At 49.0% G+C, this 56202-nt stretch overlaps 3 protein-coding genes across 7 annotated transcripts in view; 1 reads left to right on the plus strand and 2 right to left on the minus strand.

Annotated features, from left to right (window-relative positions):
• Nucleotides 1-6327, plus strand: part of ACSBG2 (acyl-CoA synthetase bubblegum family member 2) — a 17061-nt gene extending 10734 nt beyond the window's left edge. For both annotated transcript variants that reach the window (XM_057385807.1, XM_057385806.1), the window contains exons 9-15: nucleotides 301-477; nucleotides 1038-1219; nucleotides 1487-1720; nucleotides 2314-2531; nucleotides 3729-3868; nucleotides 4725-4971; nucleotides 5603-6327. In XM_057385807.1, the coding sequence (XP_057241790.1) occupies nucleotides 301-477; nucleotides 1038-1219; nucleotides 1487-1720; nucleotides 2314-2531; nucleotides 3729-3868; nucleotides 4725-4971; nucleotides 5603-5715 (1311 nt within the window). In that variant the 3' untranslated portion in view covers nucleotides 5716-6327. The remainder of the gene's footprint in view (nucleotides 1-300; nucleotides 478-1037; nucleotides 1220-1486; nucleotides 1721-2313; nucleotides 2532-3728; nucleotides 3869-4724; nucleotides 4972-5602) is intronic.
• A 4578-nt stretch (nucleotides 6328-10905) lies between these two features.
• Nucleotides 10906-39577, minus strand: MLLT1 (MLLT1 super elongation complex subunit). Of its 2 annotated transcripts, none has more exons than XM_057385803.1 (12): nucleotides 39394-39577; nucleotides 35599-35779; nucleotides 32658-32740; nucleotides 23738-23881; nucleotides 22085-22210; nucleotides 20303-20849; nucleotides 15459-15554; nucleotides 14646-14757; nucleotides 13420-13519; nucleotides 13168-13239; nucleotides 12334-12405; nucleotides 10906-11499 (listed from the first exon to the last, which is right to left on the minus strand). In XM_057385803.1, the coding sequence occupies exons 1-12, from the start codon at nucleotides 39403-39405 to the stop codon at nucleotides 11371-11373; spliced, it is 1674 nt and encodes a 557-aa protein (XP_057241786.1). In that variant the 5' UTR covers nucleotides 39406-39577; the 3' UTR covers nucleotides 10906-11370. The 2 variants fall into 2 exon arrangements, with proteins under 2 accessions (XP_057241786.1, XP_057241787.1); XM_057385804.1 differs by having other exon boundaries at nucleotides 15459-15546; nucleotides 20304-20849; nucleotides 39394-39575.
• Nucleotides 39578-52525: 12948 nt separating this feature from the next.
• The window catches only part of ACER1 (alkaline ceramidase 1), a 13321-nt gene continuing 9644 nt past the window's right edge, over nucleotides 52526-56202 (minus strand). For all 3 annotated transcript variants that reach the window (XM_057385800.1, XM_057385802.1, XM_057385801.1), the window contains exons 5-7: nucleotides 54559-54696; nucleotides 53787-53924; nucleotides 52526-53127 (exon numbers count right to left, since the gene is read on the minus strand). In XM_057385800.1, the coding sequence (XP_057241783.1) occupies nucleotides 52959-53127; nucleotides 53787-53924; nucleotides 54559-54696 (445 nt within the window). In that variant the 3' untranslated portion in view covers nucleotides 52526-52958. The remainder of the gene's footprint in view (nucleotides 53128-53786; nucleotides 53925-54558; nucleotides 54697-56202) is intronic.

Raw genomic sequence — 56202 nt, forward strand, 5'->3', positions numbered from 1 at the left:
TTCCCTGGGGAGCCTGGGCAGTGCCAGCACCCTCTGGGGACAGAAGAACCTTTCCCTGAGATCCATCCCAAGCCCTGACACAGCTCCAGCCGTTCCCTGGGCTCCTGGCCCTGTCCCAGAGCAGAGCTCAGCCCCTGCCGCCTCCCCTCGGGAGGAGCTGCAGCCCCCGAGGAGTCTCCCCTCTCTCTCTGCTGCAGCACAAGCCAAATCCCTGCTGTTGAGATCCCAGGCTGCTGTAGTTGYGTTGTKCCMTGTGCYCTGTGCTGTCCCAGCTCTGAACMCTGTGGGTTCCTGTTGCAGCTGACRTGGACGGCGTTGGCGGCCGGACGCTACGTCATGCTGAGCGATGCGCTGACCAGTCAGGAGCAGGTGGTCAGTTATCTGCCCCTCAGCCACATCGCTGCCCAGATGTCTGACATTTGGTCAGCCATGACCTTCGGAGTGCAAATTTACTTTGCCCAACCAGATGCATTGAAGGTAAAAAAATATGATAATAAACTTACACCCATCCACCTGCTTGAGCTGGGGTGGGTGCTTGAAACGAAGCTGTGTTATCTTGTGGTTCTGTCAGCTATCTGGTTTCCTTTGCCCACTGACCAACTGCCCCTGTTGGTTTGAGTGGAGCCACTCTGACCTGCACCTTTTGACTTTATTCCAAACTGRGAGAAGCTGACCCAGCACTTCACATCTGGGAGCTGCTGAGTTCTCACCTGACGCCTGGTCCCACACTGAGAGCTGGTTGAGCAAACAGCGTTTGCTCTGCCCACATTGCACAATGAGCTAAATCCGAGTCCTGAGTAAAGGATTCTTGTGTCAGCATTAGCACTGAGAGCATCGACCCTTGCTCCCTTCCCAATTCCCACTGGAATGGCCCAGGGGTTCCTCTCTCTTGGTGGCACTGCAAAAAACAAGCAATTCCTCAAAACTGATGGCAGAATCCCAAAATCCACTAGCACTTTTTTGCTAGTGACCGATGTTGACCTGCAGTCTGCAGTGATTCACTTCTCAAAAACTGCATTAAATCCTGCTTCTCTCAGGGCAGCTTGGTGGAGACCCTGCGGGAAGTGAGGCCAACTGCCTTTTTGGGAGTTCCTCGTGTCTGGGAAAAAATGGAGGAGAAAATGAAATCTGTGGGCATGAAATCCTCAGCGTTCCGAAGGAGAGTGGCATCGTGGGCCAAGGGAGTGGGGCTGCAGACCAACCTCAAAAGGATGAATGGGTAATTATGAGCTACATTTCAGGGGCACTRATGAGTGTTAGGAGAACTTTGCTGTCAGATCAGGGTTTTTATTCCATCCAGGGATTATATTCCATCCAGGATTTTATCCCATGTGAGAGGCCAGTGGTACTCGGACCTGAGGGTGAGCAGCAAGGGCTGGAGCGGGGAAATAATCAATGATTTTATTGAATAAACTAAACTAGGATGAAGATAAAATGAGGAAGGGGCAGGAGTTCCATGTGTGCCCCTTTTCCTCCATGTGTGCAGGTACTCCGAGGTGCCCGTGAATTTCCGCCTGGCCAAGCAGTTGGTGTACAAGAGGGTGCGCAAGGCCATCGGGCTGGACCGCTGCACCAAGTGCTACACGGGGGCTGCTCCCATCACCAGAGACACCCTGGAATACTTTCTGAGCCTGAACATTCCCGTGCTGGAGCTGTATGGGATGAGTGAGAGCTCTGGGCCTCACACCGTATCCCTACCTCATGCCTTCAAGCTCGGCAGGTGAGCCCCTTGCTGTGGGAGCAGAGGGAATGGTGGGGTCTGTGTCTGGCACATCCATCCCTCCTGGTGCAGCTCATCCTCAGAGCTGCCAAAATGTCACTGGGGAGCCACATTATGGGTGAAGAGATGTGTCAAGGGCAGCAGCAGCAGCAGGGATATRTGAATTTACCTTGGCTGCATTCTGTAGGAGCTGAGGAAGAAGTGAGGTGCTGGTGGGAAGAAGGAAGGGTTGGTAACTCCAGCTTGGCTGGTAACTCCGTTTAATGGCAAATGATCCAAGGGTGCAGGGTGTCTTTAAATGGCTCCCTCAGTCTGCACAGTGAAAGTTTGTTGCCAAGGACGTAAATGTGCTGGCTGAAAGCTCAGGTGTTGAGAACAATGAGTGCAAAGCAGCAGGTGTGTGAGCACTGATGTCTGCAATAACAGCTCCTTCTGTAGCTGCCCATACATGAGCAGGTGCCTTTGAAGCTGAAGCTGTTGTGCTAAAAAGCTGCTGGGCTTTGTTCAAACCCTTCACCTTGAGAGGTGCTGCTGTAACCCCTGCTTGAATTCAGTTTAAAATAAATTAATCCTTGGTCTGTGCTGTCTTTCAGCTGTGGGAAGGAGCTGACGGGCTGCCACACCCTGATCCACAAACCAGACAGGGATGGCATCGGGGAGATCTGCTTCTCAGGRAGGCACGTCTTCATGGGCTACCTGAACATGGAAGAAAAAACCAAAGAGGCCATCGATGAGGATGGCTGGCTGCACTCAGGGGACCTGGGCAAGCACGACAAGGATGGGTTCCTCTTCATCACAGGCAGAATTAAAGGTAACACATCCCCTGATTTGGTTATCTTGATGTCATGCAGCACTATGGAATCAGAGAGTTGTTAATGTTGGGAAAGGCCTTATGGAGCCCAACTGTTCCCTCAGCACTGCCAAGGCCACCACTAACCCATGTCCCCAATTGCCACATCCCTTAAATCCCTCCAGGCCTGGTGACACCCCAGTGCCCTGGGCAACCTGTTCCAATGCTGAATATCCCATTTAAACCTCCCCCAGTGCAGGGGAGGCTCTGCTGGTGGCGTGGCTGTGACTTGCACAGAACATTTGAATCCTCCACCCGCAGTTTCCATGTGAATGTGGCTGCAGGGTGTCCTGCCCTGGGACACAGGCAGTGGTGGGAGGAGAGGGGCAGCCTCTGAAGCCCAGGGTGTGTTTGCAGAGCAAGGGAGAAGCCCTCTGATTTCAGCACCGGCCGAGTTAATGCTTTGTGGGCTGGTTTTGTCAGCAGCTGCTTCAGCTTCAGGAGCTTTGCTGGGYGACCTCCAAGGAAAACAGCAGCTTAACGCTGTTGTGCAAGTGCCTTGTGGCAATGTGGCTCTTGGGACAGCGATTTGAGCAACCCCAAACAAAGCCAATGTCACTGCAAGACTTGGGCCCTCAAAAAGGGAGAGGTGCTAATGTGAGGGGCTGCTCCAAGGAACAGGAGATAAATGAAAGGAGGRGACTCCCCTCTGCTCTGCAGCACATAGGAACCTCCAGCACAGCCCCAGCAAATCTTTCACTTCAATTTCAGAAAATTTGGGTGCCACCTCAGGTGCCTTAGAGCCCAGGAGTCCGTGCCAGGGTGCCACGGGGCTCACCCTGCATTCCCAGACTGCAAACGCCTCCAGGGCATTGAGGCAGCTTTGGCAGGGCTGTGTGTGAGCAGCTCCTGCTTCTCTGGCCAGGCCTGGGGGCAGTCATGGCATCAGCACTGAGGCTGGAAAAGCCCTGTAAAATCACAGAGTGCAGCCATTAACACAGCACTGCCAGGGCCACCACAAACCATGTCCCCAAGTGCCACAGCCACACATTTTTGAACACTTCCAGGGATGGTGACTCTGATTTTCCCAGTCCTGCCTTCTCCAGCTGTGCTGTTACAGACTGCTTGATCCAGAGACATGAAGGAGCTGTGGAGTTGTTTCAGCTTGTGGGAAGGGGAGAAGCTCCAAGCATTAATCAGGATTTGATTGTTTTCCAGAGCTCATCATCACTGCAGGAGGTGAGAACATTCCTCCTGTTCCAATCGAGGATGCTGTCAAAAATGCTGTTCCCATCATCAGCAACGCCATGCTGGTTGGAGACAAAGCCAAATTCCTTGCCATGCTTCTGACACTAAAGGTAGTGGAAAATAGGATGGGAATCCACCACCTGTGCTGCTGAGTCTGATTTATTCCAGGGAGGAAGAGAGTTGTTAAACATTTTTAGTGTCTTGTGCAGGAGCCTGGGGCACAATTTGCTGTGGCTGAGCTGCAAAGAGCAGCTGAAACCACAGAGAGTTGTCACTTGCTCAGACCATCAGCTCCTACTGTTGTTCAGGGCAGCTTTTTCTGAGCCACAGAGGGTAGGGAGAAATAGAAGGAAAAGACCTAAAATTGAGGCTGGAAAAGGAAACCCTTCTGCTCTCCTCACCTGTTTTAATTTCTCCCACAGTAGGCTGGAAAGTAAAAAGCTGTCAGGGATTTCTTTGTCAGGGTTTAAACTCCAGCAGGACACATCTGTGGTGGCTTTTGCTGACTGTCAGAGTGGGAATTGTTCTTTAGTGAGACTGGGGCCAACAGCCTCACCCTGGGGCAGGAGATGTGAGCCAGGTCCCAGAGGTGGCCCTGGAGGTGGCCCTGCTGTTCTTGTCACAGCTGAGTGCTGTGTGTGACTTCCAACACTGCTGCTGCACAGTGTAGGGGAGTGAACTGTGATCCAGAAAGGTCTGGAAAACGTGATTAACTTTGGATAGCGCAGGAGGAATTTGGCAGGTGAGCTCTGTACCCTCCCTGCTCCTTGGCATGGAGGCAGCCCCCAAGCAGGCACAGATCTCAGGGGTTTATCTGGGTTTTGTCCCAGGTTTCTGTTGGGGTTGGATGAGAGCTGAGGGGTTGATGGGTTTGGAGGAGCCCAGAACCATGCTGGGGCAGCAGCCAGGGCACAGGGGCTCAGGTGCTCAGCAATGCTCAGTTCTCTGTTCTGGCCTGTCCTGCAGTGTGTGGTGGATGTGGAAACGGGCGAGCCCGGGGATGAGCTCACTCCAGAGGCTCTGGAATACTGTCGGAAGCTGGGCAGCCAGGCCAGCACGGTCTCYGAAATCATCAGCAGCAAAGACCAGGCTGTCTATGCCGCCATCCAGAAAGGGATCTCGGCCGTCAATGAGGGAGCCGTGTCCAACGCYCAGAAAATCCAGAAATGGGTCCTGCTGGAGAAGGACTTCTCCCTGTTTGGGGGAGAGCTTGGTGAGTGGTGGGGGAGGTGTCTGGGCTTTGCCCAGTGCCCCTTGCCCAGCTATTGAACAGGGACACAACCAGGACCCCCAACACACAGAGCTGCCCTGGCCTTGCCTCGCTGTGGCTTTTCCGTGTCACAGTTTGGGGGTGGGGATGAATTGGGGTGAACTCCYCCTCCTGCCCAGCAGCACCGAGGGGAGCAGCGCTTACCCTTGTGCTGTGATGCCTCCTGCAGCCATGGAATGTTGGAAGGGACCCTCAGGGATCACCAATCCCACCCCTGGCCCTGCACAGACCCCCCAACAGCCCCACCCTGTTCATCCCTGGCAGCGCTGTCCAAACGCTCCTGCAGCTCTGGCAGCCTCGGGGCCGGGACCATTCCCTGGGGAGCCTGGGCAGTGCCAGCACCCTCTGGGGACAGRAGAACCTTTCCCTGAGATCCATCCCAAGCCCTGACACAGCTCCAGCCGTTCCCTGCACCCTCTGGTGCTGCTTCTGCTCCCAGGRAAGGGAGGGAGATTCTGTTAAACCTAAACAGAAGTTCAGGACTGGTCACTGTCCCCATGTTCTGCTTCACCYCAGGGCTGATTTGGGGTCCCTGTGGTTCCCTCCCCATTAACYCCATCCTGGTTCCCCACAGGCCCCACCATGAAGCTGAAGAGGCCGGAGGTGGTTCAGAAGTACCGGGACCAAATCGCTCGGTTTTACACGAACATCGAGACCCCCACGGGGGAGCCCTCGGCTCAGCCGTAGAGCCCCGGACTGAAAGCGTTCCCGAGGCCACTCCCAGCTGCCCAGGAAGGATTGCCTGGATCCTGTTGAAATAAAGAGGCTCAGCCACCAGGCAGCCCCTCGGCATCGCTTCGCTGTCCATGTCCTGGCCCTGCAGTGTGGTGAGCGTGGTCCTGCCCATGTTCTCCCATGTTTTGTGTCCCGTGCTGAGATCTGGCAAATATCGCAACTTTGTATTTTTTATTTCCATTTTTATAAGGGCAATACAATGTTTACCTGAAATCCACGTGACATGTTACGTTCTAACCAAAGTTTTCTTTTCCTGAGATGAATGTAAAACAGGAGCTGCAAATCAGGAGCTGCACTTTTCCTGCTGAGGGAGAAAGGCAGATTTCATTTTCCAGCAGCGTCCTCGCTCCCTGCTGCACGTTTCCCTGCATGCTGATGGAATCCATATCATTTTAAATCTCCTTCCCCAAAAACCATCCCTGTCTGAGATGACAAATGCTGTGTGACTACGCACAGCAGTGGAGGTGGAACCTCACATGAACTGGGTTTGTCTGTGCAATATTTTGAGTTTGTTTTACCTTTTTGAGTTATAATGAAGCCATAAATTGTATTGTTGAAGTTGTATCCATGGCTGGTGTTCTGGGAAGTGATTTACTCCAGGGATTATTTATAAGGCTGTGTACAATGTGTGAAATTTGTGTTTTACAATCCAGAAATGTTGTGGTGTCTGAAATGGGGAGCTCCAGAGCGGAGGGTGGGTGGGTTGGGGTGTGCTGTACCTGTGTTTGGGGTGAGCAGACGGTGCTGGAAGCCCAGGCTGGTTCTCCTGAAGGTCTGTGAGCAACCAGCCCAGGGCTGTGCAGGAATTTCCTGGCGAATTCATTGAGTGGGGATGCAGAATTCCCGTCCTGTAACGCTGCTGGGAGCACCCAGGAGCTCCTCGTGCTCTGCTCAGTGGTTCTATAGGGAGCACAGGAAGGTTTGCCTGCACAATTTCAAACCCAAAATCCTTACCTGAACACAGGCACAGCAGCCCCGCTCTCACTCCAAGCACCATTTCCCATGAACAGGAGGAGCACGGGGAGGAGGCTGCTGCAGCTCCGTGTTGGGCTCAGGGCAGGTTAAACCTCCAACTGTCCCTGCTGTGGCTCAGTGAAATTCCACTCACCCGTTGGAAGGGTGGGAATGCACTACTGCAACTGCTGCTCCTCCTGTGCGCTCGGAGCTGTCGGGGTTTGTGTCTCCAATGTTTGGAATGTTAATAAACTCCTCCGTTTGTGTCTTTAGCTCTTGGTCGTTCCTGGGAAGCAGCAGGGCCTGGGGCTGGGGTGGGTTTGTCTCAGGCAGGGAGAGCTGGAGCTGTGCCCAGGGCATTCCCACAGGACATTCCCGAGGGACACAGGACACTGCCAGGGTGGGAAGGGGATGGAAGGTCCCACCCTTAGCCTGTGCCAGTGCCAGGGCTCGTGCCAGGGTCTGGCACCTTCTGGGAGCAGTGGAGACCCCCTCAAATCCCACGGGAGCAAAGAGAGCACCCCACACCTGCCCCAAACACTGCCCTGCTCCTGCTTCCCTCCAAGGGCAGAGGGACTCTCACCGGAGCAGACTTAAAGCTCTGCTGGACAAAGGGACATTGGAGCCATCCTATGGTTAAAAAAATTCCCTTTTCCTTTGGCTTTTTTTCCTTGCCCTGGTGCTGCCTGCCATTCCCAGCTCCACTGTTCCTCTCCATGAGGAAAAGCCACAGTGCCATCCCTCGAGAAACAACACAACAACAAAGAAACACTTCCCAGTTTTACTTTTCCATCTTACTTTATTTCACTTTTTCTAGAAAATTCCTCCATAGTTCCACAAATTTAACAAAAAGTTTAAAATTCAGGACAAACAATCCTGTAACGTATTACAAACATGAGTTTTTTGTTTTGTGTTTTTTTATTTTTTTTTTATTTTTTAAATCTTGCAGTTAGTCTTGGCTCAGCTGCATTTCTTCCAGCTGAGTGAAGAACTCATCTCCCAACACAACTTTTAAAATCCTCAAGTGACGAGGTATTTAATACCCCGGCTCTAGGCAGAAATACAATTAAAAATTCTCTAGAAGTTGAAGTACTTACATTTTTCTTTAGGAGTGCAAACTCATCTTGTCAGTTTTTGATGGCTATTCCACGCCCCAGGAAAGCAACACCCCTTTGGGTCCTTTGAGCACGAATTAACAGCTGTTCCAGATGTGCCAGGGTGGGCACCTGGATGAGCAGGGAGGAGCCTCAGCCGAGCAGAGCCAGCTCTGGCACATCCCCAATGGAAAACTGGAACCGGAGCCGCTCCGGGCTCTGCTCGGGCAGGGGCACCTCGGGAAGGGACGTTGGAACCTCTCACCATCAAACACGGCCCAAGATCTGACAAAGAACTGCTTCTGGATTGTTGCATCAATTGCTCGGCTCGTTCTGATGMTCCCACCGCACCCCACGATCCCACGGGTGGCAGAGTCATTGCACTTCCATGGATTCAGCCTGACCTCAGCCAGCCTCGCTCCCTCCGTGGCCAAAACGCCTCCGCTGGCCTTTGCAGCCAGCCAGCCTCCCTTTCCTCTTTTTTTTTTCAACTTTTTTAATATTACATGTCAGTAATCAAAGCCTCAAGGCTTAACAATCGCAGACCAGGAGCCCGGGAAATGCTCCTGAGCCCTCCCTGCCCCTCGGATCTGACAGCCAAGGACGGAGGAGGAGCCGGGTCCTGATCCCACCTCCAACACGATTCAAACTCAGCAACGCGGGAAGCCCTGGGGCTGCCCAGCACCGTCTGTGCCAGCAGCAACACCACGAAGGGCACGGAAAAGTAACAGAGTCCTATCCATTTTCCTTGGAAAAACCATTATGGCTACAAGTCAATTTTGGATTCCTTTTTTTTTTTTTCTTCCTTTTTTTTTAACAACGCAAGCTACTACACATCCTCGAGGACCTGAAGCAATGCCCACGGCAGCACTGCCCCCTCCTTCCTAGAGTACAATAATCCATCCATGCTCTCAAGAGTGACACAAGAACAAACACTTTATCCACAAAAACCTGTACACGGCATGTTCAGAACAGCGTTCAGCCAGCCTAGAGGGAATCTACACAGGGAACTCCAAGGGGACACAAGACGAGGCCCAAATGTGACCRATTCTTTGTTTGCAAAGTCATTCCTCCTGTGCTCCCCGACGCTACCACATACCCCAAAAAACATCAACTCTGTAGAACAACTAAGTACTTGCAAAAAACCTTTTAGTAACAAATCAGCATGTGCACACAATGGAGAGGAACTATTGCTGGGGAACAATCCTACCTCGGGGTTTCAGGGGGATTATAAACAGTCTAAAAAAATCCATGTGTAAAATACTTCTTATAAAAACCAAACAAAATCCCTATCAATGCTCAGCAGACTTCACCCACAAAGTCACTTCCAGGACAGGACGATGCCACGGTGCTCAGGGACAGCCTCCCATGTGTGTCCTCGGGAGCTGTGAGCACAGGGGTGACAGGAGAAGGGGCAGCAGGGGAGTGGCACTGCCAGTCCCTCGAAAAGGGCAGCTCTGSAGGCTGTGACAGCCCAGAAGTGCTGAGATGGGGCTGGGGGAGGAGTGACCTGGGTGGAGAGGGCAGCAAAGACCGCGGGAGAGCTGGGGCTCAGCCYGGCCACCCCCACTGCTCTGGGGACATGACAATGTCACCAACCTCACCCAGCACGGGGGTGCCAGGGTGCCCAGAGTGGGCACAGCCCCATGAGGAGCTGGCAGTACCCACCCCGGGCTGTCACTGCTGTCCTCCACCGGGGACATCCCGCTGCCACCTCCTCCTGTGCCCACTGTCCTGCACCTTCTCTGGGCTCCCATCCAGCCCTGGCATCGTCCAGCAGGAAAGGAAAGAGCTGAGATCTCTGGCGTGACAGGGTTTGCACCTGGCATGAGCTTGAACTTCCATATATATATATATATATATATATATGTATATATATATACACACACACACATATATATATATATATACACACACACACGACACATGAAAGGTGGTACAAGGACAAAATTAATGGGAATCGGGTCAACATGACCCAACTCAAACAAGCTTATCATCATATTGCCACTTCAGTTGATTAGTTGCAACATTTCCATGATAAAGAAAGGGGGAACCCAAAACAAGGGACAGCAAAGCCGGAGCGGTGCGACCCTCCCTGAGCAGAGGGGCTCCCCAGCACCGCTGCTCCCACACYGCCTGTGCCCCACATTTGGCAAAAGCTTTCCACACCCCTGGGAAAAACGAGCAATTCCTGGGAAAATACTGAATTTAGGGAGCAGGAGTGGAAGAGAGCTTTGAGGAAGGCGCAGGGATTTGCCCACGCCCACCTGACAACACTTGGAGGTCAACACTAGTTTAACTAGAAATCASAAATGGAGGGAAGGGTCTGCATTAGTGTTTCTGTTTCCTGCCTTTTCCTGCACAGGCAGTGGGGCGGGAGGGGAGGAGGGAACAAACCCCTGGCTCCACTTTGTGTTTTACATCGGCGTCTCCCACGCGTGGCCAAAGGTTTAAGCTCTCCCTTGTTTTGGTTTTCCCAAAGTACAGCCACTACTATAGGGGCCACTGTAAGGAGATTCCTCTTTGAGAACACAGAACAAAACCAATCACGTGTTTTGGCAAAGTTATCAAACACTGACAAATGGAAAAGACGACGGGTGAGCCCCTTCTGGAGCACGGGATGCCTGGAGGTTGCTGTCCAGCTTCCTTACACTACAAATTGTCCACAAGAGGCATTGAACAAACGAGTCAAATCTTATTTAAGCGCCTTCCCCTGCCAGAGCCATTAAAAAACAACGGAAAAACACACCCTTAAGATCATAAGACCCAACTAGGCCCTTCTTATACATACAGTACATACATATATWTAATATATATATATAAAATATACAGCTTACAGTTTTGGAGTCCTATTACAGTTAAAGCAGACTGAAAGGAGTGGGACTTTGTTTAGGAGCTCAGATCAACAAAACGAGACATCTCCMAAGCCCAGCAGGAGACAGCAGGTTCCAGAGGCCTCCTCACCGAGCACAGGGAGCTGAGGGTCCTGTCCCCACCGGGARTCACATCACCGATCCCGTGGGAGATTCCACCCAGCTGGAATCCATCCCCTCTCCTCTGCAGCAGGACCAGCAGGACCCCGGGGAGCCTCCTGTGTCCCCAGTAGTTTTGTCAAAGCCCCTGTGCCCCACACAGCGCAGAGCAGCAGGGCCCCGCATCCCGGAGCTCTCGGCGGGCTGGTCCCGAGTTTCAGGGGAAGGGAACAGCGTCCACGCTGCTGCAGATCTCAGAGACGCCTGCAAAATGTGCTCTGGAAACACAGTCGCTCGAAGGGAAACCGAAAGGTGGCGCTGGGCAGCCTAAGTGCAGCACGCCTGCTCTGCTCGGGGCCTGGCCCACGGAGCCGGGCTGGGGACAGGCTCAGCAAGGCGGGCGCTGGTTCGAAGCCTACAAGAAAAGTGCAGCTGGCTGAGCATTCCTAGAGCATGGCTGTTCTCTAAGGCAGTGCTTCTTCGGGTGAGGCAGGAGGGTAAGAAGGCCTAGTTCCATGGGGTGGTTTCCTGGTACCAATGAAGGGGATCTCTGGTTGAAGAGCAGAGCCAGCTTGCCAGGCCCAGCGTCATGTGGCCACGGCCTCCAGGTAGCTCTGCAGCTTGCGGACGGTCGTCTCATCCAGGGAGAAGAGGTCAAAGTCAAAGGTTGTGTTGGTGACGTTGAAATGCCCRGTTTCCTCAATGAGATTGACGATCTGGACACAAGGGGGATGCRTGTGAGGACAGCACAGAGGGCAGCAGGGACAGAGAGCCTGTCCAGGCCTTTCCCACCCCTTTAGAACAGCCTTGGACTGGAGGATGTTTCACAGCAGGAAGGGAATCCTCTCCCAAAAAAGCAAACYAGCTCCTCCTGCATGCCTGACTGGCTCAGACTGAACAGTGATGGGGGCACACTTCTGTCTTTTTAATCATAAAATCCCAGGATATCCTGAACTGAAAGTGACCCTCAGGGATCATCAATCCCACCCTGTTCCTGCCCAGACCCCCCAACAACCCCACCCTGTTCATCCCTGACAGCGCTGTCCAAACGCTCCTGCAGCTCTGGCAGCCTCGGGGCCGGGACCATTCCCTGGGGAGCCTGGGCAGTGCCAGCACCCTCTGGRGACAGAAGAACCTTTCCCTGAGATCCATCCCAAGCCCTGACACAGCTCCAGCCATTCCCTGGCAGTGCCCAGCACCCTCTGGGGACAGAAGAACCTTTCCCTGAGATCCATCCCAAGCCCTGACACAGCTCCAGCCGTTCCCTGGGCTCCTGGCCCTGTCCCAGAGCAGAGCTCAGCCCCTGCCCCTCCGCCTCCCCTTGGGAGGAAGCTGTCAATCAACCCAAGCTGTCAATCAACCCAAGCTATCAATCAACCCAGGAGATTCCATCTTTGGGCCCACACCACACTCCTTTCTAATTTCCAACGATAACACCCCATCCACAGCTGATTTTTTCTTTTCCACATCTCTGCTTTCCAAGGCAGGCAGAAGCTCTSTGGAAGGTTCTGGCTGAGCCCCCCAGAGGACAGCAGGGACAGGGTCAGTACCTGCTGGAGAACGTTGCGCTCCCGTAGTGCCATGAGTCGCCTGTGGAGCTCCACCAGCTCRTCCGTGTAGGCCTGTGCAGGAGCAGGAACACAAACAGGGACACGTGGAGGGTTTGAAGGATGCCAAAGGGACTTCCCCTTTCAGACATTCCCAATCTTTCCCTACTTCTTCACCACCTCCTCCTCTTTCTCAAGTACTGCGAGACCAAAGACTTAAATATAAGAGGTTTGAAGGCCATTTTTTTTTWAAATTTCGTGACACTCACACCTGTAACCAGCTCCAAGAACTGGGCAGAACCTTTAAGGACCTCAGTGAGGTGAAGTTCACCTTGGTGATCCTCAATGTGAGCTCCTCATCAATGAGTTCTACTAATTAACTCCAAATTACCTGAAAACACCTGTATCAGTGACCAGCACCCCAGCAACCTGCTGTGCAATGATTTGTGTTTAGGTAAGGAAAAGTTCTTGGGTGTGCATTGTATTCCCAGGTAGTTTTACAGGAAATGAAGKATTGTTCACAGGTTCAGCATGCTCATTGTTCTTAGGTAAGATGGGTTTGGGTTTGTTTTTTGATTTGAGTTTTACTTAGACAGCCAGCACCAGGTCTGTATCAGCAGAACTGAACTCACTAAATTAATGGGATCAGTGAATCCCAGAATGGATACTGCTCTGCTCTTCTTGGAAGCAAGGAAGGAGGGAAWTTCATTGAACAAAGAAAGGTTCCAGGGCCTCCCCACCCTGACAGCCCACAATCCCTTCCCAATATCCCATCCATCCCTGCCTCTGGCACTGGGAAGCCATTCCCTGTGTCCTGTCCCTCTCCACAGGACACACCTTGTCATACGTTCCCTTCTTCAGGATCTTCTCTGGCTTGTTACAAGACTCYGGGCTTTTCCTTCCAGATGCCTGAGAGAAAAAGAAGCCAACAACAGGACTGAAATTAGCTCAGAAAACACAGAGGTGTCAAAAGGGAGGAATCACCTGTGTGCTGAGGACAGGAACAGGGGAATGTGGTTCAAGGAAGAATTTCCAGTGCAGGAAGAGGAGAGGTGGGAAGCAGAGCTGTGRGAARGGGGGATTTCATACCTTGTTGTTTGCTGGGGGCAGTTTCTGCCCAGGAGGYGGCTCCCGGCTGGGCGGGCAGGAGTCGGCGCTGTTGTCACTGTCACTGTCACTGAGGCTCAGTCTGAAAAACCACCAGCACAGAATGAGCATCAGCAGGGACAGCAAATTCATCAGCTGCCAGCTGAAACACACAAAGCTCAGTGAAATTGGCTTCTTTATCACACACTGCTACACTGGCTGGCAGGATGGGTGGCTGGAATCCCGTTTTTCCCAGCTGAGATCACCTGGCATTGCCTGGCAGGCAGGGCAGGGAGGTTTAATTGGCACATTGCAGGCAGCAGCTCAACTCTCACACACAATTCCCTTACAACAACTAAGCACCACTTGATTTTCACAGCAATTCCTCCCAGAGTCACCAAGTACCTGCATGTGAGGCTCAGCAACACCTCCACAGGCAAAAAATGCATTTAGTGCTGCTGCTAGGACATCTGAAATTTCCCAGTCATTCTCATTTTCCTACAGATACAGCAGGGATCCTTCCTGTGATGACCCTGAAAACTGGTTATCCCCTAAAGGTCTACAGAAACACCCTTCAAAGTCTCCCCAGCCGTGTTGATAATGACAAGTGCAATAATGGATTTTTGTTTGTTGTGGCAAACACCAGCAGCATTTCCAATTTGCAGCTGCTCTCTGGGCCGAGCATTTGGGTCCAGGTATTCACTGAGACTGMAGGTTTGGGCTGTAACAGCATTTGCTGAGGGGAGAAGCATGAAATTCAGTATTTCCAGAGACAGAGGCAGGAAACAGCTGTAACTGAGTCCCAGAAGAGGGGAGCAGCTGACACAGGATGGGCAGAGGGTGACTCTTGAGCCCTGCCAGTCCCAGGGCAGCACACACTGCCTGTCCCCTCCACATCCCTGATCTGTGCAGATCAAAGGTGTCACACTGCAGCAGCTCAGCACAGATCTGAGGGTCACAGTTAGGTGACTGCACTCACTGACACCTGCCAGCTCAGCCCAGCATTTCCCAGTGCCTCCCTCTGTTTGTGCTCCCTCTGTTTGTGCTCCCTCTGTCAGTGCCTCTCTCTGGGCTCCTCAGCCAGCTCTGTTGTCACCAGCTCTGTGTGTGAGTGACCCCACAGCTCTGCCCTTCCTCCCCTCTCACACAGAGCCCCAGCCCTTTGATTGCTCCCTCCAAACACCAAATGCAGAGGCCAAGGAGCATCTCTGTTCCGGATTTGTTACCACCTGGAATCCCGGCTGACRGGGTTGGCTTTGACTGCTGCCTCCTCTCCAGAGGAGCTGTCATCATCATCCGACTCCTCCGACTGCAGATCCTCCACCATGGAGCGCAGGGGGCCTGGGGGCACAGGGAGAAGGGAATTCAGCACCAGGGCACAGTCAGCAGAACTCCACCCCAAGGCCTGAATCTAAACTGAGACACATCCTGATTCCCAGTACGAGGTCACTGGGAAAGGACACCCTGTCCCATGCTCRCAGCAGAGCTGACAAACTTTACAACTCCCTCCCCTCCTTTCCCTTCCCAAATGAGAACAAAAGGACATATCTTTCATGGTGTGGGGCTGATTTAAATGTCACTTGAGACAGTAGCAGCACAGCATTTGCTGCAGTTGGAACATTTACTATTGCCAGAGTTTCTGGGTTATCAGTGGAGGCAYCTGAGAAAGGAGCTGTTACACACTGGCAAAGTGATGAATGGCACATTTATAATTCTTAATAAAACATAGATGAGATTGGAGGAGAACTGTTCTGGTGATTCTACAGATCAGGCACCAGCAAGACATTTATAAACCAAAGCCAAAAGGGAAAGAAYCAAATCCAGAGGGATTCCCTACTCATAAATTAGCTGCCAAGAGAAGAAAAATACTTGTTCATGATCTTACGACATTATTGCCTTTTCTTGCTGAAGCATCACAGCTCCAACACATGGCTGCATGCAAGAAACTGTATTATTATAGTGCTGGAAAARCAGATTTAATTCTCTTGAGTCTTTAAAGGTTATACAAGGAAGGTTTCAACAAATTATTTCTGGCAACACACCTTGACTGTGGTTCTGAGATGGCTCGAAATCAGAGTCAGAGCTGGAGTCGGAGCTGGAGCTGGAGTTGGAAGGGCTGGACTGGACAGACTTAACCCCCCATAAAAGGGAAAAAAAGAAAAAGAATCTTAATCTTTCTAATCCAGAAAATCAGAGCACAAAGCACTGTGAGACAGGAGCATTTGAGCACTCTATAACATCACCCATCACTGAACGTAGTTCTTGGGATTACAGAAACAAACTAAATGTGAGGTGAATAAAAACATTTATGGATGTTTGGCAGGATGTAGCTGAGAACTGCTGGGAGCAACATCAAGGACTCCCACCAAACCCCTTCACATCATGAGGTTCAGATCCCCCAAAGGATGATRTGGAGCATCTGAAAAACACTGAAATGAGTACCCCTTACTGTGAAGTGTGACAGATGTGCACCACAAAACCCAGAATTACCCAAGATCTCTTTAAGTGTCTATTTACTGTACTCACTGAGGTTCCCTCTGAACATCTCACAGTGATCCCTCAATGGAATCACAGAGTCATGAATTGGTTTGAGTTGGAAAGRACCTTAAAGATAATTTRAACYAATCCACTGTCCCAGGTGGGATAACCCATCCAGCCTGGCCTGGGACACTGCCAGGGATCCAGGGGCAGCCACAGCTGCTCTGGGCACCCTGTGCCAGGGCCTSCCCACCCTCCCAGCCASGAATTCCTTCCCARTATCCAATCTAACCCTACTCTSTCAGTTTGAAGCCACTGTCCCTTGTCCTGTCWCTCCAGACCCTTATAAATAGTTTATCTTTCCTGTAGCTCCCTCCAGGCACYGAAAGGCCACAAYTGGGTCACCCCAAAGCTTCTCATCTCCAGTAAACAATTCAAATTCTCCCAACCTCTCCTAACAAACATGGAGAGATGTCTATTCCAATGAGCCCACGTGACTCCAAAACTAATTCTAAATTATTATTATTGTATCCTAAAACCAGTCATTTCTCCACCAGTTTCCACTTAATCATGAAAATAACACAGAGCAGCTCAAGCTTTGTGTGGCCAACTTGTGTCAGCACTCAGCAGAAACACCAGGAGTATCCTGTGAAATGAGAGTGAGTGAAAAGTAAATTAAATGTGGGTAACAGCAGCATCCAGAAGGGAAATTTGRGTGAAACTGGGAAGTTTTAATCTTAAATTCGACGCTGAACAGCAATAGCCTGCAATAGCCCCGGGGACCGCAAGAGGGTAGCAGAGGCCACAGCAACTCCCTCCGACCCCAAACGGTTCCTAAAATCCCCTGAAAATGTTGGGGACTCAGCAGGTTCTAGTTTAAAGATTCTCAAAGTACAGTAGTATCTTGCCTTTTGAAAAGTAATTCCCTGGAAATCAGTATTTCAGTTGCACTGTTTCATTCCTAGGAATCCACTTACTACTACTGCTGCCAAATCCTGATGCTGGAAGAATCCCACATTCCCATAAACTCCATTACAGGAAGGGTTAATGCTATAAAAACCTTGTGACGGGCACAAGAGGCACACTGGCAGTTTTGGCAATTGATAAGTGGAAGTGGCAGCAGAAAGTTTCATTCCAATACCACCCTTCTTTATAATTTATCACAGAATCCCAGAGCCCTTTACGTTGGGAAAGCCCTCCAAGATCAAGTCCAAGCTGTCCCCATCCCACCTTGTCACCAGCCCAGGGCTCTGATTTCCACATCCAGCCCTTCCTTGGGCACCTCCAGGGATGAACACTCCAAACCTCCCTGGGCAGCCCCTGCCAAGGCCTGACCACCCTTCCCATGAAGGAATTCCTCCTGATGTCCATCCTATTCCTCCCCTGTTCCAGCCTGAGGCCGTTCCCTCTCCTCCTGTCCCTGTTCCCTGGAGCAGAGCCCGATCCCCCCGGCTGCCCCCTCCTGTCAGGGAGTTGTGCAGAGCCACAAGGTCCCCCCTGATCCCCCCTTTCCAGGCTGAGCCCCTTTCCCAGCTCCCTCAGTCTCTCCTGGTGCTCCAGACCCTTCCCCAGCTCCATTCCCAACCCTGGATACACTCCAGCCCCTCCATGTCTTTCTTGTCATGAGGGGCCCAGATCAGACACAGCACTTGAGGTGTGGCCTTGCAGAGCCCAGCACAGAGGGACAATCCCTGCCCTGGGCCTGCTGCCACACCATCACCCAGGTATTGGCAAGRGTTTCATTTACTCCACTGTAATAAAGGGGGAAATGTGTCAAAGAGGGTGTTAGAGCCTTTGGGAAGGGTTCAGRAGCAAGGGAGAATAATTTAACAATACCAATATCAAATCTGTTGCCACACTGCAGCCTGGTTGTTGGAAATTCCAATATGGAAGTGGAGAGCAGAGACCAGGCTGTCCAGAGAAGCTGTGGCTGCCCCTGGATWTCTGGGAGTGTCCAAGGCCAGGATGGATGTGGCTTGGAGCAMCCTGGGATAGTGGAAAGTGACCCTACCCATAGCAGGGGATAGAGTGGGATGTTCTTTAAGGTCCCTTCCAAACCATTCTGGCATTTATGAACATTTTCAAGCAAAGGGAGCACAGCTCTTGTGTCTGACCCACATCTCCAATCCTATATCCCTACATCCCTCATTCCTGGTAATCTGCAGATCTTCCCTTAAAATGACCCAACAGGACCTAAGCAGCAGAAGTTGGAGACAACCCCCATCTCCTTTTGCCAGAGCTCTTTCAGGCAGAGGAGGATGCAGCTGGACATGCTCCGTGTGCTCCGTGACTGTCACCGGGATGTGACCAAAGCACACGCCGACAATGGCAAAAAACAGCGCTGCCTCCCATCCCTGCCTCCCCCTATTGTCAGCATCGAGGCAGCCAAGCATGAGGCCAGTTCAGGGAACTGGACTTGATGGGGGAAAGAAAAGAAAAAAAAAAATGTTAAAAAGCCCCAGAAAAGAGAAGGAGCTGAAATAGCAGAAGAAACTCTTTCATCCTACTGCAGAGTCCTCCTCTGAGCTCCCAGAGCAGGAGCTCAAGTGGGAGCAGGGCTGCTCCTCTGCACRGCAGCCAAAGATGTCAGCTGGGAGCCACCGTGGAGCTGCAGCCCCGGAGCTGTTGCACAACCCCTTGGCTGCAGCAGCAAAGCTGATTTAAGAGTTTCCAGGCCCTGCTCCACCTCCAGCTGCTCCCTCACTTTAGTGCTGTGGCTCCCACCCGGCTCCACAGYGGCTGTGCCAGGAGAAATCCTGGAGCTGTGGTGCTGGGAGCAGGGAGATCSCCCCAGGGTGCAGAAGGAGCTSCAGTGTGCTGTGCCAGTGCTTTATRCAGCTGTGCCCCTGGGGTCAGCTCCACAGAAAGCTCAGCTGGTGTGAATGGCAGCTGCCACCATTCCCTGTCTGTCACCCCGGGTATCCCTGCCCTCCCCAAATTGTGCTGTCCAGCACCCAACACACACAGGGGCTGGAGCAGGGGAGGACACTCTGGGATCAGGACAGGCTGCAGCAGATGCTGAGGCCCCACTGGCACAGGCTGTGGTTTCAGGGCCAGCCTGAGCAGCACGATCAGCTTACACTGCCCKGGATGGAGAGGGGATGGTGACACTGCAGGGATAAGGAAAGACACTTTGGGATCAGCACAGGACACGGGTTTGTAGGGAGGGCTGTGGGTCTGGAACTGAGGGAACAGAGATCTGGAATTGCTGTGCTCTGCTGCACTGTGGGTAAAAGGTTGAAAGTGGGGAGGAACTGCCTATTCTTAATGCCCAAAGTACAGATTTAATCCAYCTAGGAAATAAATCATGGAATCCTGGAATGGTTTGGGTGGGAAGGGATCTTAAAGCTCATCCAGTGCCACCCTCTGCCATGGGCAGGGACACCTTCCACCATCCCAGGGTGCTCCAAGCCCTGTCCMGCCTGGCCTTGGACACTTCCAGGGATGCTACTTCYGTGCAGAGTGGAATTAACACCTCCCCAATAAACTCTTCTACTGGGAATCCTGCAGAAAAAAACCCTTCCTGACAAACAAATCAATATTTGCTGTATCACAGTGCTGATTAAATCATAATACAAACTGTCCCTAGAAAATGCATCTTAATAAAATAAATCTTTCTAAGAGTGGTCAGGAGGAAGCAGTTCCAGAATTCCCTTGACATTATCCTGTGAGCCGTATTACAAGATATATGGCTTCTTTATAACAAATACACAAGTGAAAAGTATCAAGAGTTTGKATTTGTCTGTCTCCTCCTACATTTTTTTTGCCTTCTTTTGGAAAACACTTTTTAGAAAACAGAGGATGAGGAATGTTCTCAGTTGTAAAAAGGAAAAAAATATTTAGACAGCTTTTAAAAATAGTAGTACAAGAACATAATTTGTTTTAYGTTTCTCAACACAACTTATTTAGATTAAGTGGCATGTGGTTGTATTTTGAGCTTCAGCCAATGGCACATTTCTTACAGGCCATGGCAGGAAGAGGGGTTTTATTTACATTTTAATACTGTTTTTTTGTTACCAAAACTAAAATMATTTCCTCCTTTTCTGAAATAAGAYCACATTCAAAAACACTGTTGCCATAAGCAGGCAGAAAGTGTCTCTGTATCTCCTAGAGCTCYGTGGATGTCACTGCAAGGGATGAGTGAGGGCCCATAACCTTAAACTCTGACTTTTAGGTAACCTTGCCTGCAGATAAATCTCAACAGAAGTTTGTATCTGAAACAGGAGCTAAACCACACAGGAGGAATAATTAATACTGACTGGATTTTCAAAGAATTCTATTTCAGATACAACCCAACCTAAGCATTTCCCAATCTGCTTCTCTATCTTCTCTGAGAGASTATTTTTAACATCTTTTTCAGGCAGGGATTTAACATTCCAAATTCTGGTAAAGGATAAATCCCTACTCACCTCTGACTTGAAAGAAGTTTCATCCTCTGAGTTCGACTCCTCCATTTCCACAGGCTTTTTGATCTCCTTGGCCTCGCTCTCAGATTTTACCTTCTCCACTTTGGCATTCATCTTCTCCTTGGTTTGTTTCTTCTCTGGATATGAGGAAGACGAGGTTCTGGGAGATGTCCCCAGGATATTCTTYACCCCTTTGGAGCTACTCTTTTTTTGTTTTTTGGCACTAGGCTTTGGTGACTCCACGTTGGAGGGCCTCTTGCTGGAAGACTTTAACTCCGGCTGTGGCCCCCCCTTTGGAGAAGTGTTCTCCAGTTTGGTCTCCTTCACGGCCAGTTTTGGTTCCTTGAAAGCAGCTTTTGGAGGTGCCTTCTCCTCCTTAGGCAGTTTGTTCTCAGTTGGTTTTCTGGAGGAGTCCTTCAAAGGCTTGTTCTGTTCTCTCTCAAGCTCTTTGGAGGAGTTTTTGCTCTCAGAGTCTTTCCTGGGCCTCTCCCTGTGCTCCTTGGTTACTTTATGTGGCTTGGATGCTTTGCTACTTTCCTTGTTTGCATCCTAAAATTCAGCAACAGAAACATGCAAGCTGGGTATGAAATGGAAGCTCTGCACAGAATGATAAAACACATCCTCATAAATCACATGGAAATGTTTGTTTCATGCAGAAATCCACCCCCACATGCCCAGGTGAACATCAACATTTYCCTCAAGCTGATGGACAGACATAGTGGCCACTTCAACATTTAGGAAAGGATGGAGCATGTTCCTGTTCCTTTCCAGGGTCTGTGAAAGGTCTAGAAACATCTAGAGATGTTTAATTCAGATTTAATCGAATGCCAACACAGATGCACCTCAGAGGGCACCCTGGAGGAAGGGAAGCAGGAGAATGTTGTCTCTTTAGCAACTGGCAATTTTCACCAATTCATCTCAGAGCCCTTTATTCCTCTGCTCTCCTGTGTTTTCCAGGGCTTAATTCCTGACCAAAATTAAATCAGCCACTAACAGGTAAGTCATCTTCACTCTGTTTCATAACAGCAGAAGGCATAACTGAAGTGCCAGAGTGTTTAGAGCCCCGAAGAACACAGCTATCAGAATTGAATTACACTGGAAAATGAATTGTTGTTAATACCTGTGACTGTTCAGCCTGATAAAGTGCATGTAATCTGCTCCAAAACACATTGCTTGGGGATTGCTTCTCCCATGTAGGATTATACAAAAATAGCTTCAGTACATAAGGGAAAAAAAGAAAAAACTTGAGGTTCTTTAGAAGTCTCMGGAACTGGCTAGTGCTGGATGCAAACATCAAATCTGGAAAGCACCAGTTTGACCAAGTGAAGCATATTTGATGTTCTTTCCAGCACTGCCCTGAGGACAAGAGGAAGGGCTGACTTTCCACTCAGCCTTCCTGCCAAGAGATGCAAGGACTCAGAGTACAGCTGGGCATGACAGACAGTGAGAGAGCCACAGAATCCATGCTCAGCATCCAGGATACACGCAGAACAATCAGGGAGGATTTAATCCACCTTTAAGGAAGATACGATTCACCAAAAATTCCCAGTCTTGTGCATTTAATTTTCTTTTCAAAACTTCCCTGGAGAGAAGTCAATCAGATCATAAAAAAAAAAAAAGCCTCCTAAAGACTGGGAAGTTCCAGACCATTAACTACTGAACTGCAGAGTACAAGGAGGTTCAGAATTAGCAGCAGCCAGGAACAGCTGCTGAACAAGCTCTCAGCAGCYTGGCCTGAAAGACTCCTTCACCTCAGGCTGACCCAAAAGTGTGCTTGCACTGACCTTTGACCCATGGGAGGGTTTGGTCTTCTTGGGATCAGAGAAGGCTGAGAGAGGTATCGTGGGCAGCATGGGATAATCGGGACTCGGCCTTGAAACAGTCTCTGCTCCCTCTGGCATCACCATTACCTGGGAATAAAGAGGAGGAAAATTATGTCTGYGCAAAGTCTCACGGACTATTAACTATTAACACATGATTATGTTAAGCCACTTGCTCAATTAACACACTATTATTCATCTTTTCAATTTTTTTTTCCTCCCCTGCTTAAAGGCCATAAAAAGATATTGTCTATGKAACGCTCAGTTTTGAGGCAACTCCTCAAATACAGAATATTAAACCCACAAAAACRGAAAGGCAGCGATGCAATATCGAGTGTCTTTCCCAAAGGGAATGCCAATATTCTGAGCACAAGCAGGCAATAAAGCTCTGGACAAGAACTGTGTGTTCTGCTGCAAATGCTCTTCCCCTGAAAAAGGGTAGGGAGATAAATCTGGAAGGAATGAGCAAGACTTGCTCTGTTTAGGAGAAGCTGAATTCAGTCATTCAGGGGGAAAAAGGGAAAAAAACAGATCTTGGGTGTCTCCCTTGACAGAATCTCAACACCAAGCACTGAGCAATTCCCTTCTTACCTCCCCTATTTTGTCAGAATAGTTCTGTGGAAAATTTCCACCACAGAAAAGGCATCAAAAGTGAAACACCTCAATACACCAGGACTACAACAATGTACTGGGAAAATTCTAGAGAGCAGATGTTGCAGCCATCCTAGGGGTGAAATGAGCACCTTCCTCTCTGTGACCAACACAGAAAAGCACCTGCACACTGAGGAACAGGAATCATGGAATGATTTGGATTGGAAGGGACCTTAAAGCTCATCTTATTCCACCCCTTGCCATGGGTAGGGCACCTTCCACTATCCCAGGTTGCTCTAACCATGTCCAACCTGGCCCTGACATCCTCTTATTAAAAACCTCTTGCATTTGTGGCTTGGACAGATTTCCCCAGATCCTGCAGTTATTTCAGAATCATGCTTTAACCTACCACTGCTTACTACCCTCCCAGATGGAAGAGTTCAGCTACTGCAGCAACCCATACTTCACTGGGCCTACAAGAGAATATCTATTTTCATCCCACTCACACCTATTTTCACTCTATGTTGTCAAATTTTTCATTAATTTTTTATTATCTAAGCCACAAATAGCTGATACCAGGTTTAGAGGTCATTTATTGACCAGGAAGCACTAACTACTAAGCTAAATAAATAAATAAATAAATAAAAGAGTAAGGAATAGTTTGGAAGCCTCTCTCTTTCCTTGAGTTTTTCTGTACTGACCCAGCTCCTGGCCCCAGGAAGGTCACAGGTAACTGGAGCTGCCTGATTGACAGCCTACAACATCCACAGCAGGTCTCACTTCCCAGAAGAGTTCAGTGCCTTGATATTAATGCTCACATTTCAACTGAAAAGTGAAGTGGCACCAATCACACACCCGTAATGGGTTTGTTCTGCTTCGAGAGCTGCAGTCCTATAACCACGAGTCAAAAACTGGCTGGGTCATCTTACAAATGAATGTAGAAAACTTCTTGAACCTTGCTGGGCTAAAAGAAACYTCAAAACAAAACAAGCTCAGTCATTTTAGGATCCCGAATTGARCACTTACCCCTCCAGCCCTGATGAGTTTGCGCCTGAATTCCTTGGTGGGGTTGTTGAAAGTCAGCTTCTCACAACGAAGGTGGTTCACAGGGGGATTCCCCTCCAGATTTAGGAACAGGTCGTATGTGAAACAAACCTTTTTGGGCTCCTCCTAAAAACAAGAAAGGCTTTGGGAAACCGGAAGAAGCTTGGCAAGCACAGTAAGTCTGGGGATGCAAACAGTCACYCCTGAAAATCCCAAATAAACCACTAAGTGTTGCATTCATGGAGTTTTTCACCATGAGATCAGAGAGCTGGAAATGAAACCATTTGTGCTTGTGTTCATCAGGAACTCGGGCATGAGGCATCTCACTGCAAAAGCAATGTATTGACACAGACTTTGACTAAAAATTATGTTTAAAGCTGTTCAAGTCTCCCCAGAAAAGCAGATTCAYATGCTTTATGCACTACTGTGTTTTCACCAAAATTCAGATCCTATCTCCTTTGGGAAGCACCTCCAAGTATCAATATTAAGAAAASCATAATCCTTTCTTAGAGAAGGAACAACTTGTGAACTCCCAGGATCTCTGTGGGCACTGAGAAAAGATTAAACACCAACGGGAAAAGGATGGCTTGGTTTGCAAAATCCTTTTCAATATGCATATTGCAGAGGCTGAATGGGAAGATATCCCAGGCTTTTGAACTTTCCAAGGGCACTTTCACCCAAGCAATCCAGAGTTTGTATGCATGGTGGGGGGATCATCTGCGCCTCACTGCTTCTKTTCCACCTGCTGCGTTTGCAGCACAGAATGGAAGAAATCCCCCTCCTTTTTTCCCCCCTCCAAAATTGCAAATATCCTTCTTGTGTATTACAAATATCGTCAGGGCACTGCCTGGTGCTCTCTTGCATTTTGCATTTCCAAGCTGGAAATTCAATGTGGCAAGAGAGGCTGTGCTGGGAGGCCCATGCGTATTTCCATGAATGCATCCCACATGCCTCATTCCCTGCGCAGCACCGAGCAGCTGCACAGCAGTCTTTTCCAGAATTCCCATCCAGCAGCTCCATTTCCTGGTGCAGTGGCATTGTTGGATGGGAACAGGCACTGCAGGCTCCCAGCCCCAGCCACAAGATTTGATGAAAATAGGTTGAAACGGCTTCAGGCCACCCTGGRGCCTGCTGTTTGCTCCAGAGGCCATTCCTTGGAACAGCTACACCTCTAAAAATACAAAGGGTGGGAGCTACACTTGGTCTACATCAAAATCAGTACCCTGAGCTCATCTGGGAGTCGAGGTTTTGGGTCCTCACCCCCAAACAGGAGCAGGCAGACATCAACAGAGTCTCAGATTAACACGYTGCCAACACCAGGACTTCAGACCCTCTTTTGGGAAAGCCCTGAAGAATCCACACCCTCCTGAAAGGAGTCTACTAAAACAGATAAATGAGAAGAAAAAGAAAAATCCTTGCAAAATACACTGCCCTGTGATTTGCCTGTTTTCCATGCCCGTTCTCATTAACGGAATCATTAGCGAGCTCTGCGTGTGCGCTCGCTGCAGTTCAAACAGCAGCTGCACAGGGTCCCTCAAAGTCTAATAAACTGAAATGAAGGATGAATAGAAACCCAAATGTGGCCTAATAATGGCTTCTAAAATGCTTTCCCTGGTTTACAACAGAGTAAATAATCTTGGCTGTAATCAGCAAGMGCAGGCTTTGGGCAGGAGCTGTTTTGCCATCCCATTACCAGCTCTGCTTTGTCATTTGCCTGTTTGCTTTCCAAGCAGGAGAGGTAGCAGATCCYTTCTCCTCTCTCACCTTAGCTATCCCATTTTTAATACAGCCTCGCAAGCAGCAGAATATGTCTCTGTTGAATTTTTGTAGAATTAAGACAGTTTTTCAATGGATTCCTTCAACTCAGAGATCACAACTGCCCTGGGAATGAGCCCCAGCAGAGCGCTCTGATCATTAAAATCTCCTTTGTATCCCCCGGGCCATAAGGAGCCCCTGGCCCCCCCAGTGAATAGTTGAGATTACAGCACTCCTAAAAGAACCACCACAAAAGTCTCAAAGCAAAAAGCTGCAAATAAACATTCTTTCCTTTACTGCCCTCACTGCCCAGCTAATGATTACAGCTCAAGCCACTCCAAAGCTTAATCCATCCGGTCCTCCCTAAAAGGTTCTTCCCTCCAAACAACCATCAAGGGGGAAAAGGGGGGGAGAAACCCAAGGAAAATCTCTCTCAATTGACCCAGACCTACCCATCCTCTAACTTTAAACGGAAAGCCAGGCTGAATCCACAGTGCCACACTTCAAAGCCTTTCTCGATAATATGTCGGGATCCACACATCCTGCTGCTGGCAGCTGCAASCCAGGGTAGGTTCTTTCTCACCCTACAGACTCTGGTCCAGACAATCCTACAACATCCCTTTACATAGTCCTGCTTCTACACACACAAGGCAAGKTTTAGGGTTAGATAATTCCACCTTCTGGTATTCCTTGATGTCAACCATTAAAACTGAACGGGGAAAACCCTTTTTATGGATATTTTGCTGCTCCCAAGACCATATGCTTTTCTAAATGGCCTCACTTCCAAGAAAAGCTTTCAAAAGGATGGATTGCATCCATTTCTAATTCTTCAGATTCAAATTCTATGGTGCATTTGGCCATGAAATAGTTAAGCTGGTGCAGGGATGTCTCAGCAAGGCACCTCAGAACTGCAGTTTGCATCTGCCCCTTAAATCCCAGGATGCCAGAGAAGTAAACTCCAAGTGAGCACCACAAAGCCAGGGCTTTTATTTGCAGCTGCTGTAAACTTCCCTTCATCCAGAGAATCCCCCTATTCCACCTCCAATCTCCTGAGCTGGGTACATTAGGTTTTATTTTTACTGCTTCCTGTCTGCGCCGCCTGCCACTGTGCTGTTATGAGCTCTGAAGCTGCTTTATTTTTCCTTTGAGTTCTCAAGTAATGGGTTAAAGTTCTTTTGGCACTTTTTGTAAGAGGAGGAATTTTTCAAAGTCTTTTGTTAAAATTTCCTTGTCTTGTTTTTAAGGCAGGGTGTGCCCTTTGCCACTTAACACAAATCAAAAGAATTTCACTGCTACCGTGCGCATAAAGCTCATAAATCACTTTTAGAAAGCCATAAAACAAAATTATCTACAAAAATCTAGCACACCAAGGAAGCAGGCTCATGGTTATTCAATAACTATAACATCTAACACCACTTCCCTTTTGCCATAGATCCAGCCTGACAGAGGCATTTATCCGGAACGTCTGGAGAAATGAAACCCCTTCCCAGGCTGGTACAACCTGTCTGACTGGTCCTGGAGCTGCTTCCAGACTGGGCATTGGTAAGGGAATAGCCCAATATTCAGATTTTGAAATAAACAGCTTTATGTTCCACTCAGGAATCCATGAGCCACCCTTATCTTTTGGAAGATTCTTCAGCGTTAAGCATTTAGGACTTTCCTCCATCAGATTATTTCTTTGTTTGAAAATTAGGTTTTCCTAATAGATTTTTATATTTTTTAATATATATCTACCCATAATAAATATAATAAATATATGAGGATAAATCTATATCTACTCACTACTGCAAGACAAGCACTTCATAACCTACTAACTCCTACAAATACATGATATGAAGCTGACATGGCTGGCAAAGCTTCTATCTTTGTAAATACCTCCTTGCCATGCACTGCAAATATAAATATATATTAAAATTTATATAAATATATGTATTTTCAGCATCTGGAGGTGCCTATGSATGTGCCATACTGAATGACTACTCCAACGCACACAGCCCAGAGSTTTTGGCCCTGCTCAGATAAAGGAATGGGTAAATTGATAATCTATCCTAATTYCTGACAGAAAAAGGTAAAAATAAAGACTCACTGGTCAGCAGCAGCAGGACAAAGGGAAGTGCTGCAGGTTTGGAAAGGAAGATGATGCAGGACAGACCTAAAATGCTTCCCTTAAAGGCCAGACAAAAGGACAAGTTTTACTCCTCCTGCCACAACTTTCAGCAACAMTGAGTAAGTTTAAAGCCAACAGGTTAAAGCTACTCCTCCTCTCCTCAAACCTGTGCACATTCAGCCCCAAGAACACAGCAGTTTAAATCAAATCAAGTGTCTCATGCAAACACAGGCTCTTCAACCTTCCCCAGGTTATTTCCCTGGCCAATAGGTTATTTCCATGGCCAATACTTGCCCCAACCTTCCCCAAGGGTATTTCCCTGGCCAGTGTTTGCCCCAACCATCCCCAGGAGTATTTCTCCTGGCCAAATATTTGCCTCAGCCTTCCCAAGGGAGTTATTTCCCAAGCCAATCCCTTCCTGATGGCCCAGTCCTGACACCAGTTGTAGCTGATTCTGTTTCACCTCCCCCACCATATGTGCAGCCCACCWACAATGCCTCCACCGAGTTCCTACTTTGATTCATAAATAATTATTCCCTTTTCCAATATTTCTCTATTTGTTTTCTCTATCACACCTACAGAGGTTGCAGAAGGGGTAAATATGCATATTTTTCTTTTGAACCTCACTGGAAAAATCAAACGGATTTTTCTGCTTTCTTTGCTTATCTCCTTCTCRCTAATAGGAAAAGCCCAAGTTCCATGTATCCATTATGTAAATCCTGGAAGGCTTTTATCTCTAGCACTAAAATTAGGAGGTAGCATCTTTAAAGAGACTTTAATACAACATCTTATCCATGTTGCATTAATATCATCTGCCTTATATCAGAATAACATGAAAATCTACTAGACCTTTAGCTTTGTGGGGAGGATTGATCTAATTTGATTAGGATGCAAAAAATGTCACAGGGAATGAATACCAAAGCCAGACCTGTATTACAGCCTCCAGATTACAACATGTACCACTAGAAGAGATTTATTTGGAGACAACAATGAAAAAAAAAAGCCTCCAGACTGTTGAAATTGAGGGGGAGAGGGAAGGGGAAGAGCAGGAGAAAAACAGCAACGCATTTGTTGTACCCRGTTTGTATCGATTCGAGCAGCAGAAGCCACTCACAGCAGCCCTCGTTACAGGAACACAAAGGATTTCAAAACAAAAATAGCACACTAACATTTCCAGTCCAAATGATCTGCTGTCATTAGCCAACTCCACTTTCAAAAGCTTTATCAATCAACCTGCTGAGCCCCTGCCATTTGTTTTTCAGGATCAGTTACAGCAGCAAAGGCTCTGCCAGTGTTAAAGGAGACTGCGAGTCCTGTGGCTGCTCAGAGCCACAAACTGCCCAGGCTCACTGCAATATTCACAATTTATATTCAGCAATTCAAATGCCAACACTGAGAAAGCACCTACTCATGGAGGAGCTGAATTGCAGCACAGGAAGGACAAACAYAGGCCAGCAATGTTCACAGAGGATAAGAACAGGCTCTTAAACCTTTTTCACACTCTGCTGACACTTCCCTGTCTGATAAAAAGACACAAAGAGCACTGAGTCTGCTACTCCAAAGACACAACAATTGTAGCAAAAAGGGAATCCTCCAACACAAAGAGTTAATGGGCAATTTTATGCCAAGTTGCCTAAAAAATCCCTSATGAAGTTCATGAAAACCATGCTTACTAAAGCTGTTCCTTCACAGAGCACAGGTCAGGATTTCTTTAGCCGAAGCAAAGCGAACACGGGCTCTGACAGCCAGGATTTGTTATCCCAGTAACAAATCAGAACAGGGAAAGGAAATGGCTAAGAAAGGAGGCTTAAACTGTGGGAAAAAAAAACCCCATTTCAACCAACCATGGCAAAGATCAATCTCCACAGATTGGCTCACTCCCTCTTTAAATCCTTTCTCTTCTCACCTTCACAAAGCTAAACAGGCATCGATAAACAAATCCCAAAGCCTCTGCAAGTCTGGTTTCAGCAGAGGACACAAAACAACAAAAATGTGTCAGAATGTAAGGAACATATGGCCACAAAACCCACCCAACTCCCCCTGCCCAGTCACCTCCAAAGAGCCTTTTCACCCCAATCCCAGAACAAATCCATAACATCTACTTGAAGAGAATTACTCAAGGATGAGTCCCAAATGCTGTAATCAATTCACAATATCTGCTGCACACACACCAGCTGATCCCCACCAGTGTCAACAGGTTTACACAGATCAGAGGGCTCTTGAAATAATAAAGACTTTGATTTGTTTGGTGTTTTAACATCACSGTCTTTAATTCAGGAGAACACAGGCTGTATCCTAAGCCTTTGCCACTCCTCCTCTACTTTCTCTCTCTTTTAAATTTTCACTTTGCATTTCTATCTTTCCTTTAGAAGTATTTACCTCTTACACTTCCTTCAACTCCACCTACTGAAAATAATCAGAGCTCTTAAAATTCCAAGATGGCATTATCACTGGGCAGTGGTGGATAGAGGAGCCCAACTCTTCATATTAAATCATGGAATATTTGAAAATATTGAAAAGGATTGTTGAAAAGGATCCACAGGGATCATGAATCCAACTCCTGCTCTGCCCAGACCCCCCAACAACCCCACCCTGTTCATCCCTGGCAGCGCTGTCCAAACGCTCCTGCAGCTCTGGCAGCCTCGGGGCCGGGACCATTCCCTGGGGAGCCTGGGCAGTGCCAGCACCCTCTGGGGACAGAAGAACCTTTCCCTGAGATCCATCCCAACCCTGACACAGCTCCAGCCATTCCCTGGGTCCTGTCCCTGCTCACCACCTCAGCAGCAGCTTCTGAGTTCCCAGCAATCCTAAGTTAGCTTCTGGTTGAATCTGAGATGTCTTTGTTTCAATGATGTGCTGGAAGATGAAACCTATCACCTTTTCCCTCAACCACCCCTTGCCCCAATTAAATAATGAGAGGTGCTGCCTGAAACTCCTTAATTAGCAATTTGTTAATCAGCTTAAAAATGGAAAAGAACCTCTCCAGAAAACATGCACTTAAAAAACAGGGCAGAAAGGAGCGTTTTGAAGATCTGCAGCTTTGAAAATAAGCCTGCAACTCAACCTGTTCTCCTATTTATTTGTCATGTTTCTGAAGACCAAAATGTCAGAAACAAAGAGCCTTCTCCTAAATTAACAGCTCCTTCCATTGTTTCCAGGGAGAACAGAGCCCACCTATTTCCCTTATTTATAAAAGCCACCTCTCTGCTCAGTGCTGGGGAACAACTCTGCAGTCACGTGCGTGGAGAAACAATGAGGAGTGATGACCCCAGTGGGTGTGAAAGCGAGTTCCAGTYAGAAAAGCTGCCAGCTCCATATTCTGTGAGGAACATGGGAATGTGAGGGACACAGAAAAAGAAAATACAGGAACGCAGATGGCAGTCAAAGCAAACATGAGCACCTACAAAAAGAAACGCAGGAATGAGAGAGAGATGAGGATTTGTGAAAGATAAACCATCAGAGAGCTGCAGGGAAAAGGGAAGTGTGGGAAAAGGCTGGGTGAAGAAAGGGAGGGAAAATATAGGGTAAGAGTAGAACTAAAACACAGTTCATCCCTCACAGGTATCAGAGGTTCCACTTTTAAGGAATCAYGGTGGAGAAGTTCACATTTTTCGGTCAGGAGTGTAAATGATTTTGAACCTGACTGTAGCCACCACTGAGTRGAGATGGAGAATTTTCTGATTCCCATCTAAAACCTCAGAGAAGCCACCAGAAGTGAAACTGCTTTCAAGATTTTGAGGTGTTTTTGTTGCACTAAGAAGAATTTTTCAGTGTTTGCCAGAAAACCTGCTTTTATCAACAACATTCACCCCTCTGCCATTCATCWTCCCAGCCTTTTGGCTTACCCTATCCACCCAAAAACCAACTTTGTGGGCAAAACATTCCCAGGTTTAGGAGGGGAATGTCTTCTGTGGCTCAGTCCCATTATCTGGCTTATTCCTCTGACCCATAAAARTGGGGTCAGAGCAATGTGGTAGGCCAAAAACCCAACCCAAAATGTAAATTATTCACAGAAWGACACTGCCAGGAGAGCATCCTGAGCTGGAGTGGGGATAGAAGGAAACAGCAGACAGATGTTTGTGGGAGGGCCGTGGAAAGGATGGGAAGCTAAATAGAATTAGGCTGCTGTATGTGGTCTGCTGTCAACACACCTGGGGTAAGGGCTTGTYTTTAGAGAGCTGAGGGGGTGGGAGAACACAGATTGCAGGGATGAGGCTCAACATTTTTCCTTTAGTTTACCTTGGTTCCCTCTTAGGGATCATAAGCAAAACATTATTTTTTATTTTATTATTTAAGCAGTAATCAAACCCAGAAACATCCATTATTCATKTTTAACAAAACAATTTAACCGAAACTGAGGTAATATGAACACAAGTGCCCAAATCCCTGTTTTCATAACCTACAGCATGTGACCTCTGTGGTAGACTTAAAGCAAGCAATAAATCCCAAATTTTAACGTTCATATACTTGTTGGCAATGCATCTTAAGACTTAAAAAATTTAGTGTTTTCTTTCTGGAAGAGCACTGAGTTAGAAAAGGGATATCTTTTAACACAGCTCTAAAATACTTGTGCTACACATGCAAATGTTTGTCTTGGGCCTCTACAAATTTCATCCCTATACAGTTAAATTTAATAAGCTTTCAAATTCAGAAGTAGATTTTTTAAAATATTGACAATCACAGTGTTTACAAATATATCTATAATCAGTTTTTTATATTTATTTACTACCATATGTACATAAAATATCTGTAACTGTTCTAATACCCTCCATGCTAAAGAAGCTACAAGTGCTACGATCTCTGCTCAGAATCTCTAGGACCATCCACTGTCCTGCTATCACCTTTCTATTCAATTCCATTTCTGCCAAAAGCTTTCTTTTGAAGTCTGGCAGGAGCTTCTAACTCCCAGTTAAATTCTATTTATTAGACTAATAAAAAACACACACATAAAACAGTCAYATAATTTAGAGTCTTTCTGTCAGGCAGTTTCAGGCTCTGGCACAGCTCAAAACAATTAGAAGACCAGAAATCAGATTCTACCTTATTTTTGAAGTGCACTTCAATGGGCATAATGAAGCCAGCGTAGCCAGACTCCTCCACCTTGTAGGGGGGCTCCTTGCACACTGAAAGAGAACAAATAAATGTGAACTTGGAATTCAGCACGACTTTATCTGAGCCAAAAAGGAGCTGCAAGAGGAAAACTGGGCCTCTGAGAACTCAGGGCACAGTTAAAACACTGACCTTTGTGGAAAAAAMCACACAGAATAAGATGGTGGCCACAGGCTTAGTTAAGAACATGAAATCTGTTCTTAGCTCCTCCCATGGAACGGAAACATAAAACACTCCAGGCCCGAGTCTCAGTGAGATTCTTCCCCTCCTGTGCAGTGAGATACAATTACATTTCTGGGCAGTCCCACAACAATGCAAACTGCCAGTTCCAAGTGCGTGGCAAGGAAAGGCCGAGACCCAGAAGGTGGAACAGCACAGAAAGGTACAATTTACTTTGATGCCTACATTTATTAATCAAAACACTTCTACACAAGAATAGATGATTATTTTTTCCTTGAAATASTCCCCTGCAATCCTCGTAATTGGATAACGGCCATGCTAAGGCTGCTGCTTCCTCCAAAGGTGAACAAACCTGAAGGGCAGGTGARCACTGCTATTTATTCCACACACAAGGAAACACGAGGAGGAAGGTGAACCAGTTTGCTGCTAAGGTCAGAGCTGCTTACTGCAGAAACAGCAATTAGGAAAGTTAATTGCTTCTTAGAAATTAATCTGCATGTCCCTGCCTCGGTTCCCCCTGTCCCGCTACCTGGTGYAGCTTCATGCTCCTGAATCCTTCCTATTATCCATTCCAGGATATCCAAATTGAAGGATTCCAGGATCATTTCTTTGGCCATGACATAGCAACACACAGCAGCTGCCAGGAGAAACATGAGACCCACACAGATATTCTCCCTCTCWGGAACCGGATGCACTTGCATATAATTTATGCACTACAATATATGTAAATAAAGTCAATTAGGTAATTAGAGGAATTCAGTGCAAATCTTTTGAGTTTCTCTTAAGAATTTCAAGTAATTAATATGATTAGGAAACAGTACATCAAATCTAAAAGCACACAAATTATTTTCCTTTAATGTAGATGTATTATCCCCACCCAGCTCTAAGCACTTCTACCATCATTAAGGTGCTGGAAAGCAGCACTCCAAATTCAACTGTGAAAAAAGGGCATAACTAAAAATAACAAAAACCTCTAGACTTGCTTTAACTTGAATTTTATATACGAACCMTGTCATTTAGAAGGAAAAATCCCAAACCAAAGAGCAGTGCCAATATGGCAGCAGGAATCTTAWGCCTATCTGCCAGGCAGCCTTTGTTCCTCTGCTACTCTATTATGACAAATTCCAAGGACTCCAAGAGCAATCTGCCAGCAGCACAAGCCCACCTTCAGCACCAGGATCTGCTCCAAGGAAGAGGGAACCATCTGAAATGTTTCAAACCAACCTAAGAATAGTTTTTTGCCACAGTATTTATGTACAGACACGCCTTGGTCAAAGGCATGCTGGTATTAGGAGCAAGCTTAAGGATGCATGGAAAACCCAGGGACTGGGAAAAAATACCTCTGTAAAGGCAGATGATACAGCAACTGACTGAGCAGAGGGGATGGTTTTACACTGCCAGAGAGCAGGGTGAGATAGAATACTGGGAAGGAATTCTTCCCTGTGAGGGTGGTGGTTGCCCAGAGAAGCTGTGRCTGCCCCTGGATCCCTGGAAGTGTCCAAGGCCAGGCTGGACAGGGCTTGGAGCACCCTGGGATAGTGGGAGGTGTCCCTACCCATGGGATGATTTTTTAATGTCCCTTCCAACCCAAACCACTCCAAGATTCTACCCCAACACAGTTATTTGTAATAAATTAATTACACCGGATGACAAGAACTGTAACCCACAGATTGCATTTTTATTCTATAAATCAGCTTTCAGCTCAATACTGCACTTGCTTACCATACATCAGTTTTTCCAGATCAGTTTGAAGGCGACATTATAAACACACAGACCAGTCACATCCCTGTAATCTGAGCACCTTTGAGTTCCGTTCCACTGTGAACTCCCACAAATAACCAATGTCAGAGGCTGTCCTGAGACATCCTGAGTGTCCTGCTTCCAAAGCAGTATTTCCAAGAATGCACATTACAACAATTCTCACGGGCAGCTTGTATTTCTTAGAACACTAAYGATGCAGCTTCAGTTATGCAATCCTACAGATATAACTGCACTGACCCCTGAAAAGGGCAATTCCTGCTCCCCCACCTCAACCTTATGAGTTCCTGCTACCCTGTGCCAAGAATAAGGCTCATTTTGCCATGTAAAAATTTAATTTTTTGTCAGAAAATGAAGTCAGAAAATAACACTATATAACRTGTACTCTCCCCAACCACACTGACTGCCCAGGGCTTGCAGAGGGAAGSTACAGCCAGGGGCAAAAAGATCATCACCCCTTGGCAGCATTGATTTCTGCTGGGTTAAAGCTACCTGAACTAGCACCTAAGATTAGAAATTGCAAGAATCCATGACCAGTGCAAAGCTCTCCATAGCCAGTACATATCTTAGCCCAATATTAGAGCWTCTCTCGTGTGCTTCCAGCTTTTGCGGGTGAATTCCAACAAATCAAACCCATCTTTCCCATTCTATAACATGAATTATTTTCTGCTGTCACTTGTGTCTTGAGAACCTGCACATATTAATGCTTAAATAAGAGGAGAAAGCAGTTCACCTCCTGCCCTTTCAGCAGAAGAAAGGTCCCATTCTCCCTGACCTTCCTCAAGCACAGTGGGGAAAGGTTAAAGCCAGAGTGCACGCAATGGRCATTTCACTCCTCTTTAAGGAGCTATTTCACAGCAAAGTGACAGTTCAAGACAAGCTTGACTTGCAGAATGCTCTTTCACAGAAATCAAACATCTCCAACCCTGCTCACCTCGCTTGGGTTTTGGGAAGCTCTCGTGCAGCCGGAAGACGACGCGCTCCACGAAGTGCTGGATGTCRCACTGCTCCGGGCCCCGCACAAACACCATCCAGTCATGGGTGAACCCTTCCGTGGTCGGCTTCTTCCKCAGCTGGGCTCGGTGCCCCAGCTCCAGCTTCACCTGCACCGTGCACTGTGTGGGGACAGAGGCAGGARCATAAGCAAAGAGAACACAAAACCTCGCTGGAAGGCACTGGATCCACCAGGGAACAAAACAGCCCCATGGAGGGAACAGGCTCATACCAAAAAGTGGTGTTATCAACAGCAAAGGTGTCACAAAAATAGCTCCCAGCACCATTTCACGCCTATTTTCTTCCTAATATTAACATTGCAGAGAAAGCATGCTGTAGAAGAGGAATCGGTTTTTCTGCCTCACTTATCAGTTAAATTGTCAGCAAAGTCCTAATTGAGGAATCTTTATTTCTAGAAAGTGTCAGAGACAGAACTTGATGTTCACAGCTTACAGAATTCACAGCACTGACAGAAAACTCATCTTGAAACAGGAAAAATCAGACCATGAATTGGTGGTTTATGATATTCTCTAGAATATATCACTCACCAGAAGAAAATTATGTTTCCTGTATTGTTCTAAATATATTTTATTATCACACTTTMAAAAACCAAGTTAACATATCTGCCTGTACAATGTCCAGCACTAACCTGACCTAATTCTGATTTGCACTCCTGAATTCTGCTCTGATCACTGAGTAACAGAGAAGGTGTATTCCATGTCTGACTCAAAGCACAAAAATCCCATTAAATGTCCTAAAAACCAAATTAAATTAATGGTGAAAATCCACACAGTATTGTAGACTTCACAGCCAGGAGAAAGGAAATGAATTAAACAGATGTAAAAGAGGAAAGGCAAATGAGATTCAGACACAAGATAAATCAAGGAAATCTTAGGGCCACATCTGTAGACAGGGAACAACACTCAAGGTACCTGACTTTTGTGCACATTTGTTACACAAACCAGAGCAGCAGCAGCGATTCCAAACTAAACCTAACAAAATCCAGCTTCAGCACCAGCAGGCTCATACAAAAAAAGGGGCTGGTTTTAGTCCCTACCTCATTCTTCACTTCAGGCTTGAAAATAAGTGTCTTGTTCTTCCTAGCAAGTCCCAATTACCATTGGGAGAGGCAGCATTATTTGTCATTACCTACATTACATGTTGACCTGGAGCCAAACCAAGGGCATGTTAGACAATGAGCAGGGAAAGAGAAAGCTTCCTGAGCTCCAGACAAATGTTTAGAGAAAGTATCATCCTTATTTTCCCACTGACAAACTGCAGCAAGGAGTATAACCACAATTAATGCTCAAAAAATATTTTGCATCTCCAACGTGACATTTTTTTGCAGACCTTTGTGAATACTCGCTGAAAAAGCACAAGTAACTCCATCTCAGCCTTCTTGTCTTTGTAAGGAGCTCTCACTGGAGGTCTGCAGAGCACCAGGCATCAAAGCCTGACCTCCCAAATTGCAGTCCAGTTCCAATTTCAACCATAAGCCTTAACACACTCTTTCAGGCAGTTTAAAYCTTCCCAGCAAAATACCTTCAGCCACCCAATGCATCAATCCTAAGGCTGGGGGACAAACTRATCTAATTAATTCCTTCAGCATTAGTATTACAGCATTTCTTTGGGATACCCTCCTCTGCAAGTTCTCTTGGCAGGCCATTTTTTTCCTGTTCTTAAAGCTTATCTACAGCAGCTCCACCTCGCTCCTGCTCTAAGAAGCAAGGCCCAGGGCCGGCTGTTCTTTCATGTCGCATTAAGGGCTGAGAAGAAAGGCAAGGTGTGCTCCACTCCGAGCACAGCAATCCCTCCAACGCTGCAAAAGCATTATGTGGAGCCAGCCTGCCGAAATCCTAAGCTCACATTGGAGTGTGCCTGCAGGCCTGCTTTATCTGGGATGCTTCCCACAGTGTTCACATCCCCTGAGCCAGGCAGTGCCGCAGCCTCACGTTATCGATTCCATAATTACCCTTTAAATCCTGCTACTGTTGCCAGTTACTACCCCTCTCCTGAGAAGTGCAAATGACTGTCAGGCTACAAAATCTGCCTTTCCCGAGTTGAAACGGCTGAGAAATTGGAGCTGAGAACCAGATGGGGCTGTGTGGAAGAGACCGAAATTAAACATAAAAGAGAACTGTTTAACTGAGAGTGAAAGTTGTACTTGCTGCACTCCTCACACCCCGCTCCAATTAACAATCGCTGTGAATTAAGCTAGAAGTTGAAACACATTTGAAAATAAGATCTCCACACGTAACCAGCATCCAAAGTTGCTCCGCTGAAAATGGAGGGTTTTTTTCCTTTTTTTCCAAGCGTGTCTCTCAACAAAGGGAAATCAGGATCCTATTCAAACAATTTGTAATAATACAAAGGAGCCTGCTTTCAACTTCTCAATAAACATTCTGAAGGCTGCTCTGCTTTTTGTTTGATGTGCTAATTGCCTGAAAGCCATCAGCAGCTCCCATTCCCGCTCCTCCGGGTGATTATCCGGGATAGCGGGGCTCATTCCCGATCCTCTGCCCGGGAGGTACCTGTTACCCGCTCCCCGTACACAAAAGGTTCCCCATTCACATCACCTCAGGTAAACTTCCCACGTCCATCCTGGAACCCCCCGGGCCGGCGATGACTCTCCCGGTGGCATTAACCCTTCCTGGTGGCATTAACCCTTCCCTGCGCGGTTCTGGGGGGGTCGCCCCGCCGGCACCTCCCACCCCGGCAATAATCCCAGACAGGAATTTGCGGGAAATGCTGCTCACACCCCCCGCCGCGGGCAGGGCTGCAGCGGCCGCCCATGGAGGGAAGAGGGCTGAGACCCCCCCCAAAAGGGTGTGGGGAGGTGTCCCCGCTAAATGGGATTAGGAAGGAGGTGTGTTCCCAAAGGGAGGTGGGAAGGAGGTGTGCCCATCAAAGGAGGGGTGTGATGTGTCCCCCCAAATGGGATTGGGGAGATGTGGCCCCCAAAAGGGTGTGGGGCAGAGCTGTGTGCCCCAAATAGGGGGTGTGGAGGAGGTGTGCCCCCCCAATGGGATTGGGGAGATGTGCACACCCAAAAGGTGCGGGAAGAAGGAGGTGTGCCCCCCAAATAGGACTGAGGGGATGCGTCCCCCAAAAAGGGAGCGGGGAGAAGGTGTGCACCCACCCAAAAGCGGGGTGGGGAGGTGGTGTGACTCCCCCAAATTAGACTGAGGGGATGCGCCACTCCTAAAAGGGTATGAGGAGGAGATATTCCCCCTGCATGGGGGTGTGGGGAGGGGGTGTGCCCCCACAAACAGGTGTGAGGAGGACGTGTACCGCCCAAACGGGATTGGAGAGGAGATGTATCCCTGCAACAGGGTGTGGGAAGGAGGAGGTGTGCCCCCCAAGTGGGACTGAGCAGGAGATGTGCCCCCCAAAAAGGACTGGGGAGGAGATGTGTCCCCCAAAAGGGATTGGGAAGGAGGTGTGCCCCCCACAAAGGGATTGGGGAGGAGAGGTCCCCCTTAAAGGGCGTGGGGACGACATGTGCCCCCTAAATGGGAGGATATGGAGGAGGTGTGCCCCCCTAAAGAGGATGCAAAGAGGAGATATGCCCCCCCAAAGAGGGCGATGCCCCCCAACTCCCCCATTCCCGAGGACGCGGGCGCCCCCCCATTCAGAGCCCCCTCCCCGGGGGCCCCTCCCCGACGTGCCCCCCTCTCCAAGGGGGGGGCGGCACCGCCCCACCCCTCCGGCAGCGCGGAGCGGCCGCTCCCCTCACCTGATTGTCCATGGCTGGGCACAGCAGCGCCGCGGGCCCCGCTCACTCGCTCCCGCCGCCGCGGCGGTTTCGCTGCCCGGTCGGCGGGGCGGGGCGGGGAGAGAGAATCTCTTCCCCCGCTCTGTCCACGAGCGAAGCCGCTCTGTCCGTCCCCCCCACCCCCCTCCCCACCGCCTCGGCCGCTGCCTGCTCGGTCGCGGCCCCTCACGGCCCCGCCGCCCGCCTCATTGTGTGTCACTCACAGGCAGCGCCAGCCCCGCGCCCGCCCCGCGGAACCGGAAACCGCCTCAGCGCCACAGCGGCCCCCGCGCGCCGCCAATGCCCGCGCGCCGCACGCCGCGGGACGGAGCCCCGCCCATCTGCCTATGATGGACAGTGGTCTCCACCAATGAGCGGCGGGCGGGCCGCGGGGTGGGCGGGTCTGTGGGCGGGGCCAGCGCTGTGGGTCAGGCGGGGGGCGGGAGCGGGGTCCGGCCGCCCCCCCTCAGCCCCGTGTGGGGCGATGCGGCGGCTCCTCCGCGCCCGCTGCTGTTCCCCGGTTCTGTGCCCCGGTATGTTCCTATTAGTGCACAACCAACACCGGGAGCAGGCGTGTGGGCCTCGTCGTGCGCTSGCGGCCGCGCCATCCCGCCCCTTTCTCCCTCCAATCCCGCCCTCGGTCCACGCTTCTCGCCCGTGTGGTAATTCCCGACACAAATGAGCCGGGAACAAGGGGGAAAGAGGGAAGCCGCAGCTCCCGGGATGACCGGGCAGGGCTCGCCTTGTTCCCCGCAGCCTCGCTCCTTCCTGCGCCTTTTTTCTCTCCGTCTCTCCCTCCCTCATGTTCCCCCGTCTCATATTCCCCCTCGCTGTCCTTCATTTTCCCTCAGTGCTCCCCTTTTTCCCCCTGCCTATCTCTCATTTCTCCTCAGTTTCTCTCATTTTCTCTTGTTCTTCCCGTTTCCCCTCGCGCCTTCATTCTCCCTTGTTCTCCCTTATTTTTTCTTTGCTCTCTCTCGTTTCAGTTGCCCTCACTCTCCCTCATTTTCTTTCAATTTCTTTCCTTTTCCCCTTAGTTTCCTTCATTTCTCCCATCAGTCCTCCCACATTTTYYTCTCAGTTTCCATTTTCCCCTTGGTGTCTCTCCTTTTTCTTTCTKTTTTTCTCCTTTTCCCSTTATTTTCTCTCCTTTTCYCCTCAGTCTCCCTCATTTYCCCCCCTCCATTTTTATTTTCTCTTTAGTCTCCCATGTTTTCTCTCATTTTTCTCCCTCAGTCTCATTTTTTTTCATATTCCCTCCTTTCCCTCTATTTCCCTCCTTTCCCTCCCATCTTTCTCATTTTCCCCTCARTTTGCTTCATTTCCCTGTCATTTTCTTTCCTTTTCCCCGTCAATCTCCCACATTTCTTCCAAGTTTCCATTTCCCCCTTATCTCACACATTTTTCCCCTGAGTCGCCCTCATTTCCCTCCATTTATCTCTGTTTCCCTTTGGTCTTCCTTGTTTTTTCCCCTCAGTCTCCCTATTTTCTTTATGTTTTTCTCCTTTCCCCTTCAGTCTCCCAGATTCTCCTCCTCAGTTTCTCTCATTTTCCCCTCAATCTCTGTTATTTCTCCCCTCAGTCTCACACATTTCCTCTCAGTTTCCATTTTCCCCTTGGTCACCCTCTTTCCCCTCATTTTTTCCCCTTGGTCACCCTCTTTCCCCTCATCTTTTCCCCTCAGCCTCCCTCATTTTGCCCCTCAGTTTCTCTCCTTTTCTCCCTTTACTCTCCCATATTCTTTCTTAGTCTCACACATTTCTCCTCCTTCCCCTCAATTTTCCTCTTAATCGCCGTTATTTCTCCCCTCAGTCTTACACATTTCCTCTCAGTTTCCATTTTCCCCTCAGTCACCCTCATTCCTCTCATTTTTTCCCTCAGCTTCCTTCATTTTGCCCCTCAGTTTCTTTCCTTTTCCCCCCCTCACTCTCCTATATTCCACCTTATTTTCCCCCTCATTCCTTCAATTTTCCCTTCAGTCTCTCCCATTTCTCCCTCAGTTTCTCCTGTTTTTCCCCTCAATCTCCCTCATTTTCCCTCATTCTTCCCCTCAGTCTCCCCCATTTCCTCTCGGTTCCCATTTCCCCTTCACTTCCCTCATTTCTCCCCTTTGTTCCTCATTCCCCTACAGTTCCCTTCCCCTTCCCGCCTTCCTTCCCYTTCTCCCCCTGCTTTCCCCCTCCATCATTCTCCCTCCTGGGGAGAGTTTTACCCTTTTTTTTTTTTTTTTTGAGACTTTTAAGTGACAAGTTATAGCTCTCAATTTTACCAGCCCTAAATGAATGTGGGACTTATCTTTACAAGTGCAATTGGTAACTCTTTCCGGGCAAACTCACTCAGAATTTTTTTTTTCTTCATGCAACTTTCTTGTTTGGAAYAGTTTGTTGATCTCTGTGAGGCAGCAGAAAACCCCCGTGTTAGCCAATAACTCTGTGTGTCGCTGACTGATCGCCACAGGCAAGGATTAATCGGTTCCCAAATCGTTCTAAAGAGCCACTTTACCTCATCAACCTGATAGAGGATATTAGCCAAGCAAAATGCTTAATCGCTTCAGTTAACAACAACAACAACAAAAAAGAGCCTGATTTGGGTTCCTTTAAGTGCTCCGGTTTTCATTTTCCATGTTTCTGTCTGATGCAGTCCCAAGAGACATCTCCTTGGACGGTCCCTTTTCTTCTCCRTTGAGACAGGGCCTCTTTCTCTGGGAGTTCTCATTGATATCTTTAATTGTGAACATTATTCCCATGCACGTGACTCTCGGGTCTAAATCTTTTATTTTCTACCTCCCCATCTCGGCTATTCACTCACAGCCTCATCACAGCCCTTGGTGGTTACGTGCTCCCCAGGCTGAATATTTCCTGGGAATGTCTTCATCTTTCCCAAATTTGCTGTTGCAGTGCTGAATTTCCACCTTGTGCAAGAGCTCTTGTTCAGACACACCAGAGCCTGAGCTTTTTCCTGAAAAATTCCCCGTTACTTCCTCTGAAACATCATTAGAATTTGCTTTTTAGTTTAATTTCCATCAATGGCAATTTTTTTTCCATGCCTTTATTTTTGCCCAGCCTGGTGTTAATGGTTGTTTTTGTGCTCTCCTGCTTCAGCACAGCCGTCTTTACTTCTGTATTGCATACTGGTCACTCCTCCAACTTTCAGCGGCAGGATCTGAGCAAAAACTTGGACACTTCCAAGATGGGAAACCCAGAGCCAAGTGCCTCAGCTTCCACACGTACGCTGGCAGCCCGATAAATGGACATTAAACCACATTTTACTGAAGTATTATGGTGTCCCATTTGGGGTAAGCACCACCTTGTGCTCCAAGCATTCTCTGCTGGGACAAGTATTTTGGAGCTGGACTTTGCTTATCCTCGTGGATCCCTTCCAGCTCAGGATATTTGATGAAGTGGCGTGAATGGATTAATTTAAAATGTGCTGGGGTGGCTCTTTACATTCAACTGCGAAAACACTCAAGGAGAGAAATTCCTAGAACCAGCCTTTGCTCCGCTAGCAGTTCCCAGCCTGAACCGTTTCCAGCGCAACCACTGATCAAACCTACCCCCGATWTTCTTTTCAAGCTCCCCTCAAAAAGAAAAAAATCCCAGCCAAGGGTAGAAAATTTGCCAGGCTCTTTGGGAGGGTGTTGGGGTGCTGGGGATGCCGGAGCCAGCAGCCATCCAGGCTTCTCCAAACTCCTCATTTTGCAGGGAGATCTCGAGCTAACGAGCTGTCAGCCGAGTGCCTTCGCACCCGAGGCAGCCGTGGGCTGAGCTCCTGGTTCTTTATACCTATTCCAGCAACTTCTGGGCTTTGCAATAAGCGTCTGCAAATCCAATTAGCGTCTTTCTTTGTGGCACTGGATGCTGGCAGAGATCCGCTGTGCTGCTGCCATCTACAGTAGGGCCAGTGCCAATGGATAAGAAACAGCTCTGATTTGCATATTCAAATATGCAAATGAGACACGACAGCTCTCCTTCATTTTTTGTTTGGGTTTTTTTTATTTTTTTTTTAAATTTTATTTTTCTTTCCAGAGTCTTGCCTCAAAGATCCTTGTCTTGGACTGAAAGGTGTGTGTTTAATCTGGCTTGGCYTGTGGTAGGGGACCATGCCAAGGGCTGGTTCTGTCCCGTGAGAGTTGGGGATGATGGAAAATAAAGTGGAAAAAAGACTTTGCACTGCGCTTATCCCTGTCTTGGCCAGGGATGGGAAARATTTCGGGGGTGTTTTCCCAGGTCCAAGCCCTGGGAAAGGACAACACGTTCTTTCTCTCCCCTGCCTGTGCACACCATGGATGCTTTAGGGGGTGAACGTGGCTGTTCCTGGGGATATGAGTGAAAGAGGCAACAACTGAAGTGCTGAGAGCAGATGAATCCCAGTGCTCCAGTGGGGAAAGTCCTGACAGAACAGCCCACACTCAGGTGTCCCTGGTCACCTGGGGCAGGACTGGCTCTTGGGATGCTCTGGGGTGCAGTAACTGCAGGCAAAACTGCTCCTCAAGGCACCTCGTCCCTCCCTCTGCTCCCTTCCTCTGCAGGAGCACAGCACTGATGCCCCCCAAACACACACACAACCCCCATGCTCCCAACAGCCTCTCCAGACCATCCTCATGCAGCCCAACATGCCTGAATTACTCATTTTTTTCAGCAAAAGTTCTTTCCTGTAGGTTCGGCATCCCTCACTGCAAGGTGGGCTGTACATCGACTGTACATCGACTGCAAGTCCCTGTCGTGGTTTTATATGTCTGTGCTTGTGGCTTGCCCTTCCTGTCCCTGGAGAAACAAGTTTGTTTCACTGTTTTTCATCATTCATTATTATTTTCTCATTACTAATTTAGTTGCAGCCTTCCCTGACTCCACTCTTGTGCTGAAGACCAGGACTTCTGTGGTCAGTCTGGGCTCTGAGTGGCTTGGACAGCAGCCAGGGAACAAGCAAGGCTGATTCCAGCACGGAAAGAATCAGGCAGTGTAGAAAAATGATCATCTTGTAATAGCTCTGAGGATTTAAAGATTAAGACACAAACCTCACATTGAAGCAGGGTTTCTCTGAGAAAATTCTCTCTTCCACTCTGTGTCCATGAGCAACGTGCCTGAGTGGAAAGATCCCTGAGTTCCCCTGGATGTCAGTGATTTCACTGCCTTCTCTTACAGCTGCAAAAGGATCACAGGGGTCTACGCCTATTTCTGCAAAGCACAACCCATGAGCCAAGCGCTCCATGGTGTTCCYAAGATGAGCAAACCTGCAGTCAAAACCCAGAATTGGTGATATTTAGGTGAGAAGGGGCAAAGATCTTTACCCTGGTGTGTACCAAGGCTTTGCTAACCACACTGATGTGTCCTTGACAGTGTGCAGCCTCTGAAAATTTCCTCAACCTGAAGCTGAGACAGGATTTGTTTCTCTGATGGATCCTGGGTTTCTCTGGCACATGGTCACCTCAGGGTGAGTGAGGGCTGCAGCCACACTGGCTCGTGGTTTGCTAATCAACACTGTGATCCCTGCAGGGAATCCTGTGCTTGTTCCAATCAGCTGTTAACCCCAGCAGTGTTTATTCTTCTAAAAAATGATTTTCTTTCGCCTGTTGTCTGCCTTCCCCTTCTGCAGTTCACACTCCACACTGCAGTGTTCACAGAACATATTTAACACTGGTRTAGTGTAGCAAAAGCCCAGATTGTTAATAACCAAAAACTCTGATTGCCAAAAAGATACTCCTAGCAACTACTAGCTGCATCTGGGAAAAATTACAGACAGCTTGGAAATTCTTTAGTTCCTTATTAATGAAGGACTTTGAAAAAAAAAAAAAAATCCAACCCACACTATAATACAGTTTAGCTTAACTAAGTTCTTTTGTGCCTGAGGAAAATCTAAATTATAGCATGCTATAGCTACTGAAAAATGCAGAAGGATTTAAATGTACAATAACCCTCCGAACCAGAAGGAAGAGGGAAAATTTTCTTCGCAAGTGGGAACACAATGAGWATTTATTTTATTCTCTCTGGGTATTTAGTGCTGGTGAAAAGAGCCAGATGAATAGTCCCAAACACGTCACGTCCCTTGCAGATGCGACATGAGCAGCACAGGCGTTCTCGAACTGCCCCGCCAACGTGATGCAGTTCTGAATGAGCAGCACCAGCTTTCTGGGGGAGAAAGGAGCCTGTCACCATTCAGCCCCTGACCCCTCTGCTCCAGGCTGCTAATGAAGGGGCCTCATTAACACCAAAGGTGAGGTTGGCATTATAATGTGCTGCTGGAGTGACACCCATCAATCCATTTTGTTGTCTACTGAGCTGAGGGCATTTCTCCTTGTGCTCTGCAGRCAGAGGTCAGCTTTGGCCAAGTGATGTCACAGCCTGGTGGTGCCAGAGCTGGCCAGAGCTGCCACAAGGAGGATTTCACCAGCTGGATTTGTCCCAGGCTGAACACAAGCTGCTGGCACAAGGACAGCTGGAGAACATGGGCCCAGGCACCTCGTGTGGCCACTGGAGCAAGCACAGTCATGGGACAATAGGAGAGAGGGAGATTCCCTGCTGAAATCAGTGTCTGCTCTGCACAGGGCTGCTTTTGGCTGCTGCCAAAATCTTTGAAAGGTTCTCACCTGCATGCTGAGAGTCCCCACCTTCTGACTGGGCAGGGACACCTTTAGGCCACTGAAAAATACCAGATAGGGGAAAAAATAGCTTGAAAAACAGAACTTGATAGGAGATCAGTACGGAAACCTGTTCTGAGTTGTGCACTGGATTGAAGAGTCCAAAAAGTGAGTGGGAATTACCATTGCCCAGAGCAGCTGTGGCTGCCTCTGGATCCCTGGAAGTGTTCAAAAAATGTGTGGATGTGCTCGTTGGTTTAAATCGTGATTTAAGTGGTGCTGCTGTTGGGTTGATGGTTGGACTCGATGATCTTAGARGTCTTTTCCAAGCTGAACGATTCTGTGATTGTATGAAATTAATTTGAATTTCTGGGTTTTTTTGTGGCTTCTGGATCAGCTGCTCCCATGACAGATTCCACTAAACTGTTTTTCTGGAATGGTATAAAAAAGAGATTTCACTTGTCTGCACAGCAAATGCAGGAGGGTTGTCACATATGCAAATGTATGCAAATCACCCCTGCTCTACCTGGCTCAGGTACGATACAGCTCAGATAGTGCCCCACGCTGCAGCAGGGRCTATGCCAACGTGCCTGTGACTCAGGGCATTTGGCTGGCACTGCCAGGCTGAAATTCAGCCCACTGAAACTTCAGTTTTATCGCTGCCATCGTTACCTGTGAGCCAGGAGTGCCCCTGATTGCACCAAAGCCATTTTTTAGCAGCCTGGCACATCTTGAACACCCTGGAGCTGGGTTTTGTTGCATAAAAGCACAGTCGGTGCAGTTTCAAGGGAGTCAGGTTGGAATCTAAAGTGACAAACACATGACAAACACTGTTTTGACCAACACAGGGAGAACTGAGAGTTGTCACTGTGGAGGCAGAGCTGTAACAAATTCTCTCCCTGTGTTATTCAACCATCAAAATAAACCAGGTAATACCCTCTCATGAGCAAATGCACTTATAAAGTTATAAATCATCAATATTTAAGCTGAATGAAGGACACAATCAATTTGGACCCATTTCATGCAGTTTTGGGAATGCACTGTGTAAACACTGCAGATGCAGGCCGCTTGGTTTGGGTGCCTGGACATTTTTATAGGGCAGGAAATCTATTTTAAATACGTGCGAAATGTGTCACGAAACATCTGACATATGTGGGAAACATATTCCTGCACYGGCTGGGCAGTGTGTGAGGTCGCTGGGGAACAGCTTGAAAACAGCCATCATTTGCATATGGATCTGGAGTTATTTATTTGGTGACACCATCCCAGGGGATGAGGGGCACGTCCCAGGTCTCTGTAGGTCACAGGCGATKTCAGGGGTGTTGAACTTGTGAGGAGTAAAATTGTGAGAGCAAATACACACAGCCGAAGTGTTTGTGCCTGGAAATTTTTGTTTGATCCTTGTGACGAAGTTTTTTGGAGGGTAAGAGGCAGAAAGAGGGGAATAATGTTATTTTGGACTCTTTGCTGTGTGATGTTTTAATCATTTAGAGTCACAGAATGTCTCAAGGTGAAAGGGACCCACAARGATCATCCAGTCCAACCYCTCWCCCTGCACAGACACMCTAAAAWTCCCACCCTGAGAACATTTRGGCTGGAAGGGACCTTAAAGAGCATYTAATCCCAAATCTAATGRAATTAACTGTGTAAGGATGGTAAATGTTATTTAATATGACATGGGTAAATCTTGAAGCCTGATAGGATGATTCATGATGAACAACACATGCAACTTGTTGCCATTTTTGCTCTGTTTCACAGATCGGGTTTGATTTCACTTGTCAGTGCTCTGGTGGATGTTAATACTTGGCAATATTAGGATAGCAAACAGCAAAATCTCACATATATTAATTCCTGCATTTTCACACCACAGATCTTCATTGATTAATTTTTAAATTGGTCTCCGAAAGCACTTAGTGAGATATTGCAATTTGCACTTTATTGGCATTACATGGCACTATTCCTGGCTCCAGCTCAGCAAAATACATTCTTAAGTGTAAGTGCCATTGATATCAATGGAATTATTCATATTCTTAAAATTAAACATATGCTTAAACATTTCAGTGAASTGAGACAGCTGGTCTCTTGTTGAAGGCCTATCTAAATAAATGCAGCATCGATGGCAGATTGTGAAATTTATAACCCCGTGCACAACTTCATGTTGAATATTTCAGTATTTCAGGTAGATCTTTGCCTTTTGTTAAGTTTCTGTGCCAGTGAAGCAAAGTGTGACATTCCAGGACAGTGCAGTTTTAGATTTGAACACCTCTGTGAAGAAACACAGCATAACTGAGCTCATGAAAAGGGACAGGAACAACTGAGTGTTCATGGAAAGTCAACAAAAAAAAAAAAGTGGAGACTGACCCTAATTGAAACCACGTTTTGAGCTGTAATGGGAAGGCACAGAAGAATTAATCCTTCCATTTTAGGTATTTTGATAGCAGCCATTAATAGAGTTGAAGTTTTTTGAACCACTTGACCAGCCAGAAGGGAGCTGCTTGTTTTTCTTCTGCCAGCAGCAGTGAGAATGTCTTCCCAAGTGGAACCAAACCATGGGGGTTTATAGAAACAGCTGAAGAGWTTATTTGATCTTTTGATTAAAACCTCTTTTTTTTGTCAGCTGGTTTATTTGTCCAGGTAATGGTTGTGCTTCTCCTTCCCCATGTGTCTGTGATCCCTGGCTGTGAGAACTCAGCAGAAGGCACCAGTCAGGGACAGTGACAGTATTCCCTGGAATACAGAATTCCCCATCAGCTAATCAGGACCTGATAACTTCCACCAGTCCAGAACAGCCATCAATATCTGGGAAATCCTGGTATTTATGGCTTATTTCGTCTTCTAAGAAAAGTGGGCAGCAAGGATGTAGTGAAAACAGTGGGGAAAACAAAAAAAAAAACCAACCCAAAACCAACCAACCAAAACCACCAAAAAAAGCACAATATCTTTCCTAGCAGTTGTGAAGTGGGTGTRACAGGATTGCCAGACCCCGAGTTAGAAATCCTGTGTCAAACCCYAAAGGTTACACTGAGAGTTGAAAGGACAAAACTTTTAAAGGCAATAATTCTTGGAGCTTATCTCTTTCCTTCCTGGCTTTCTCAGCCCTTTGTGTTCATGGTTTCAAACTTTTGACTGCAGACACGGGAGATTAAAACTAAACACAAAATCAAAATCGAATCAATGTTGTTTCACATGACTCCAGCAGAAGTTCCTTAAATCAATCCTGAAGATTTCCAGGCTGGCATTAAAACCGCAGGGCTGAGTGACATCCAGTCCCTGTTTCAAAACTACCCTGTCCTTTTTCTCTGAGACACTTAACAAATAAAGATCTTTTCCAAAAGGCATAAGCGACACTTCAGTGAAGCAATTTCTTTTCCTGGCATTGTTAAGAGYGGGGACTGAGTTATTATTAATTACTTTTGCATTATTTATGCAGGTCCGTGAATGTGCAATATCTTTTACAGATAAATCATCCTGCCTTGCAAAGTTTCCAGTCTGYCAGCCAAATCCTGGGAATCTGAAACAGTGGGAGGCAACTGGTACAGCAAAACAGGTAAATGTTAATCCTTGATGCTGCAGGACTGGTGCCTTATCAAGGTTTTTCTTTCATTTGTGTTGCAATTGCAACCAAACACACTCAACTGAYGCTGTTGTTTCCCAACCTCTTTAATCTGGCATCGTCTCACAGGAGCAACCTCCATCCTCTTCCTCATTCCCACTCATTCTCTTACCTCTCTTCTTTTTGTGGTTTACTCAGAACCAAAGCAGGGAAATGTGGCAAAAATAAGGAGAGGTTTCTTTTTGTCCAGTCCCAGCCCAGACCCCTGAGCAGGGGGGGTTTGCAGATTTTCTTGCCTTGACTGTTCTGTGCTGAGCTGGTGTCACACCCATCACACGCCCACACAGCCGAGGATCCCCGGGCACAGGGAACCCTCAGAACACCCCAAACACCCCAGGGTGTTGAGAAGGAGCCCTTCACCCTCTAAGGAGTTCTCCATTCACCCTTCTGCCCATCCCTGCCCTTCATCCCCCTGGCAATTTTTAGGGATGTTTGTCAGCTCTGCCCCGCAAGCTGCAGCCATGACTCCCTGGCAGGAAGGACAGAGCATCCTCAGCAGCTCGGGGATCTTTTGGAGGTGCAAACCCARCCTCAGGTGATCCTGTGCAGCCCTGGGGATGCCCAGACCACCGTCACACGCTGTTTTTAGGGCTGCTTTGCTTTCTCAGGCTGCAGCCCCGCTCGGAGCAGGAGGCCCTGCCTCGGGCGCTGCCGCCCTTTTAAAGCTGCTTTGTGGGTTTCTTTTCTTTTCTCTCTTTCTTTTTTTTTCCCCCCCAGGTTCCCAGGGCTGGGGATTCAGCTTCTGGCCTCATCCAGAAATCCCCGAGGGTTTCAGATCCCCACGAGGCCTCTCAAWGTCTTGATCTGCTTGAATAGGCATTTTTAACGCGGCCCCGGCTGTCATCGGGGCCTGTTACAGTCACTCAACTGCAGCAACATTGTTCTCCCGGCAGCAGCGCCGGGGACACCTCCCTTATTTCCATACTGCACGGGGGGATTTGGCCACCGGGCCGAGCATCCCACCGGGACTTGCCGGCCGGAGGTGGCCAATTAGCCCCGCTCGCCCGTAACCCAGCCCTTCATCCCCTCGGCCGTTCTCAGCATCCCCAGCCCGCGGGGCTGCTGGCGCCTGTCCATCTCGGCGGGTCCTGCCGGAGGTGAAGGTGACCCCCTTTTCCTGTGCCAGGGGCTCCCTGGCAACGCCGCCTTTTCTTTGGAAGCGGCCTCCTCCACCCCCTGACGGGGCTCGGGGCTGTGAAAGCCCCGCTGCACTTTTGAACTTGCTGCCGGCGCGTTCAGTGGCTGCGCGGGGCAGCGGCGGCGGCGGGGCCGAGCCCAGCGGGGACCCGGTGCAATTGCCCAGAAGTTATTAATAGGCTGGGGAAGAATGTGATGGGCCGGGGAAAGGGTGAGGAGGGGGGAGAGCGGCAGGGAGGGTCAGCGAAAGGGAGACGGGGTGAYGAGGGGAGAGGTGGGAGCGGTGGCACGAAGGGGAGACAAAGAGGCGATGAGAGGAGATGGGCACCAGCACGGGCAGRCAGGAGATGCGAGTTCCCGGTGCCCTGCACCTTGTGCAGGTGTCCCAGGGGTGGCCGTGCTGCAGGAGAGGTGCCTGACCCCGGTGCCAAGGGGTGGAGAGGGCAGAGAGGCCAGGCCGGGGAGTCCAGTCCATGGCAAGGCATCCTTCTCGCGGGATGAAATACTGCTTGGGGTTCATGAGCCAAATTTGCCATCTAGTGGCCCTGGGGACCATTGCAGAGGGAGCCACGAGGCAGCCGCGGCTGTGATGCTCTGCCCACCACCTTCTCCTCAGAGATAAAACCCAAAGTGTTCCTGCTTTTTCTGTACTTGCAGGGGCCTAAAAGTGGTCCCTGGAGTGACATTACCCTGTTGTGGCTGCGTTGCAGGGAGCCAGCTCAGCCACCCTGCCAACCTTGGCGGTTCCTAAAGAAATCCCTGCAGGYTGGCCATGACAAGRCTCAGGGAACAGGAGAGTGTCCCATGGCTGAGAGAGCAGCAGTGGGGGCAACCTGGGAAGTGCAGCAGTGTCATCCTCTGAGGCGCTACGTCTCTTTGTTCCTGCAAAGTTAACAGTGTTTCTATCTAATGTAGTTGAAAATTAGAATCCTGGAATATCTTGAGCTGGAAGGGACCCTCAGGAATCATCAATCCCACCCCTGTCCCTGCCCAGACCCCCCAACAACCCCACCCTGTTCATCCCTGGCAGCGCTGTCCAAACGCTCCTGCAGCTCTGGCAGCCTCGGGGCCGGGACCATTCCCTGGGAAGCCTGGGCAGTGCCAGCACCCTCTGGGGACAGAAGAACCTTTCCCTGAGATCCATCCCAAGCCCTGACACAGCTCCAGCCGTTCCCTGGGCTCCTGGCCCTGTCCCAGAGCAGAGCTCAGCCCCTGCCCCTCCACCTCCCCTCGGGAGGAGCTGCAGCCCCCGAGGAGTCTCCCCTCAGTCTCCTCTGCTCCAGCTGAACAAGCCAAGAGCCCTGAGCCGCTCCTCAGACCCTTCCCCAGCTCCGTGTCCCTCCTTTGGCCACTCTCCAACAGCTTTAGATCCTCCTGATCTCGTGGTGCCCAAAGTGCCTCCAGCACCCGAGGTGAGGCTGCCCCAGCGCAGAGCAGAGCAGGACAATCCCCTCCTTCAGCAGGACCATCCTGCCTTCTCACCTCACCCTGCCCCCAGACAGCCCTTCCCAAAAGCAGAGGAGTCTCCAAGTTACCTTTGTGGCTTTTGGGGACTGTCAGAGTTGGGAAGGAACACAGATTACTGGGGGCTGAGGAAAGGGAAGAGCCTGGGGCAGAGAACCCCAGGACCTCGTCCAGCAGAGCTTCTTTTGGGCTCACCCAGGATTTCTCCTTATAAAACAGCTYTCCCTAGGTCAGAGAGAGCTTTGGYCACCCTGTCTGTGGGAGAGASTGGCAGATGAGAGGATGTGGTGCAGTCAGAGGGAATAAAAAGGCCTTCAGTGCAAATAGGTGTCCACAGCTTTAATGCACAGCTCTCCTGAGCAAGACCACAAACATCAATAAATAGAGTTAATAATAATCATTAGAGCAGCCCCAACAAACCCAGCTGTCACCAGTTTGGCCTCAGTGTTCTCCACTGCGCCCTTGTCAGCAAGGGGTGCTGGTGCTTGACCAACACCAGAAGACACAGAAGCAACACCGTGTCCCTCCCCTTCTGATGGGGATCAGCTGGAGGAAATCTCCAGTTCCCTGGACACCAGCCTGGGCAAAGCCTTGCAAGGCCCCTGTGGGCTCCCACCCTGCTTCATGCCCAGCCTCAGCTGCTCCCTGCCTCCTCCGCTGGCACACTGCCCCTGTCCGAGGAACAGGAAGGCAGCCGAGATATTCCCTGTGTGAGCATCACACACCCCGTGGCCYAGGCAGGCCTGAGGGCACCCAGCTCTAGCACTGCTTGTGGGGCTCCTCCAGGGTGACRTAGGGCACCACCACAGGCCACGAGTCGCTGGGCCAGTATTCCAGCTTGGGCTTGAACGTGGGCATCTCGTAGCTGACGTCGAAGTAGATGACCAGGGGGAGGCAGTACAGCAGGGACATGGCAATCAGCACGTGCCTGCCGAGGAAACATAAAAAAATGGTTTGGAYGGGGGTAACTTTGCTTGCTGGCATGGTCACTGGGAGGCTGGAGCACCCAAAGGTCCCACGAGGGCTGCAGGGAATGTGGGCCCTGCAGGGTTTGTGCCTACAGGGAAATCCTGGCAGAGCTCTGAGAGCTGAGCTGGRGACAGTTCTGGGTACAGAGGAGCTAGGTGATGTAGGGAACTCATTCCAACCATTCCCTACCCTATTTCCTGGCTGAGTTGTCTGTCCCAGCCACCCCAGTGCTTTGTGAGGATGGATCTGAGTGTGCAGCACTTGCAGCCCCACTCGGGCAGGTCAGGTCCAAACAAACCCCTGCCTTTCTCTTTGGCTCTTAAAATTTAACTCCAAGGTCACTGCACTTCACACAGTGCCCTGGGAGATCCACCTGGAGGGACTTCTGGAACAATTTCACTCCCAAAACAGCACTTAGCTGGTGCAGAGGAGAAAAGGGATGTTAAACAGGAGTTAGGGCTGAATGCTTGGGCTGAGTGAGGAGCAGCATCAATAGTGACAGGAAAAGGACAGAGAGTGGGGAAATAACACAGCTGAACATCCCATCTCAGCTGTCATTTCTCTGCCGTGGATTTTCAGGCCAGGAAATGTTTGCACTGGGGTTCCTGGAGCCCTTACCAGAAGCTGTGGAAGTAGGGGAAGTTGATGGCCTGCCAGAGCCAGCAGAGCCAGCGGTCACTGATCCAGCTGGTGATGGCCAGCACCCACCACATCACCATGACCGCGGCCATCCGRTGAACCCGCCTGTCGTTGCACCTGCAAGGGAGCAGAGTAATCRTGTTGGGAGGAAAGGGGGTTTTAAAGAGGGTTCCTGCCTGAGCATGCAGCAGTGCAAACCCCAAAGAGTTCCTCCTGGAGAATGTTCCTCAGGATTCCACAGGAACTACAGGAGTGTGGCTCTGGAGAGAGGGTTTCTGACTTTCTGTGAGTGAGGATGATGTTAGGAGATGCCAAAGCCCTCCTGTCTTTCTCTCCAGCCCCACACTACATCCCAAACACCCCACAGAGGGGAAGGAGCTGCAGAGATGGCAGCTGAGAGGGAGAATCATGGAATCATAGAATCGTAAATCTTGGAAAGACCTTTAAGATCATCAGGTCCAACTCTTAACGCAGCATCACCACCCCGTTCAGCACTGAACCCTGTCCTTGAGTGCCACCTCCACAGGATTTTTGAAAACTTCCAGGGGTGATTGTCCCATGGATTGTCCCCACTCTGCAWGGCCACCTGGCCATGTGCCCTTCTTGTACCCCAGTACCTGGGGCCCTGCCTGGTCCCTCCCCAGTTTGTGTGGCTGGTGAAGACTCGGGCTCAATTCCCTCTTGTGGATGCAGTCACTGCCCTACAGGAGCAGAGCTGGACCTGCAGGTGACCCCTGAACCCCCTCCTTACTTCTTGAGCTCCTTCCTGGTCATGTACAGCAGGTGGAGGGCGATGCAGTTGAGGGCGTAGGCATTGAGGGTGGGCTTGACGAAGGACATGAAGGTGCTGATCACRGTGGTGGTCCCAGTCAGCCAGTAGAAATGCTTCCTAAAGGGAGTTGGGAGCGAGTGTCAGCACCCCGGGGCTCACAGGAGGGGAGGGTAAGGATGGGAAAGGTCGTGCTTGTGTCCTGAGAGGGGAAAACATCTCCAGCACCTCTTTGCACGTGGCTGAGCTCAGGCTCTGTGGGGTCCTGGCAGGAGGGCGGAGGTAGAGCAGGGGGGCACAGCCTGGAAGGAGAAAGCTCCTGCACTTTCATGGTGATGCCAGGGATGAGCAAAGRCACCGGGCAGCGCTGCACAGGGAAGGGCTGCCAGGCAGGACCGTGCAAACACACCGCTCTGSGCTCCCCGAGCAACAATAGGGCTCCGAGGGGCCTTTCACATGCAAATCCTTCCCAAGGCCCTTCCCTCTCCCCCAGCCGTGTCTCCACGGTGAACTCCCGGTGACCTCCCCTTCGGCATGGGAAGAGCAGGCTCGGAGCAAGGCTTTGAACGGGGCTGGCTCGGAGGGGACATCCTTTGGGTAAAACCCTGCTGGGTTCCTGCTTSTCCCAGTGTCCCCATCCTTTCTGCCCAGCTCCTCCAGCCCAGCCAGCCCTCCCTGCAATGAGGCTGTAACCTGGACTAGGTTGTCCTATAGGAAACCCCCTCAGCCTTCAGGGAATGCTCTCTGTGAATGACAGAGGGTGCTGGAACAGATTTATGATGTGAGTAATTGGATGTTAATGTTCAGSAAGGTTTCATTTCCTAATTAATTTTGAAATTCTCCATGCAAAGTTTCCTCTGCAGCGACACAAACACAAACAGTTCCAAATGAGAGGAGCCCAGCACAGGAGGATTTAGACTTTTCCTCTGTCAGCGCCAAAAGAAGGATGGCCTGGTCCTAAAACCACTTGCAGTGACCTCAGAGCTGACCCCTTGCAGAGGAGCTGGTGGGATCTGTGGGACACACACATTGATGGCAGTGTGATCTGTGGGTCACACACATCGATGGCAGTACGATCTGTGGGTCACACACATTGATAGCAGTGTGATCTGTGGGTCACACACATCGATGGCAGTGTGATCTGTGGGTCACACATATTGATGGCAGTGTGATCTGTGGGTCACACATCGATGGCAGTGTGATCTGTGGGTCACACATTGATGGCAGTGTGATCTGTGGGTCACACACATCGATGGCAGTGTGATCTGTGGGTCACACACCTCGGTGGCAGTGTGATCTATGGGTCACACACCTCGATGGCAGTGTGATCTGTGGGTCACACACATCGATGGCAGTGTGATCTGTGGGTCACACATATCGATGGCAGTGTGATTTGTGGGTCACACATCAATGGCAGTGTGATCTATGGGTCACACATCGATGGCAGTGTGATCTATGGGTCACACACATTGATGGCAGTGTGATTTGTGGGTCACACACCTCGATGGCAGTGTGATCTATGGGTCACACACATTGATGTGGCAGTGTGATCTGTGGGTCACACACATCGATGGCAGTGTGATCTGTGGGTCACACATCGATGGCAGTGTGATCTGTGGGTCACAC

Source organism: Malurus melanocephalus, unplaced genomic scaffold, assembly GCF_030028575.1.
Source record: "Malurus melanocephalus ecotype Western Australia unplaced genomic scaffold, MMel_1.1 scaffold_869, whole genome shotgun sequence".
NCBI classification, from domain to species: domain Eukaryota; kingdom Metazoa; phylum Chordata; class Aves; order Passeriformes; family Maluridae; genus Malurus; species Malurus melanocephalus.